Genomic DNA, 72,089 nt, shown 5'->3' with positions numbered 1-72,089 from the left:
TCCAAAGGGCCTGGCATTCATGAAAATTCTATTGCGCAAGCGCCAGGATATTGATTTTCGGCGACTCAACAAGTGTCGAGCACAGGCGCCGACGTAGCACTCTCGTGGCGGTTATTGCACCGTACAGTACACTTGACCCCAGATTTCTTGTAATCAGGGTTCATAGCGTCAAAATTTAATTGTCAAAGAATAGTGTGAACATATTGTCGAATACATTGTAAACCATTATAATCAAAGAAAGAGTGTGGCCATTGTAATTATTGTCAAGAGTTAAAGAGAGTCGGTTTCTGACCAAATTCGTAAGTAATAAACTTGTATATTCTGTCCAATTCTCTTTCTCTTGGAATTTCTTTCTCCCAACCTTGGGTCTTCCAAAACACCTTCCTGAGTCAAGAGTCGGTTAAATGATTCGATTAATTTCATTCTTAATCTTGAGTGAATTTATAAATGATTGAGTTTGTCAATTTAGACAAAATTGACTGGCGTCCAACAGTATTGTCCAAGTGAAAAATTGTTTGAGCCTCGACAGCCTAGACCCAGGCCGCGTCGGGTGATGGAAGGATTGAATATTTCTTGTCAAAATTATTAATTTTCTATGGGAGAAATCCTTCTTTCTCATTTGGCGCCCAACGTGGGGCCCGTTTTGGAAATTAATTGGCGTTGTCTTGTCAAGCCACCGCAATTGATCCATTGTCTTGTCAATGTCATCGTAAAATTAAATTATTCGCACGATTGTGCAGCAAATTCACAGTGAAAATGAATTAAATTGTATTCTCAAGTGAACGAAAATTTAGAAAGTATCAATTAAACTCTGATGAGAATTTTCTAGTCAATTAATCGTCAAGGTTATACGAATAAACCGTCCCGAGCTGAGACTCGGGGCATTGCCGCGGCGTAAATCGTTGTGATCAAAACAAACAGTTCGAGGAACCGCTCGATACTCACACTTTGATCCTCTTATTATTTCGATTTTCAGTTCGTATTATTTCGTACCTTTTCTCTTATTTATTCTTTTCTCCGTCTGAATTACTTATCATTTTCTCTTTATTTATTATCCTTATTTCCCTTGTACCTTATCATTCTGTTTTATTTCAAATGTTTTCTCTACTTATTGTAATGAAAATGTAATCGTGCGTCTGTCAATTCCTGCGACAAATAACGGGAAATGGGATAAACAATAAAAAGGTAAAGGGAAAAATTTTCCCCTTTTCACTGTCAATATTAGACTGACAAAATAATAAACCTCGAGTGGAAAAAAAAGGAAAAAAGAGAGAGAAAGAGAAAAGAGAAAAAAAAAGAAGAAAATTTTTTTTTTGATATTTTTTTTTTTGGCCAAATATTAGTTTCCCAATAAATTGGGAAGAATAATTGCATAAAAATATTGTCATAGTCAAATTTGGCAGGACGTATTGAGGAGACCTTCAGTGTCAAAATGCAACGTACGCCACCGGGGTCCCGTCAGGACGTTCGTGAGGGGGATAATGCAAATCTTAGGGACCGCCAGCCGTTAAATAACAGTCAATTAGAGGGTTTAGCAAATGTTGCAAATCCTCAAGACCCAAACGTGAGGCCAGCTAGTTCCGCCTCTACGCAGAGTATCGGGAGAGGTAGAGGGGCCAGTCGTCAAAATCTCGCGCCGAATTCCCCTATAAATGACCTGATAATAAACACTTTTCCCCCATCAGCCATACGTCTCGAGGCAATCGAAAGGCAACTGACCCAATTCAGTGAGAACTTTAATTTAGTTTTAGAACGATTGTCATTGGATAAGCTCGGTTCGTTAAGACCGATTGACCATCCAGGTAAGGGGGCGGCTAGTCAAAGTCAACAGTTAATTGGCACCGAACCCAACGTGCAGGGCCAGCTTGACGACGCGTCAAGTTCAGACGGTGGCTCTAGTTATAGCGGAGACGATGAGTCATTCGAGATCATTCAACGCCATCGCCGGATGGCTCAACAAAATACCACGCGTAACTCTCGAGAACAGAGAAATGCGGCTCATGGCTTTACCCCTTTCAGTCAAAATCAACAAACAGTAAACACGGAAAACAATTTACCGTCAAATACTCAGCCCTTAAACGAACCTGACAGGAATTCAATTGAAAGGGAATATCGTCATGTTCGTTTTCAGGCAAGAGACAATAGACAACGTGAAAATAATTCTATTCGCCCAAGTATTATTAGGAATAACCCGGAAGTACGGCAAACTAATGGAGAACCCGCACGTTTTTATTCAGTAATTGTCAAACGCCCATTGCCTAATGGACGTTTTGTAGAGGAGGAAAGGCTCGTCCCCGAACAGGAATATCAACAATTGACAAATCCTCCCAGGGCCCCATCAGGTTTTACCCCAATCCATTCAAGTAACGACGAGAGAGCCCGAAGTATTAGTCGTGCTTCCACATTTTCGTTTGATCCTGCCAATCTAGCATCCTCCAGTCATTATCAAACGAATAACAGTCAGAGGGGGTCCACCTCAAGAGGTAGTTTATCATGGCGAAGTAGTGATTCAAGCGACAATGGTGAACCTACTCGCCACGCGACCTCCCGTACTAGATCACATTCGCGAAGACAGTCAACAAGTCGATCTTCCCATACAACACGACAAAGAGACCATTCCACAGACAGCGAGCCTCCCTCTGCTATAAAAATAGGCCAAGTTGTCAATTCGTGGAAAATATCATTCCCTCAGTCAGAGAAAGACCCGGAACAATTTCTGTGGATCCTTAAAGACCTACTGTCGTCTAGTGGAATTAATAAGAACCTTTTTGTTCCTTGTTTGTCAAAGATTTTCGAAGGTCCCTATCGGTCATGGTATTTAGTCAATAAAAGTCAGTGGCACACCTGGAAAGATTTTGTTAGGGCTTTCCGTAATGATTGGGCTGTCAAAAGAGACGATTCAGGTCTATTGATTGAGGTTAGTAATTTAAAAGTTGACAGAAACGAGACACTGGCCGAGTTTACTTGTCGCTGCCGTGTCCTGTTTGAACGAATGGAGAATCCCTCTGAATTCCGAGACCAGATCAAGTTGATCCTGATGAAATTCAATCCTAGATTAATGTGGGAAATTTTGAATTTGAGACAAGCGACTTACACTCAATTCCTTAATTACGTCAATGAGAGAAATTATACCAATAAAAAAGCATACCATGACAATCCAAAGTCTAAATCGTTTGCTGAATTCAGGTGTGTCCAGGGTCAATCCGATTCTACTCAGGAATCAGAAGAAGAATGTAGTGAGACTGTTGAGAATGGCAGTGATGAGCAAGATGCTCAACCTGGAGTCCGGTTGAAAAATTTCAACAGTAACAATATTTCCAATAATCACAAAAAAGGGTGGAAATCAAACAATTCTAAATCATTAGTTAAACAAAGATTGGAGAAGAATCTAGAGCAGTTTGACAATGCAAGTCAAAATAAATTCATAAGCTCCTCCTCCGATCGTAACAAGTCAAATCCAAATAGACAAGCTTTTGATCCAAGTAAATTATTCTGTATAAATTGTGGTCAAACAGGACACTCAGCTAAGTACTGTACAGGAGACCGTCAAGTAGTTTGCTACGCTTGTAGGAAGACAGGCCATGAGACTAAGAATTGTCAAACGAATTCGGGAAACGCCGAGCGCCCGCAATAATTCCTCCTCAGGTTGTTGCATCAGAGGGCAGCAGTGAGGGAACCACGGTAGTTAAACCTAGGCTAGACAGAGAATCTACAGGTAACATAGAGCAGGCGAAAAACCTAGATAAAAGCGGTGAAATTAGTGCAACGAGTCAGTCAATCGAAGATAATCGTAACACCGGCATAGATCTCAATGTTGTCTACCCAGCAGGAGACGATTCTGAATTGTCAGATAGCGAAGTCGAGACTCTTCTGTCTGATGGTAATATTGACAAAATCAACGACACTTGCGATGAGTCGTTACCCGGTCAGTCGAATTTGACAATGTTAATTGTCGAAAGTATTAAGAATGAAACCACTTCTAGCGGCGATCATAGTGCTTCCATTAGTCCAACACCATTCAAGAGCTGGAGACCAGCTCAGTTGCCCCAACACATGGTGCATAGATTGACAAAAAGACGAATATATCGCGGTAGCAATTTCAGTAAAGAACCGAAGAGAGCAGTCAGAATTCCCGTAGAAATCTCAATATTTGGGGAAAAGATAAAAGGTATAATTGACAGTGGGAGTGACAGATCGTTTCTGAGTGAAACAGCCTATGAGCGTGTCAAGAAATATCAAATCCATGAGATAGAACCTGACTTGTCTTCTTCGTCAGGTGTACGTTTGGGAGATAAATCCCTCGTACGAACACAGGGAGGCACGACCTTTTTTATAGATGTAGGTGACGTATTCGGCCCCCAGTGGTTCAGTGTCATGCCTGAACTGTCAGGTGATCTGATCCTGGGAATGGATTTCTGGATGTCGTTCAAAGTACTTGTCGATCCATTCTCTCGAACATGGACACTCGCTGACAGTATCCATACCTATCCCTTGTCAAATTCATTCATTTTTCCTTCCGAATTGAAAGCCCTTTCAGTAGATCAAACTCAACGCTTAAAAGCTTTCCTAGACAACGAATTTAGTAAACTAGACAAACAATGCACTGGCAAAACAAACTTAGTCGAACATGTGATAGAATTAGACGATCCCGTACCCCATCGACAGAAGCCCTATCGGAGAAGTGAGGTTATTCGTACTTTTCTCGACACAGAAGTTGAGAGATTACTAGGCAAAGGTTACGTTACATGGAGCAATAGCGAGTGGGCTTGCTCACCTGTAGTCGCCCCAAAAGCTAATGGAGGGCTAAGGTTTTGCATCGATTATAAGCCACTCAATCGTAAAACCAAGAAACCCGCTTATCCTCTGCATAATATGCGGTCAATTCTTTCGCAACTCCATCACGCGAAAATTATTTCAACCCTTGACATGAGTGAAGCATTTCACCAAATCCCCATGGAGAAGAATAGTCAAAAATATACTGCTTTCGTTGTCGAAGGAAAAGGCCAACTCGAGTGGCTTAGAATGCCTTACGGTTTGACAGGGGCTCCATCAACGTTCCAAAGGTTGATGGACACTCTTAAGAGACGATTAAAAGAATTAATACATGAACGAGAATTGCCAAATAAGTGGGTTGAAAAGGTTTTCACATACCTTGACGATTGGATAATTGTCAGTGAAGACCTAGAAGAACACCTCTCGATTTTGTCATTAGTTTTCGAGGTTTTCCGAGAGGCGAACTTAGTCATCAATAGAGACAAAAGCAGTTTCGCCTGCAAGGAAGTGAAGTTTCTAGGCTACATAATTGACGAATTCGGTATGAGGCCAAATCCGGAAAAAATCCAGCCCATTTTAGACTTCCCCGTTCCCAACGACAGAACACAACTGCGCCAGTTTAACGGCCTTGTAAATTGGTATCATAGACACCTCAAATGTATTTCTAAAACTCAAGGCCCACTGAATAAGTTGACAAGTCCTAAAATCCCTTGGCGATGGACCAAGACAGAACAGAAATCGTTCGAAGAAGTCAAAAGGGCCTTAGCCAATGCCCCACGTCTGTACGTGCCGATACCAGGGCAACCCTTTGTCTTATATACTGACGCGAGTGATTTCGGGTTGGGAGCTATTCTTGTTCAGGTCGACCCCGTGACAGGCAACGAAAACCTCATCGAGGTTATGAGTAGACCGTTAAGGGGGGCGGAACTCCACTATACTACAACTGAAAAAGAGTGTTTAGCCGTTGTCTGGTCAGTAGAGAAACTCCGTTGCTATCTCGAAGGCACCCCATTTAAAGTCATCACAGACCACCAATCCCTTTTATGGTTACATGGACTCAAGAATCCAACTGGTCGCCTAGCCAGATGGGCCATGTACCTGTATCAATATGATATTTCTATCGAACACCGTTGCGGTACAACTAACGAAGCCCCGGATGCGTTGTCAAGAATGTTTGATCTTGATGTAGACCCCTTTGGTTGGGAAAAAGTAGTAGAAGAAACAATTCAAAGTCGACCTCAATTAAATTCGATTCGTGGGCAAAATTGGTATGATACGAAATATCAATTAGTCAAATCACAGCCAGATAGGTTTCCTGAATGGAAAATTGACAACGATGAGTTATTTTATCATCGCCCCGATTATGAAAAAGCCCTAATCGATGACGAAAACTCTTGGAAAAAGGTTGTCAAGTCCGAGGAAATCATGTCCGTCTTGAGCGAAAATCATGATCTACCTCAAGCTGGACATTTAGGGAGAGATAAAACTCTAGATCGAATTAGACAAAATTATTATTGGCCAGGCATGACGTTGGATGTCCAGGAATATGTAGAAAATTGCGAAGTTTGTCTCAGAGTCAAATATAATCAAAAGCCAATCAAGGGACCATTGATGTCTAGGCCCTTAGAAAGCCCGTGGTCACAGTTGTCGATCGACACAGTCATATCCCAGATACGTACGAAAAAGGGAAACACCAACGTCATGGTTGTCCTAGATTTATTCACAAAATATATTGAGTTATTCCCCTTGCGTCAACGAACAGGTAAAAATATTGTCAAGGCTTTAGATACTGTCTTCGATCGATGGGGCACCCCTAGATCAATTGTCACTGATAATGGCCTAGAATATATTAATCAAGACGTCAAAGCTCTGCTAACGGCAAGAGGAGTAGAACATTTGACAACCCCATTGAATCACCCTCAGGCTAACCCAGTGGAACGAGTCAATCGGACTATCAAACCCATGATCACGGCCTTCATAAAAGACAATCATAATGAATGGGACGTATATCTGTCAAAACTACAATTTGCCTACAACACGGTACCTCACTCCGCGAGTCGTGTTTCTCCGTACTACCTTAATCATGGTCGCGAGGCTGTATTCAAAAACATACGGAAACCAACTGAAACCAACACGCCAGGTTCTTCTTGTCAAGCAATTGAACAATGGGTTAAGCGACTCAGCAAAATCGATGAATTTCGTCACAAAATTGAGAGCAACATAAAAAAATATTCAGAAAAGAGTCTTGCCAAATCTGACAGTAAGAGTGAATTGTCAATAAAGCTAAAAGAAGGTAACGAGGTTTATTATCCCAATAAGAAATTGAGTAATAAGTCTGAAGGCTACTCTTCAAAATTTGCCCATCGATATGTAGGGCCCGCGTATATTAAACGAATTTTGAATCCAATGGTCGTGGAATTGACAGATAAATCGAATAAAATTATTGGTAAATATTATGTCACTGACTTAAAAATTCCGCGACGCAGTTTACGTAACCAATAACCGTTTCCTAGGTCAGGTCCAGACACTACCTTGTCAACAATCAGCAACTTCTGCAGTACCATCCCAAGATGAGTGACCTCAGCCCCCATGGTTCTCAACCTCCTTCACCTCAGACGTTGAAGGAGCACTTGGATAAGCTGATGGAAAAGAAGGCAGCGATTGAAGCCAATCTTCAGGCTTTGAATGCAGACATCGAAGCTGTACACAGCCAGGCGTTGTCAGCTGAATCTATTGACAGTGATGATGAGGACGGAGCTGCAGCCAGTGTCCCTGAGAGTAATCATGAGGAAGTAAAAGTCAACCCTGATGATTTTGACTTTGGGCTACTTCCTCGAAAGACAGTCCCCAGAAAAGAGTCAACTGAGCCAGAGAAAATTGACGAAATTAGGATTCTCCTGGAAGCAGTCAAAGGATTTTCTCCTCCTCCAATAGAGCTCTCTTTTCCAACGAAGATCATCGGCCAAGCTGATATTGACAAGGAGAACAAGCTCAGGAAAAGAGACCCGTCAGTTAGTCACGAGGTACAAATGTCAAAAGGTATCCCACTAAGGACCACTGATGACCCGAAGGCCTTAACTGCCCCTTCAGTGTCTGTCACACCCTTACCGTTGACAAAATTTCCATCATTCAGTGAATTCCTCAAAGGCTTGGGCCTCAAGAACGAACAGCCATCAGGGAAACAAGAGCTTTACTTCGCTGACTGCAGACTCCTCACGGAGGATCAACTTAAGAAGCTAATTACCAAGCGAGCCAGGCGACTGATAGAAGTGATGGAGTCGAAGAAAGTGAACGCTGCCACCCAAACATTCGTGACAGCCGTCGGTAAGCAACACGTCAGCGGGTGTGTGAACTGCAAGTCTGCTTGCCACCATTTCAGTGAGTGCACTCTACCTTACAGACCCGGCTTCTGGCATATCTGCGGAGCTGTCGGTTTTGACAAGAAGGATTGTATTTATTGTCATGGAGTCGAGCACGAAATGGCTTTGGAAAAGTGCCCAGGATGCTCAAGATCTACCGATTTATATTGTCCAGAATGCCCTGACTGTAACATCAGGTACCCAGGGTTTGGCCATTACCTCCAACTGAACTATGCACTCCTCCCAACACACCTCATGCCCAAAGACCGCCGATATCTTTTCAATGAGAATGAAAAATTATTGAGGAGAAAAGTGAGAGCAGTTTTCGCTGATCCTGAATCGACTCCCAATCGTTTGAGGGCCTTCCTCCTACGAGACCACGCGTTGCTGACAGCCCCACCAGTCAACCCTGAAGCTAAAAGTGCTCGTCAATTGTCTGAGGAGAAGCGTCAGAGAGCTCTTGACGCCCTGCTGAGCCCACGCGCGAAGGAAGCGCTAGCCAACGTCATGGAGGACAGACCAGAGATCGCTGCAGGAGAAAAAGTTCCAGTCGTAGTTCCCATGGAATACGAAAAACCTGCAACCTCCGACTAAGATAACTGCCATTCACACATTCTACTCATCGACATTATTACCTTATGTTTTTATTGTCAATCATTTTGTTTCGTTCGACGTTTTCTATTGTCATTCATGTTTTGTCAGTGTTCGATATCGACAATTACGTCAAGTTTTGTTCACGGTTCTTCTCACTCACCGTTTGCCATGGGAGGTCACTGTAATCCCATTTATATTCAACCATTAATTAAAATGAACAGTTTCAGTATATCGAGATGTTGAATAATTATTTCGGTGAGAGAAAGAAATTCCAAGAATATAATTTGAATTTGTTGCATGTGAAAATTCCATTATTTAGTATCATCATAGATTGGACAGAACTACAAGTTATGTGAAAGTAAGTAAGTCAATTATTTATTTGTGAAGTTAGTAATTCCTCTTAGATCAATTCTCTTACGAATTTCTTGTTGACGTCAAAGTCCGAAGGGGAAGGGTGTAACAGGAAATCTTGATTTGACGTCAATGTCAGAAACCATAGGTAGATGGTCACAAAATAAATTAAATTAATCATTGTTGTCAGGTACTAAGGCCAGGAAAATATTTAAATTAAAAAGGCCAATTCCAAAGGGCCTGGCATTCATGAAAATTCTATTGCGCAAGCGCCAGGATATTGATTTTCGGCGACTCAACAAGTGTCGAGCACAGGCGCCGACGTAGCACTCTCGTGGCGGTTATTGCACCGTACAGTACACTTGACCCCAGATTTCTTGTAATCAGGGTTCATAGCGTCAAAATTTAATTGTCAAAGAATAGTGTGAACATATTGTCGAATACATTGTAAACCATTATAATCAAAGAAAGAGTGTGGCCATTGTAATTATTGTCAAGAGTTAAAGAGAGTCGGTTTCTGACCTCTTGGAATTTCTTTCTCCCAACCTTGGGTCTTCCAAAACGCCTTCCTGAGTCAAGAGTCGGTTAAATGATTCGATTAATTTCATTCTTAATCTTGAGTGAATTTATAAATGATTGAGTTTGTCAATTTAGACAAAATTGACTGGCGTCCAACAGTATTGTCCAAGTGAAAAATTGTTTGAGCCTCGACAGCTTAGACCCAGGCCGCGTCGGGTGATGGAAGGATTGAATATTTCTGGTCAAAATTATTAATTTTCTATGGGAGAAATCCTTCTTTCTCAGTTAGCAACATAAACTATACCCATATACGGAAAATGCGATTATCCACTTGTTTCTTTTTGCAAAATACACATCCCAACGGCTTCTATTGAGATCAATCAAAATATTTATACCCATTCACAGAAAATTGTCGAAATATTGCAGTTTTTTCCATGTGAATGTTTCTTCATATGTTATTAGACTTTTATTTCTACCAATTCCATTGGTAATAAGCTTCTGAATGGATCCGTAGCAATTCCAATTTCAAAAATGAGAATTGGCAATTCCTACTCAACTTCCCGACCTTATCTGGTGAATATTATCTTCAACAAACTAACGAATATTTCATTTTTATTCTCCATTTTTGTCATTTTTTCATTTTCTAATATCACTCACTCACTTTTTTGAATGTTTTTCTCGCGTCAAGATTAAATTAACTATTTCGCGTCAAACCTTGTCTCTTTGTGTTATTTTCTGTCTAGGTTTTTGAAAGAGAGTTGGGTTGAAGGCCCCAGATAATTGAACTATCATTTCATTTATTAATTAAGTGAAATTTCACTACAGTTGCCTTTAACAGGCGCGTTGTTGTCGGGGCGACACCAAGACAGGGAATAGTTTTGCGTATTTGTCCTTTTCCTCCCTCTCAACCACGATTGTCTCTTTCTTTCTTGATATTCTTCTATCTTTAATCCTATTCCGCGGGCGCATCACGCCTTTTCGTATTTATATTTATTATCTTTTTCCCCACAAAATCTTTAATAAATATTCATTTATTATGAAACCGATTAATATTTAACAATATGATATTAAAATAGAAATGAGGATGATTTAATGTTGCATGACTTTTTTAGTCATCCAGACGCGAAAATCATCAATAAAGTGACAATGTGTCATTCTTTTTAGAAAAAACGATTTTTAGGGCTCTATGCCATGATGTACTGAATCGATCGACCAAAAATTTGTACAGAAGTGAGACCCGATGATACTGATTAGTAGCCCAAATTTTATGGGGTTTATTCCAATTTTTACGCGGATTACGGGACGTCAAATTCACTATGAGCTAAACAAAATTGAAAAATGGGAATATCTCGGAAACATTGTATGGACAAGTATTCATATTCTGATTGATCTCAATAGGTGGCAAGACGAGTATTTTGAAAAAAAAATTGACATCGGACCAGTATTTTCGGAGATATTGAGTAAAACTATTTTTCACAAAAAGTTAGAGTAGAATATAGTTAGAGTAGAATATCTTCTAAACCACTTGTTCAATTTCGCCTACTCACGAACTCATCCTGTAATATCGTAAGAGCTACAATCTCATTAAATTTCAATAACCTATCTCAATTTTTTCGAGAGTTATCGTGTACAGTCGAGTGCTAAAGTTCATAAACAGAATACATAGAATGCATGTTTAGGCTGTTCACGAACTTTAGTGCTCGACTGTATAGATCAATTTTATCATAAAAATGGAAAATGCCAATTGTCATCAAACTGTCCCTTGTTTCGTAAGGATATTATGACTTAATTTGGTAGATATTATCACAAGGAACAGTTTGACGTAAAAAAAATCAATTATATCACGTAGTTTTTGAGATATTGAGGAAAAACGATTTCTGAGAAATTGATGTATCTCAAAAACTACTTGACCGATTGGACTGAAACTGCGCCTAGAGCTGCTCTCAAATGATAGCAATTATGTGACAAAATTTCAGATTTATAGCTGCAACTTTCCTTGTCTTTTTGTTGAGATTTATAAAAAATTTCCGCAAAATCTGCACAAACATACATACACACATTTTCTAACAACGTCATATCTTAACGTTTCATGAAATTCTACATCATTTCCAAGGAAAATTAGAAGATCGTAAAAGCGACCGATTACAAGGCTTCCATTCGGAAGTAAAAATGAACATATCAAGTTGAAATTTGGTATGATTATAGCTCTTAAAATAGTGAAGGTTGGTATTTTGGATAGGCGGGATCCCGGCCAATGGCGAATGTTCTCTTTTTATACTTTCCTTATTCTCAAATAACCTCATATTCCTCAGAAAAAAAATACAAAAAAGGAATACTAGAGGGATATTTACGTTATTCTGGGCTTATAGATGGAGAGGGCGTCGTATCCTCCCCTATAAGAGGAATAATTAATGGGATGTTGAAAGAGTTCAGCAATATTAATTTATTGTCAAATCGCGACGTTTCGCTGCAAATCGCAGCTTCTTCAGGCTCTGAAAACCAAACATTAATTCCATGACCGAATGTCACTCTAAATTTTACAATAAATATTTTACAATAAATCCTCCCCTATCTGAAATCTGAAATTGATTTGAAATTTGGGGGTGCATGCATATGGGTACCACCCCCTCTGCCTTGAAAAAAATCCCAAAAACTGGGGAAAAATCTTTTTTTTTCGGTACAAGAAATTGAGATATCGCGGAATTGTTTTGGTTAGAGATTGCCTCCCCCTTTCCTATGTTTTAAAATTTATTTGCAGTTTGGGGGTGTATGCGTACGGACGCCACCGCCTCACCCACGTCCTAAAATTTATTGAAAATGTGAGGGTGCATAAATGAAGTAATTTAGAATTGAGGTAATTTAGAAAATTAACCACGTCCTGATGTTGAAAAATTTAGAATATTATTGAATTTTTAGTGAAATTCGAAATTTTATAATTTTATGCCCCCTAAATCGAATTGAATGTAACTCTTATAAATATTAGTACTGATATGTCTCTGAATTTTCATTTGTTTTTGAACAGTGCGTGTGGCCAAATCCCGGTATGTTAACAATTCCATAAAATCAAGGAAATTGCTCTCACAAATTTTCTAAAGATGAAACCGTCATGGTTTTATGATTTTTTAATACCAATTTTCTCCTTTGGATTTGTCCTTTACATATATATTTTTTTCATCGAGATATGCGGTAGCGTATTGGCGAGGAAACGTTTTGACTCCGACTGTACAAAACATCTGGCCGAGCGAACCGTGTATCTATTGTGACGTATTTCGCACCTCTGCGGAACGGTACGAAAATACGCAGCCCTCGGCGACCAAATCTTATAATCAAAAGTTGAGCGCCAGTACGTTTTCTCTAAAAACGCACAAAAATCGACATCCGAAATCCACAAAATAAACCAACGAAGGAACAGCTGCCGACAGCTCAGTATATCCGCGGAGGCGGCTGAGCTCCAAAATGCTGCTCCGAAAAATTATTTTAAAATGACTGGGTTCCAATTTACTAAAAAGAAATCAGAAATGCAGGGTAACAGATAAATCTAATAAGATAACTAAAAATCGAAAATCTGTTTACAAATGAAATACAGTGGATAAGACCCCGTCTTATTCTCGATATTCTAGGCACTTAATCCTTGGAAAGAAAACACAAAGACAAATTACAAAATAATAAATACTAGGAAAAGGGCGCGCGCTACGCGTGCGCATTTAATTCGTGGCCGATAATTAAGCTAAGTTATTATCATAGATGATTAATATTTATTTATGGTTCATACTTTTCTTTAAGGATCGTTTTCACTATTAAAAAAACAATGGCATGTTTTTTGTCAACAATTTTTAAAACGATTCACTTTTGGACATAATTGGAATTTTAATGGGATGTGGAGAGGGACTTGGAAATTTTTATTATATTATGTATATAATATGCTTACATTTCATACATATAATATGATTATTTAAAAAAATATTGATAAAAAATGAAAGTATACATATAGAATATTTTTCGATATATATTTTTTATTATAATATTATTATAATATGAAATACATATATATATATATATATATATATACATATATTTATGAAAACATTAGAAAATTTTTATATAAAAAAAATATAAAGATATCAATAATATATATAATAGATAATTAATATAGATAATTTGAAAGAAATTAAATAAAAAGGTATTCAAGTTTAAGCGTTACATTCTTTTTTTAAAAGAGGAAACGATCAGAAGATTCGATACAACACAATTCCCTGGCCGCGATATGTCAAAAGATAAAACGTTAATCAATTAAAAGACAATCAAAATCAGTTAATTAATCCGTAGTCCATGGAAAAGGTCAAACGGTAAAATAACAAGTGGTGTTGTCCCTGGGCTGTTGGTCGCTCGCTGCGCTCGCTCCCATTGCGGGTGGGCAGATAGCGGATGTATTGATGTGGGTCTGACCCGTCGGACGGTTCGCACCAACAACTTCCCAATATTATTATTGAATCGGGGATATTTTCCGGAGAATCTGGGTTTCAAATGTGACGTTCAAATGCGTACAGCATCCTACATTGTATTACGTCTAATGTCCTATTCAGATGATTTTCCCTCAATAATTGTAGTATACTATTATAACCGCATAATAACCTCATGGATATTCTAGAACAATTACTGGAGTGGTACATTCAGTCATATTCTGATATCGATAATCTAAATCACATCATTTATACATGAAAAATCCTTATCTTTGCAATTTTAAAATTTTTCTCCAGGAAATTTTGGAAGAACCACTAGAGCGAATCACTCCAAAATCTAATCAAGTCTAAGTTACATAAAGACCTTTCGATTGCGTCATCCATCATCTTGATCGCGCGATTCATTCGGGAGAAATCGTTAACGAAAATTCTGTAACATCCAGACCTACACACACACACACACACACACACACACACACACACACACACACACACACACACACACACACACACACACACACACACACACACACACACACACACACACACACACACACACACACACACACACACACACACACACACACACACACACACACACACACACACACACACACACACACACACACACACACACACACACACACACACACACACACACACACACACACACACACACACACACACACACACACACACACACACACACACACACACACACACACACACACACACACACACACACACACACACACACACACACACACACACACACACACACACACACACACACACACACACACACACACACACACACACACACACACACACACACACACACACACACACACACACACACACACACACACACACACACACACACACACACACACGCACACACACACACATACACACATACACACCACGGATCCTTTCGGCGAGGAACGCCTTTACCCTCCGAGAGTTTTCGCAGGTTGGAAGGTCCTGCAACGTGGCGCGTCCCTAGGTGGTGGATGGGGGAATGCTCGATATTCTGAACTGCCGTTCAGAATATAGGGTACCGACTAAATAAAATACGTCGGTACGAACCAACACCTTCCGAGAAACCCAACTCTAAAAGCGGTGTGTAGGGTGGGCTCCCTAAAACACCCCCGGGTCAGGCTCCCGATAACAGCTAGTAGAAAAATGATGAGTGATGAAAAAATTGAAAGTTCCCATGCGGGTAGCCTTAACAAGGAGAACCCCGCCATCAGTTCTGATGCCGGCTCCATGGAATATGGGAGGAGCCAATCATCACTTTATGTAAAGGTGGACCACTTGGCCTCAGATGCTACAAGTGGGGAAGAGGCTCAGCCTCAAGGGGTGACAAAGTTCACCGTACCGCATGAGTACACCTTGATCCCACATCCCATGAGTATGGTGCAGAGGCAGTCTCAGCAGAAGATTGATCTCACCGCCTCAAATGAAGGAGCGCGACGTCAACAAGAATGGGATCGCTACGAGAAGCTTATCGCAGATCTTTTGTCTCAGTTGATGGACAAAAATAAGTGAACAATAAATGAGAGTATTCGCCAGATGGCTAGGAGCGTCCAGACTTCTGCAAAGCGACTTAGATCAATGCATGAAAGTTTGCCAGAACAAGTGCCACCGAAGGAAGTAAAATCCGACAAACCAGCATTGAAAAGTGCTGAAATTGGAGAGCGGTTGGAAGACCAGGAGCGTCGGAACACTACAGTTCAGAAGAAGAGGAATCGAGAATCGCCGGGGACGCATTCCGATTCGCTGAAGAGGGCCAAACAGGACAAGACTTCAACTACACCAAAGCGGATCTCGGAGCCATGTCGTGAGACCATGAAGAACAAAGGCATGCCTTCCACCAGAGAGGTAGCAGCTAAGGGCACAGCCATGCGTGTGACTGACCAGGACCAGGGCTATCAGAAGTGGAAGCATCGAAAGAAGAAAGAAAAGCGGGCTCCGGAGTTGCTACGGGGAAACCCGGGCAAAAGGAATGCTCAGAAGAAGCCTTCGACCAGGCCGGAAGCGCTGATCATTCGTCCGAAGAGCAAAGAGATGTACTCAGACATCCTGAGGCGAGTGAAGAAGGATAGCGCCTGTGATAAGGCTAGCGACTGCGTTGACAAGATCAGACGCACGGTTAATGGAGACATGCTGATTGTCCTGGGTAGGAAGAAGACGGAGAACGCCTCCCAGTTGCGAACAGCCATTGCCAACCTCCTCGGAAATGAGGCTAAGTAAAGAGCCACGGGAAGACCTAGAAATCAAGGATCTTGATGAGGATATATCCAGAGAGGACGTCCTCGAAGCTCTACGGAGAGTAGCAGCTGAGGAGCACCAAATAGTTCCTGAAGCCATCCAATCCATGCGTAGAGCATATGGGGGAACCCAAACTGCTCTACTAACGCTCACGGCAGCCATGTCGCAGAAAATCTTGGGAGAGGATGATTACGGGAAGATCAAGATCAGCTGAGTGAACTGCCGCATCCGTAAAGTCCAGAGGCCGGTCAAGTGCTTTAAGTGCTGGCAGTACGGACATCTCGCCACTAAGTGCAGTGGAATTGATCGGTCAAAACTCTGCACGAAGTGCGGAGAAGATGGCCACAAAGCAAAGGAGTGTCAGAAGGATCCACGGTGTGCCCTCTGCACTGAAACTGGCAAAACGAAGAATTGTGCTCATGTCGCTGGTAGCAGTAGATGCCCAGTGTACAAGGAGGCACTCCAGAAGCTCACCAGCAAAAGGCGATCATAGGAGGGGGAAGTGCAAGGTGTTACAGCTCAACCTCAATCACTGTGAGGACGCACATGATCTGCTCACGCAAGCGGTGCGGGAGCTGAAACTTGACCTTGTGATGATCTCGGAGCCATATCGACATCTTGGCACTCAAGCCTGGATTAATGACGCCAGTGGGAAGGCGGTAATCTGGGCTTGTGGGGATCGTTCTTTCCAGAACATCACAGGAGATAACGCACAAGAGGGCTTCAAAAAGGCCAAGGTTGATGGAATTCATTTCTACAGCTGTTACGCCCCGCCAAATCTTTCTTTTGATGAGTTGACGGACTTCCTAGATAGACTGACCGAGGATGCGAAGCAGCACTTTCCTGTGGCCACAGCCGGGGACTTCAACGCCTGGGCAGTTGATTGGGGAAGTAAGAGGACAAACGCCAGAGGACAAGCTTTGCTAGAAGCTATATCATCGTTAGACGTGGTTCTGCTGAATACTGGCGATGAACCGACTTTCGTGAAAGGAGAGAAGAGCTCAATTGTGGATCTTACCTTCGTGAGTAGCAACCTTGCAAAAAGGAACTACTCATGGAGAGTAGCTGATATCTACACTGCCAGCGATCATCGTGCGATAATCTGGGAGACGTACTCATCAGAGAGCCGCCTTAAGGCCTAAAAAGATCAACCGCATTGGCTGGAGAGTGAGCACCTTCAATTCGAGCACTTTTTCGGCAGCATTGGAAAATCACCCGTTCAGCGGCAATAAGGCCACTGAAAAAGCACACAATATCATGAAGAAAGTGACAGAAGCATGCGATGCCACCATGACCAAAAATCGGTCCACAAACCAGCATCCAGCGGTATATTGGTGGAATGACACTATTGCCATCCTACGGAAGGAGTGTAAAGAGTCAGAAGATTGGAACAGCGTGGCCGGAAGAAGCCAAACTATGAAGAATTGCGAAGGAGGCATAAGAAGGCACGTCGTAAACTCAGCAAAGCAATCAAGTGCAGTAAGAAGCAATCTTGGAGTGAGCTGCTTGCTGAGGTAGGAGATGACCCATGGGGCAGACCGTACAAGGTGGTGATGACGCACCTAAAAAGTCAACCAATGCCGTCACCAATGTGCCCTGATCTGTTGGAGAAAATTATCGCAGTGCTGTTCCCACAACAACCAGAACTACACCATACTGGCAAGCAAGATGGGACGATGGCTCCACGAATCACCAAGGAAGAGCTGATGGAAGCCTGCAACAGAGAGGGTAACACTAAAGCTCCTTGCCTAGATGGAATCCCAAATATCTCTTTGAAGTCAGCTATTCACACGATGCCGGAGCTGTTCCTGGAAGTGTACAACGAATGCCTCAGAGAGGGCACCTTCCCAGCCACGTGGAAGCAGCAGAGGTTAGTATTGCTCCCAAAAGGGAACAAACCGCCAGACGACCCTTCATCATATCGTCCCCTTTGCATGCTCGATACTGCTGGCAAGATCCTCGAGCGTATCGTTCACCAAAGGATAGAAGCCGCGGTTAAACCTCTACTAGCCGGGAATCAATATGGTTTTCGGAAAGGTCGATCAACCCTGGATGCCATCAACCTTGTCATCGGCACCACCAGGAAAGCGATTGCAGGGGAAAGATGGCTCAATGGCACGAAGGAGTACTGCTTAGTAGTAACACTGGACATCAAGAATGCCTTCAACTCAACCAGGTGGGACTGCATTATGAAGGTTCTTGTAGAGCTGAACGTACCTGGATACTTGCAGAGAATGGTTGACAGCTATTTCACCGGAAGTATGACACGGAGTGTGGCCCCAAGCAGTATGAAGTTACAGGGGGAGTACCTCAAGGCTCAGTGCTGGGTCCTCTACTATGGAACATTATGTACGATGGGCTGCTGAAGCTGAAACTGCCACGAGGGACTAAGCTCGTTGCATTTGCAGATGATGTGGCCGTAGTCATCGTTGGAAAATACTTGGAGCAGATAAACCACGTGTTCAATACAACTTTTGAGACTATTCGGAACTGGATGGACTCAGTAGGCCTAAACCTTGCGGAGCACAAAACAGAAGCCGTATTGATCATTAGCAGGAAAAAAATCGAGACCATCACTCTCCAAGTCGGGTCTTGTGAAATTACCTCACAGCCGTTTATTCGATACCTGGGGGTGATGATAGATGAACTACTCAACTTCAAGCAACAAGCGGAACAAGTGAGTGCCAAGGCGTCGAGCGTTAGATCCACCTTATCACGTCTCATGCCCAACATCGGGGGACCCAAGCAAAGAAGAAGAGCACTGTTGTCTTCAGTGATAACTTCGGTGCTCACGTATGCTATTCCCATTTGGGGGGATGTACTCCAGCTGGAGGAAACGCGACGTAAGATCGCACCAGTCGATCGACTCAGTGCCCCTAGAGTCGCAAGTGCATACTTGACGGTTTCTGAAGACGCAGCGTGTGTCATCGCGGGACTGTTGTTGATAGAAATTCTGGCTGAGGAGTGGAAAGCTCAGTATACGCGTAGAAGATCCGAAGCGTTGAGTCCCGAGGAGTTGACGTCTGAAGAGAGGTGAAACAGCCTGAGGCGATGGCAGCTGAAGTGGGACCACTCCACCAAGGGGAGATGGACTTACCGTCTGATTCCAAAGGTGGATGTCTGGCTGAATCGCAGCCACGGAGACGTGAGCTACTACCTGACGCAGATGCTTTCGGGGTACGGATGCTTTAGAGCGTATCTTCATAAATTCAAACATGAAGATTCCTCGAAATGTCCAACTTGCCCAGAAGTGGATGAAGATGCGAAGCATGTGTTCTTCGCATGCCCGCATTTCAGCGAGACCAGGCGTATCTGGATGTCTGCACTGAGGATGGAAGTACTGCCTGAAAACCTGATAGATCTTTTACTATCATCGCAGGCAGCTTGCGACACAACGAGTCACTTTGCGGCTGAAGTCATAAAAGAGCTCAGGCTGCAACACAGATGGAGAACCTACTGGAACCTCCTACTTACACCCAACATCTTAGTAGGCTAAGAGGACGTACATTAGGTTGAAAAGAGGAAGAGCAAACAGCTGAGACCTCCCTCGTGAAGTAATACCTAACGGTGGTGCCGCGAGGGGAAGAAAAGGTCAAAGATTACTCGTGTCATGTTTGGTTTTTTAGTCCGTAGGGGTTGCACATTCGCCAGCAAATACATGGAAACCGTGGTGCGCGTGGTCGCTACCATCTCGACCTGACTGATTCCGACACTACACTTTTCATACCATCAGTCTGGAGTGTGTTAATGCGTAAAAAGCATTTTTCCAATCATGAACCAGAAAAAAAAACACACCACGGATCCTTTCGGCGAGGAACGTCTTTACCCTCCGAGAGTTTTCGCAGGCTGGAAGGTCCTGCAACGTGGCGCATCCCCAGGTGGTGGATGGGGGAATGCTCGATATTCTGAATTACCGTTCAGAATATAGTGTATCGACTAAATAAAATACGTCGGCGCGAAACAACGCCTTCCGAGAAACCCAACTCTAAAAGAGGTGTGCAGGGTTGGCTCCCTATAACACCCCCGGGTCAGGCTCCCGATAACAGCTAGTGCAAAAATGATGAGTGATGACAAAATTGAAAGTTCTCATGCGGGTAGCCTTAGCAAAGAGAATCCCGCCATCAGTTCTAATGCCGACTCCATGGATTATGGGAGGAGCCAATCATCACATTCATTAAAGATGGACTCCTTGGCCTCGGATGCCACAAGGAGAGATGAGTCGCAGACTAAACAGGAGACAGAATGCTGCAATACATGGGCACGACTTGAAAAACTCATCGCAGAACTTCATGAGTATGTCCAGCCCAGGGTAAATGTCCACAAGGAGATCAAATGCAAGGTGGGCAACTATCGGCGGCGCATTCAAACGTCTCAAAAGTTTGGAGGAGGCACGCACCAAAGCACGACCCTCCTTTATCAATCCCGTGCAAAGTTCACCAGCACCACCCACGTTGCGTTTACAGACGGACTTCGAAACGACGGCAAAGGACTCCGATTTGGAGGATCCGAATACCATGCAGTCGGCCCGAGATGTCCGCAAGGCAGTGCGGAGAAAGCGCTCGAAAGGCTCACCTGCGGCAGAAGCTCAAACTTTGAAGAAGCTGAAGCAACAGAATCTGACCAGCAAGGCAGCCCCGCAGACGGCGGTAACTTCCGATCCACCTGCTAAGCCTGAATGGACGCAGGTGAAGACGAAGAAGGAGAAAAAGAGGCAGGCCGGACAGCTCCATCCACAGCTGCCTCCCAGAAAGATGAAGGAAAAAAAGAAACAGGAGAGGGCTACTCGGAAATCAGTGATGCGACCTGAAGCGCTGATTATACGCCCCAAGGACAAGGAAAAGTACTCCGATATACTTCGTCGGGTGCAGAAGGATGCTCCTTCCGAGGACGCTGTCGGTTGTGTCTATAAGATCCGCCGTACAGCAACCGGGGATATGCTGACCATCCTTAGCAGAAAGACGACTGACGGAGCACCTAAGCTGCATACGGCCATCGTCAATCTCCTTGGAGATGAGGCTGAGGTGCTGAGTAAAGGGCCACAAGAAGATCTCGAGATCAAAGATCTTAACGAAACTACATCGAAGGAGGAGGTCATCGAAGCCCTAAAAGTAGCAGCTGGGGAGGAAAACGCGATCCAAGCGGATACGATCAAGGCCCTTCGTAAAGCTTATGGAGGTACCCAGACTGCCTCAGTGAGACTCACAGCTACGACAGCGAAGAAGATCCTGGGGGACCACGGGAAGATTAAAATAGGCTGGGTCAATTGCGGAGTGAGAAAAGTGGAGAGGCCATTAAAGTGCTTCAAGTGCTGGCACTATGGCCATCTCGCCACCAAATGCAAGAATGGGGTCGATCGGTCCAAGATCTGCATCAAATTTGCTGAGCCGGGCCACACCGTTGCTGCCTGCCAAAAGGAACCCAATTGTGCTCTGTGCACTGAGAAAGGGAACATGAAGAACTGCACTCATATTGCTGGCAGTACCAGGTGCCCAGTTTATCAGGAGGCGCTAGAGAAATTAAACAACAAACGACGATGAAGGTGCTACAGCTCAACCTCAACCATTGCGAGGCCGCACACGACCTGCTCATGCAAACGGTGCGAGACCTAAGGGTGACCTGGTTATGATCTCGGAGCCATACCGACATCTTGGCACCCAATCCTGGATTACTGACGCCAGCAAGAAGGCTGTAATCTGGGCTTGTAGAAATCAGCCATTTCAAAGTATCACCGGCGAGGGTATACATAATGGGTTCGTGAAGGCTAGGGTTGGCGGAATTTACTTCTACACCTTTATGCCCCACCGAGCCTCCCTTTAGACGATTTCACTGACTTCCTGGACGAATTGACCGAGGATGAGAAGCGGCACATACAGACAACCTGTCTTAGAAGTGTTCAAAAGGGTTTTAGACACCGAGAAACGTAGACAAATCGCAAAAAACTAATGATTCATTTTCAGGGTGATTACAATAACTACCCGATAGATCGGGAAGTTAACTAGCAAAAATACCAATGAGTCCTAAGTAACCGCGGTGCAGGAATCTACTATTACACCGAGATATCAATGTATCCACCCAAAGCGGCGAGAATAAGAATCTGACACTACAAGCTATTGAGAGGAGGATTGCCTGGAGAAACGAAAACAACACAGCCGGCAACTGACGAAAGGTCACCACTTGGCACAAGACAACAGCTCGAGCGCCGAAAAACGCTACAATCCCTCTCACAATGACTGCGATAATTCAACGGTCTCTGAACGATTATGCCGAAAATTAAATGCGATGAAGTTAGGCTTCCAGAGCCCGAGAAAAATAATAGAATATCTCGAGAGGTAATAACACTAACCTCGAGAATTACAATTCGCCTTAATACCCGAAAATCAATATTAAATACACGGCGATAGGGAAACGAGAGTTGACCAAATCAATGATTAAAAACACTAGAATCACTGAAATTTACTGGACAATTTAATTAACCAAAAGAAATCGGACTCGTCACCCACGACTCTGCCGAACAAGGGGTGAGCAACGGCCTGATAAGATAACAACTGAAATGGCGTCAAATACCACGGACCAAGTGTCCATCAAAATTCCCAATGCCAAACTCACTCCTTGTGAGACACTTTTTAACACTTCAAAATGAATCCACCGCTCACTAATCGACTAAATCCTGATGACGGTAGATCAGATCTCAAGCCTTCCCCAAAATGTCCGAAACAGCCCTCAGTAGAGCCTCGTCTCTCGACAACAATTTCCAAAATAAAATCGGCCATTACAAGACAAACCGAATATTCGCACAGCAATGTGTCTGGTATCCGAACGAGAAGTGATCGTCGTCGGTATCACAAACTCACGCGACAATGCTCCGAAATCAGACGACCAAATGATTGGCCCGCTATGACAGCCTCTCCGATCTGATTGAACGTTGAAATCGTACCGAATCAGAGCCAACAAAAACTTCCACAATTATTTTACGCCTGCACGATAATATTTGGCAACGTGAATTTCTAAAAAAAAAAACAAATGTCGATTAAATAGAAAAAATCTAAATAATTTTCATCCTCGGTCGCTATTTCCCTCAACGTCTAAAGTCAGTCTGGAATTTCCCAGTCCGATGATGAGATTGTCGCCTAAGTTCCAAATCTTCCAACTCCACATTCTGGCGCCACCACTCGGTCTTCCAGGTGAACTTAATCCTATGGGAGGCCATTCAAAAAAATATTCTGGCGTAATGTTTCGTACTCCACAGTAGCCGAGACCCAAAGGGAAGTTATCAAAGTATCCCACGAAGATTCGGACTCCATCCCGCGATGATTCCGTCTCAAGCCCACCATGATCCGGTGAGCGGTCAGACAACGATTCGATACAAACAAAAATTAATTCATAAAAATAGTTCGAAGTAATAAATCAAATGACTCTCGCCTCGCCAATGGTTTGACTTCTCGTCTGGAAATCCCAGAAACCGCCCAACGGGCGAAAATCAAAAATACCACGTTACACTATACAAGACAGAACTCCTCCTTCACTACCTCTAAATGATCGACATTCGGTATAGTAAAAACGGAACGACAAATCTGAAAATTGTCCGTAGTTACATTATATAAACGCCTATGAGCTTTACGTGTATGTGTGTGTGTGTCTGTGTGGCTGTGTGTCTTGTTTTTTTTGTTCATAGTCTATCGGAGAATGTATTTACGCATCCCCACTTGAAGGAGGGAATAAGCGATTTCCTCCTTCGACTGGGGTATGTCGGGCTCGGACCCTTGTCCCATACCGACTAAACTCCTGTCAGACTTATATTTTCTAACTTTTCATCTCCTCGCGTCACCACCGTTAAGTATTACTTCGCGAGGGAGGTCTCAGCTTTCGCCCTTTCACGTATTTCGTCCAATCTACATCTTCCTGTCCCGTTAAGATCTTGGGTGTGAAGAGGAGGTTTTCAGTAGATTTCTCACCTATACTGCAGCCTTGCACTCGCGTTCCTCTCTCCTGAGCTTCTTCATTATTTCTGCCGCGAAATTGCTCGTTGCGTCCCAGGCTGCCTGCGATCACAGCATTACTTCCACCAGGTTTCCAGGTTCGACGTTCCTTCCCAAGTCAGACTCCCACGTATCACGGATCTCGCTGAGACGGGGGCATTTAAAAAATACATGCTTCGCGCTTTCGTTCACTCCTATGCAGACGGGGCACATCGGGGAATGTTTGTATGTATGGAGATACGCGTGGAAGCACCTGTGTCCTGAACGCATTTGTGATAAGTAATAGTTGACTTCACGATGATTTCGGCTTACCCAAACCGTCACTTGTGGTATCAAACGATGAGTCCATCTTCCTTTGGTAGAGGTGTCCCACTCTATCTGCTATCGTTGTAGGCTCTTTCGCCGAACGTCTGCGCTGAGTTCTGATGTGCTTAGCGTTTCCGATTTCTTCCGGCGATACAGAGATCTTCATTTCTCGGCCAGAACTTCTATCGGTAGCATTCCGGCGATGATGCACACTGCGTCCTCGGACATCGTGCGGTATGCGCTCGCAACTCGCAGAGCACTCAGTCGATAGACTGCTGCAACCTTTCGCCGTGATTCCTACAACTGCAGTGCATCAGCCTAGATGGAAATGCCGTAGGTGAGCACTGACGTGACCACCGATGACAGCAGCGCTCGTCTTCTTTCTTTAGGACCTCCGATATTCGGCATGAGGCGCGATAAGGTGGATCTTACTCCAAACGCCTTAGCAGCCGAGGCTCGGTTTGCTGCTTGAAATTGAGTCGGGCATCGATCATCACCCTCAGGTATCGGGTGAACGGCTCAGAAATAATTTTGCAGGACCCGACCTGCAGCGTTATTGTCTCGATTTTCTTCCTGCTGGTGATCAGCACGGCCTCTGTCTTGTGCTCCGCCAGTTTCAAACCAACTGCGTCTATCCAATGGCGGATCGTCTCGAACGTCGTATCGGAAATGTAGTTGATCTTCTCCAGATATTTTCCTATGATGATTACAGCCACGTCATCTACAAAAGCCACGAGTTTAGTTTCCGGCGGCAATCCGAGCTTCAGGAGCCCGACGTATATGATGTTATACAGCAGGGGACCCAATATCAAGCCTTGAATTACTCCTCCGGTAACTTTGTACGCTTCAGGTCCAACCTCCGTGTGCATACTTGAGAACCCTTCCCGCAAAATAGCTGCTGACCAATCTCCGTAAATCTCTCGGTACGCTGAACTTCACAAGAATCTCCATGATACGGTCCCACCTGGCCGAGTTGAAAGCATTCTTAATGTCTAGAGTTGCTACCAAGCATACTTCTTCGTGCCATTAAGCCATTTTTTCTCCAAGATTGGATGCCGGACAGTGGCAACGACGAGGTTGATAGCATCCAGCGTGGATCGACCTTTCCGCAACCCATATTGATTGTCCGCCAACAGAGTTTCGATTGCGGTTTCTATCCTTTGATGGACTATACGTTCGAGGATCTTGCCAGCGTTATCAAGCATGCAGAGAGGACGGTATGATGACGGGTTGTCTGGTGGTTTTTTCCCATTTGGGTGTAGTACTAGTCTTCGCTGCATTCACATGGCAAGGAAGGTACCCTCCCTGAGGTACTCATTGTATACGCCCAAGAACAGCTCTGGTATCGTGTGAATGGTTGACTTCAGTGCGATATTGGGGATCCCATCTAGACAAGAGGCCTTGGTGTTTCTCACTCTACTGCAAGCTTCCATCAACTCTTCTTTGGTGATTGGTGGGACCATCATCTCTTCTCATTGTTCACCGATACAATGGAGTGTTGATTGTTGCGGAAACAACGCCGCGACGATTTTCTTCATAAGCACAGGGCACGTTGGCGACGGCATTGGTTGAATTTTGAGGCGTGTCATCACCACCTTGTATGGTCTACCTCATGGATCGCCTTCCACCTCAGCAAGAAGCTCACTCCCGTTTTGCTTCTTACTGCACTTGATAGCTTTGCTGAGTTTCCGGCGTGCCTCTTTATACCGCATTTCCAACTCCTCAAAGTTAGATTTCTTACGGCAACACTGGGACAATCTTCTGGCTACGTTATACTCTTTCCGTAAGGTGGCTATCGTGTCATTCCACTAATACACCGGTGGATGCAGCTTTGTGGTACGCTTTCTGTTCATGGTGGCATCGCAGGCTTCTGTCAGTCTCTTTATGATGTTATCTGCCTTTTCAGTAGCATTGCTGCCACTGATCGTCCAGTGCAATCGAATAAGAGCTAGGATGGAAAGTTCTCACTGTCCAGCCAATGCAGTTGATTTTCTTAGGAGTTATGGTGACTCTGTGGCGAGTACGTGCCTCCCAGACTATCGCACGGTGATAGCTTGCTGTGTAGATATCAATTACTCTCCATGAGCAGGTCCCCGTTGCAAAGGTGCTGCTCACTAAAGTAATGGAGCTCCAGAATTACAGAATGGAGCTTAGAATTTTTTTTTTTGGAAAAAAAAATTCCAAGAGTATTAGAATTCAGAGAGAAAAAATTTCCGTTTCACCCAGCCGGGAATCGAACCCGGGTCTCCCAGATACGCGCTGGGCACTCGTAGCAACTAAGCTACCGGGAACCACNATTAGAATTTAGAGAGAAAAAATTTCCGCTTCACCCAGCCGGGAATCGAACCCGGGTCTCCCAGATACGCGCTGGGCACTCGTAGCAACTAAGCTACCGGGAACCACAGAAATTCACTCTCAAATTCACCTCAAACACCGCCTAACCTCCTTTAGGCACTAAAGAATTCTAAGAGAATTAGAATCTCTCCCTCATGAATGTCGGTTCATCTTCGCTGTTCAGTAGGACCAACAATGAGTTAGCTTCAAGTTCGGCTTGCCCTATGATATTCGTCTGCTTACTTCCCCACTCGACTGCCCAAGCGTTGAAGTCCTCGGCTATTGCCAAGGGAAAGTGCTGCTTCGCATCATCAGTCAGCGTGTATAGGAAGTCCGTAAATTCACCAAATGAAAGGCTTGGTGGGGCGTAGCAGCTGTTGAAATAAATTCCATCAACCTTAGCCTTTGCGAAGCCATCCTGTACGCCATTATTTGTGGTACTCTGGAATGGACGATCCCCATAAGCCCAGATGACAGTTTTCTTGCTGGCGTCAGTAATCCAGAATTGAGTGCAAAGATGTTGATATGGCTCCGAGATCATGACGAGGTCAAGTTTCAGCTCCCGCACCGCTTGCATGAACAAATCGTGTGCGAGCTCACAGTGACTGAGGTTGAGCTGTAGCACCTTGCCGCTTTTCGGTTTATTATCGCCGTTTATTAGAGAACTTCTGAAGTGCCTTCTTGTATGCTGAGCATTTACTGCTACCAGCGACGTGAGCACAATTCTTCGCGCTGCTTTTCTCGACGCACAATGCGCATCGGGCATCCTTCTCATACGCAGCGGACTTATGGTTACCTTCTCCGCACTTAATACAGAGACTGGACCATTCCACTTTACTCTTGCACTGAGTGGGGAGATGTCCTTAATGCCAGCATTTGTAATATTTGAATGGCCTCTCCACTACTTTATTTTTTGGTTTCATAAGTATACCCTCTCGGGTTTTTACATTTTGTTCCCTTCCCTATCTGCGTTACTATGGGTCGACTTACTTTATCCCCAACTGCGCCCCATTCGGGATTGGACTGCCAGGGAAAACACACTAAGGAAAATAATTACTTCTGTCAAGTAAATTTACTTACCACAAGTAAATGTATATGAATCTTTGCATTTGAAATGTGTGTATTTTCTTGTAGTTAGCAAATTTACTTGGCAAAAGTAATTTTTTTCTCAGTGCATGGAAAACCTGAGTCGTGCAGCCGGCTGATAATGCAGGGATTCCACTGTGTCCATTGGTCACACTGACTCAATAAGCACAGTGTTTCCCTACATTCGTACCTAGCGACTGTAGTCCTACGCGGTTAGGTGTGCCTAAGCGGACACCCATCCAAGTACCGGGTAGACTGAACGCTGCTTAGCTTGGATGACCGCTGGAGCCACACACTCCCCGCGTGACCACTACAGCCATCTCTCCACTACTTTAATTCTGCAGTTTACCCAGCCAATCCTGATCTTACCGCGGTCACTCAGAACGATTTCCCCCATCGACGACGGCAGTCTCACTAAGGCTGTCTGAGCCCCCCCCCCCCACAGGCTTTGCGAAAAGACTTGACGACGTTCAGCTCGATTTCGCATGCCTTTCCCGCCACTTCTTGCAGGGCTGCGTGAATTTCTTTCTTCGTCGTCGTTTCATAAAGATCTCAGCGTCATCCCCAAGGAGTTCAGCGATGGTTTTTCGAAGTCTATGACCTTCAACTTGATTCTCTTTGGTGAGAATGATCAATAGATCTCCAGTAGCCATTCTTGGTCGGACAATCAGCGCATTGGGCGTGGTCACTGATTTTCGCCACCACTTCTTCTGCTGGAGCTGCTTCTGTTGTTACCTTGCACCCTACTTCAGGGGCTGCATTGTACGCTGCTTCTCCTTTTTGTTCTTCTTGACCTCGTGCCAGTCCATACCCTTGTGCAATTCAGCTGCCATCTTGACGGGTGGAGTTGGTCTTGCCTCCCTCCTTCTCTTCGACTCCTGAGTCCCCACTGGCGACGTTCGCTGTCGGCGTTTGACCTTGCGAATCTCGCGATCGTCTCCGATGGTGGATCCGTCTTCATTGTCGACTTCTGCTTGTTGGGCATGATACCCATTGCTCCCTCCTGCATCTTCATTTGGTTTATTTGCTAGTTTCATCATAGTGTTCCCACGAGTACCTAGGGAAATGACTGTCCACTCCGACAGAGCCCTGGTTACCGCAATAAGGCCACTTAATACACCCGGGGTGGATCCTGGTGCCCCAGGGACCACCGTTTGCGGATTGTACCTGTAATTATTACGGCACAATTCATTATACCATTTAATTACGGCACAATTTATTACAGCACATTTCATCACAACAATAATTCATCATCATATTTCCACTATCACAATTTGAATTCACACAAGTGATCGTGTGTTCAAAGTAAATCATCGTGTTTACTTTCAAATGAGAAGAAAATACAAACAGCCTTTATCCGTCTCCCAGAGTTGGGTGCCCAGATGTCTGTATGGCTCCGAGATGATCACTAGATCGATCTTCAGCTTCCGCATCGTCTGCATAAGCAAGTCGTGTGCGGCCTCGCAATGGTTGAGGTTGAGCTGTGGTACCCGCATTACCGTTTGTTGTTCATCTTCTTGAGTGCTTCCCTGCAGACAGGGTATCTGCTGCTACCAGCAATATGGGCATAATTCTTCGTTCGGTCTTTCTCGACACACAAGGTACAGCGAGCTTCCTTCTCACAGGCAGCAGGTTTGTGGTCAGTTTCTCCACACTTTGTACAGAGTTTTGCTCGGTTCACTTCACTCTTGCACCTGGTGGCGAGATGTCCACAGTGCCAGCACTTGAAACACTTGACCAGTCTCCCCCTCCGGATCCGGCAGTTGACCCATTCTATGCGAATCTTAGCTCGTTTGCCTAAGACATTATTCGCGACTGCTGCAGCCACCGTCACCAAACTGCATCAGTTTGAGTACCTCCATAGGCCTTGCGCAAGGATCTGATGGCGTCCAGGGAGATTTGGCAATTCAACTCCGCTGCGAGTTTCAGGGCCTCGAGTATCTCCTCCTTCGTGGTCAGCTCATCCAGGTTCTTGATCTCGAGATCTTCTTGTGGTCCTCCACTTAGGACATCGGCATTATCTCCTAGGAGTTCGCCTATAGCTTAGTGTAAGCCCCCCGCTTTGTACTCCGTCTTTTCCAAGGATGATCAGCATATTTTTAGTGGTCGTTTTGCGGATCTTGTCAACGCAATCATGAGCCTGCTCGGAAGGTATCTGCTGTTTCATTGTTTGAGCATCTCCTAGTAGTGCTGCTTATCCTTCGGGCGAACAATCAGCGCGTTTGGCCTCGCCGCTGAACTCCCTTGTTTCTTCTTCTCCTTCTTCTTGGGTGGCTTCTTTGGCAGCTTCGGTTTCTGCCTCTCCCTTTTACTCTTAACCATCTCCCATTCCGAAGACTTTGCAGGTGGATTCTCTCTCTTGCTCTAGGTGTGAGCGCTCTCCCGCTCTTGCTTTTTCTTCTTGGAATCCCTGGTGTCCATCGGTGGTGACTCTCGCGACTTTCGTTTCGTCCTGGAAGTCTTCAACTGATCAGAAAGAGTCGAGCTCTCATCTCAAATTTCAGAGTCTATCGTCGTCGCAGTACCTTCAGAAAGTGTTGGTGTTCGCTTTAAGAGTAGGGACGCCGGCGTCACCGGCAATGGCCTAGTCTGTTCTGATTGCCCGTCCAGCTGCCTGAGTCGTTTGCAGAGGTGCTGATAGAATTCACCATCTCTTGAGCATGAGCGTTGATGCTCCTCTTCTCTTTCATGTAGGTGATCAGGTCGGCAATGAGCTGTTCATGCCTATTTCACATCTTCTTCAACGTTATCTCGTCACTTAGCCCAGGTTTTTGAACCACATTGTTCAGCTCCCTGTCTTCACTTTGTGTGTTTAATATATTATCCATCATGTTCCCACGAGTACCTAGGGAATGATAATGGTCCACTCCAAACAGAGCCTCGGTTGTTGGAGTAAGGCTACTGCAGGTGCTCCAGGGACCACCGTTTACGACGCCAATTACCACTGGCACCTTCCAGAACTCGGCACGGTGGACACCTTGACATTGGGGGATGTGTTTGGAAGGTGATGGTTAGCAGCGACGTATTTTATTTGGTCGGTACCCTCTGTTCCGTACTTCTGAGCAGCGATCCCCCTAACCACCACCCGGAGACGCGCTACGTTGCAGGACCTTCCAAACTGCGAAAACACTCAGAGAATAAAGGCGTTCCTTTTCGACAGGATACGTGGTCTCTGTGCGTGCGTGTGTGCGTGAGCGCGTGTGCATGTATGTGTGTATGTGTGTTTTTTATAGAAGTTTATTAAAATCTTCAAAAGATTCTGGTAAAGTGATAGTAAAAGCCAAATCCGGGATTCTTACCCAGTAAAAATTCTTTTCCCTCTTTTCATCTATCCCCAGCTCCTCAAGGAATCGCCGGCAGGCATTACTTCTTGGGAGGGGGGATATTCTAGCTATGGCTCTTCCTCTTTTAAACGCTGTGCCGTACGTTCTCCTTCCTCACTTAGATGTTGGGATGAGTAGGATGTTCCGGTAGCTTCCTCTCCTATGCAGCATTTTTCCGATGGCGCTCTTCCTCGCGAAGCTCCTTTATGACTTTAGTTGCGAAGTCGCTCGTTGCGTCCCAGGCTTCCTGTGATGACAGCATTGCCTCCATCAAGTTCTCAGGCTAAAACGTTCCTCCAAGGGCAGACTCCCACTCAGAGCGGCTCTCACTAAGACGCGAACATACAAAAAATACATGGTCCGCATCTTCTTCAGCACCTGTGCATGACGGACAACTCGGGAAATTCTCATTCTTGTATTTGTCAAAATACGCCCGGAAGCAGCCGTGTCCTAAAAGCATCTGAGTCAGGTAGAAGTTGACTTCGCTATGTTCACGGTTTAGCCAAACACCTACCTGGGGGTCAAGCGATGGGTCCATCTCCCTTTCAGCGACACGTCCCAATATGACTGCCATCGCTGCAAACTCTTACATCTCGCTTCGGCCCTGAGCGCAGTTGGGCTCAGTTGAAGCATCCTTTTCTCACACACTGCATGTGAGCACATGTGACGCAGTGCGCATGCGCGCAGCGCACATGTGATGCAGTGACACTGCATCGTCAGACAGTATGGTATGCACTTGCTACTCTCAGAGCACCCAGACGATATACTGGGGCCCCCTTTCGCCTTGCTTCCTGCGACCGCAGCGCGTCGGCCCAGATGATCATGTCGTATGTGAGCACCGACGTGACCACCGATGACAGCAGAGCTCGTCTTGTCTGCTTAGGCCCTCCTATGTTGTACATGATGCGTGACAGGACGGCTCTGACTCCAGATGCCGTAGCGCTCACATGCTCTGCCTGCTGCTTGAAATTCAGTCAGGCATTGATCATCACTCCCAAATACCGAATGAACGGCTGTGATATGAGCTCGTAGTCACCGACTACTACCGTGATTGTCTCCAATTTCTTCCCACGTGTAATGAGCACGGCTTCCGTTTTATGCTCCGGAAGTTGCAAACCACCTAAGCCCATCCACTGACGTATCCTTCTAAATATCGTGTCGAAGATAGAGTAGATTTCCTCCAGATGCTTCGCACACAATCACCACCGCCACGTCATCCGCAAATGCCACGAGTTCACCTCCGTTGGCAATGCTACTTTCAGCAATCCATCATACATGATGTTCCACAAGAGAAGACCCTGCACCGAGCCCTGAGGTACCCCTCCGGTGACTTGGTACTCTTTAGGACCGCTCTCTGTGTCGTACTTGAGAACTCTGTCGGTGAAGTAGCTAGCCACCATCCTCCGCAGATATCCTGGAACAATCATCCTCTCGAGAGCCTCCATGATGCAGTCCGACTTGACTGAGTTGAAGGCATTCTTAATATCCAGCGTTGTCACTAGACAGTACTTCTTCATACCTTCTCTCCATCTTTTCACAGAGATCGCCTCCTTGGCGGTGCTGATGACGAGGTCAATGGCATTGAGGGTAGAGCTACCCCTCGGGAAGCCTTATTGGTTATCGGCTAGCAGCGGTTTTACTACTGCTTCTAGCCTTCTGTGGATGATACGCTCGAGGATTTTCCCAGCTGTATCTAGCATACAGAGTGGGCGATATGATGATGGTTCGTCCGGTGGCTTCTTTCCCTTGGGATGGAGCACTAGCCTCTGCTGCTTCCACTTAGCAGGGAAGGTGCCTTCCTCTAGGCCTGCGCTGTATACGTCCAGGAACAATCCTGGTACTGCATTAATCGCTGCCTTTAGCGCAATGTTGGGGATTCCATCAAGGCCAGGAGCCTTGGTGTTCCCCACTCTGCTACAAGCTTCCTTCAGTTGTTCCTCTATAATTGGTGGGATCGATGTTTCCATGCATTGCTCTGTGGGCTGGCAGTATTGCGATTGTTGAGGGAACAATCTTCTCCAGGAGCTCGGGGCATGTCGGCGATGGCATGGGCCGACTTTTCAGCCGTGTCATGACCGCCTTGTATGGCCTGCGCCATGGATCACCCTCGACTTCGTCAAGGAGTCCAGTCTAGAATTTCTTCTTACTTCCCTTGATCACTTTGTTGAGCTCTTGACGTGTATTCTTATATTTCATCTCCAGTTCTCCGGAGTTTAGTTTTTTCGGACTCCACTGCGACGATCTTCTAGCTTTGACGCACTTGTCTCGAAGAGCGGCGATCTTATCGTTCCAGTGCAGCGGTGGCAGACGGCATCTACAGCATTTACGAGGCATGGAGGCATCCCAGGCCTCGGTAATTCTTCTCAAGTATTAAGTATTAAGTATAACTCAGTATTAAGATACTCGGCTTTCTCCGTAGCACTACTGCCTCTTATCGGGTGATCATCTAGTGCCACTAAGAATGATCTAGGATTGAAGGTGCTCACTTTCCAGCCGATTTGTATATGTGTGTGTGCGTGTGTGTGTTTTTTTATGTCTGTTGGGAGAATGCATTTACGCGTCTCCACTTGAGGGAGAGAATACGAGATTTTCTCCGACAACTGGGGTATGTCGGGCTGCGATCACAAGGACCAATACCGACTCAACTCCAATCAGACAAATTCAGTAACCTTTTAATCCCTCGCGGCACCACCGTTAGGTATTACTTTGCGAGGGAGGTCTCAGCGATTAGCTCTTTCACATTGTTTTCATACACTGTACGTCCCCCTGTCGCGCTAAGCTGTTGGGTGTGGGGAGGAGGTTCCAGTAGATTCCTCGCTTAATCTGCACATGTGCGCTTACGTTCCTCACTTCTGAGCTCCTTCATGACCACTGCCGCAAAGTTGCTCGTTGCATCGCAGGCTACCTGCGATGACAGCATTACTTCCTTCAAATTCTCGGGTAAAACTTTCCTTCCAAGCTCAGACTCCCAATTATTTTGGATCTCGCTGGGGCGAGGGCATAGACAAAACACATGCTCCGCATCCTCGTCCACTCCTATGCAGATGGGGCACTCCGAGGAATCTTCACATTTATGTTTATGAAGATAAGCCCGGAAGCACCTGTCTCGAAAGCATTTGGCACAGATAGTAGTTAACCTCTCCATGATTTTGACGTATCCAGGCAGCCACATGTGGGATCAGTCGATAAGTCCAACTCCCTTTGGTAGAGTTCTCCCACTTCAGCTGCCATCGCCTCAAGCTGTTTCATCTCTCTTGTGTCACCAGTTCTTCAGGGTTCCGCGTTTCTGATCTCTTCCGCTGGTACAGCGATCTTCACTCCTCAGCTAGTATCTCTATCGGTAATATTCCTGCGATGACACACACTGCGTCTTCGGCCACCATCCGGTATCCACTTGCCACTCTGAGGGCACTCAGCCGATAGACTGGTGCGATCCTACGTCGCGCTTCTATCTGGAGTACTTCAGCCCAAATGGGGATGCCATATGTGAGCACCGACGTAATCACTGAAGATAATAATGCTCGTCTTTTTTGCTTTCGCCCTCCTATGTTGGGCATGAGGCGGGATAAGGTGACTCTATCTCCCGATACCTTGGCACCCACGTGCTCCACTTACTGCTTGAAGTTTAGTCGGGCGTCGATCATCACCCCCAGGTATCGGATGAATGGCTGGGAAGTGATTTCGGAAGACCCGACCTGCAGCGTGATTGTCTCACTTTTCTTCCTATTAGTGATCAGGACGGCTTCTGTCTTATGTTCCGCCAGTTTCAAGCCAATAGTTTCCGTCCACGCGGCAGATCACATCGAAGGTCGTGTCGAAAGTTAAGTTAATCTCCTCCAGATATTTTCTCACAATGGCTACGGCTACATCATCTGCAAATACCACGAGTTTGGTATCTCCTAACATTATCAGCTTCAGTAGCCCGTCATACATAATGTTCCACAATAAGGGACCCAATACTAAGTTTAGCGATACACCTCCGGTGACTTTGTACTCCTCGGGACCACACTCCGTGTCGTACTTGAGAACTTCCAGTGAAGTAACAGTCGATCATTCTCCGCAAGTATCCCGGTACGTTGAACTTCGCAAGTGCCTCCGTGATAGGGTCCCACCTGGCCGAGTTGAAGGCATTCTTGATGAGAGGCAGTCTAGCGTCGCTACCAAATAGTAGTTCTTGGTGCCATTGAACCATCTTTTCCCTGAGATCGCGTCTCTGGCGGTGTCAACGACAAAGTTTATAGCGTCCAGTGTGGATCGGCCTTTCCGAAACCCATACTGGTTGTCGTCTAACAAAAGTTCAACTGCTGTTTGTATTCTTCGGTGGACAATGCGCTCGAGGATCTTGCCAGCTTTATCGAGTATGCAGAGTGGACGGTATAATGAGGGGTCGTTTGGTGGATTTTTCCCTTTCGTTAGTAGTACTAGTCTCTGCTGCTTCCACATGGCAGGGAAGGTGCCCTCGCTCAGACACTCATTTTATACGTTCAAGAACAACTCCGGCATCGCATGAATAGCTGACTTCAGCGCGATATTGGGGACTCCATCCAGACCAGGGGCCTAGGTGTTACCCACTCTCTTGCAGGCTTCCATCAACTCTTCTTTGGTGATTGGTGGAACCATCATCTCTTCTCCTTGCTCGCCAGTACGATGAAACTCCGGTTGTTGCGAGAACAACACCGCGAAGATTTTTTCATTAGTACCGGGCACGTTGGTGACGGCATCAGTTGACTTTTGAGGCGCGTCATCACCACCTTATATGGTCTACTTAAAGGTACCCCACCTCAGGAAGAAGCTCACTCCAGGCTTGCTTTTTACTGTACATGATGGCTTTGCTAAGTTTCCGGCGTGCCTTCTTATACCGCATCTCCAGCTCTACAAAGTTCGACTCTTTACGGCTACCCTGGGACAATCTGCTGGCTGAGTTACTCTCTTTCCGTAAGATGGCGATCATGTCATTCCACCAATACACCGGTGGATGCTGTTTTGTAGTACGTTTGCTGGTCATGGTGGCATCACAGGCTTTTGTCACTCTTTTCATGATGTTATGCGCCTTTTCAGTATCACTGTAGCCACTGATCGGGCGGTCATCTAACGCTGCTAAATAGGACCTAGGATCAATAGTGCTCACTCTCCAGCCAATGCAATTAGTCTTCGTAGGTGTTAAAACTGTTCTCTGGCCAGTATACCTCTGTTAAAGTATCACACGGTGGTCGCTTGCAGTTTCAAGAGTACTGCTCACGAAGGTAAGGTCCACGATTGAATTTGCCTCTCCCCTGTTGAAGGTTGGTTCGTTGCCGCTGTTCAGCAACACCACGTCCAACGCTACCATAGGTTTCAGTACAGCTTGTCCTCTAGGGTTCGTCTCTTTACTTCCCCAGTCGACTGCCCAGGCATTGGAGTCCCCGGCTATTGCCGCTGGAAAGTGCCGCTTCACATCCTCAGCCAGTCTATCTAGAAAATCGGTGAACTCATCAATCGGGAGGCTCGGTGGGGCGTAGCAGCTGTAGGAATAGATTCCATCAGCCTTAGTCCTCAAAGGTCGGCTCTCACAAGCCCAGATGACAGTCTTCTTGGTGATGTCAGTAACCCAGGGTTGGGTGCCAATATGTCTATACGGCTCTGAGATAATGACAAGGTCAAGCTTAAGCTCGCGCACCGTTTGCATAAGCAGGTCGTATGCGGCCTCACAATAGTTGAGGTTGAGTTGCAAGACCTTCTTCGTCGTTTGCTAGTGAGCTTCTGGAGCGCCTCCTTGTATGTTAGGCATCTACTGCTACCAGCAACGTGAGCACAATTCTTCGGGCTGCCTTTTTCGACGCACAATGCGCATCGGGCATCCTTCTCACACGCAGCAGCCTTATGGTGACCTTCTTCGCACTTAATATAGAGACTGGATCGGTCCACTGCACTCTTGCACTGGATGGCGAGATGTCCATAATGCCAGCACTTGAAACATTTGATTGATCTTTGCAGTAATCTAATTCTGCAGTTCACCCAGCCAATCTTGATCTTACCACGGTCACCCAGAACGATCGTCACTGTCGACGACGGCAGTGTCACCAAAGCAGTCTAAGTCCCCGCATAGGCTTTGCGAAGACTTGATGGCATCCAGCCGGATTTCGCACGCTTTTCCCGCCGCTTCTTGTAGGGCTGCGTGAGCTTCCTCCGTCGTCGTTTCATCAAGATCACAGATTTCGAGGTCTCCTTGTGGCCTCTTACTGACAACTTCAGCGTTATCCCCAAGGAGTTCAGCTATGGTTTTTTGAAGTCCATGGCCTCCACCTTTATTCTCCTTGGTGAGAATGATCAATAGATTTCCAGTAGCCGCTCTGCGGATCTTATCGACCGAGGTACGGACCTGAACATTGGGGATGTCCTTCTCCACTAGTCTGAATATATCAGCATATTTCTGTTTCTCTTTTGGCCGGACAATCAGCGCATTGGGCTTGATCACTGATTTTCGCGACCCCTTCTTCTACTGGGGCTTCTTCTGTTGTGGGATTGTGAGCTGCTTCAAGGGTTGCGTTATACGTTGCTTCTCTTTTTTATTCTTCTTGACCTCTTGTCAGTCCGCGCCCTTGAGCGATTCAGCTGGCATCTTGGCGGGTGGAGTTGGTCCTGTCTCCTTCCTCCTCTTCAACTCCTGAGTCTCTACTGGCGACGTTCGCTGCTAACCTCTGTGTTCTTCGCTGACGTCCCAGTGATTTTGCGGTCACGCGGTGTTGGTGGCGTACACACGACTTCAGAGGTCAGGATAGCAAGACATTGATGTGGCTCTCTTGCCTCCTCTAAGGTTCTCAACCTTATGAAGGCACTACCAATGCTGGCCACCTTCGACTTGATCTCCTTGTGGACATTCGGTCCGACTCGGTGTAGTGTCCGACTCGGTCTGGTCTGGATGGTGGCGACCATGAGCTGTCAAAGTTGGTGGGACCTGGCTTATTTTAGCTCGGCAAATGTGCAACCAATATGGACTAAAAACGTACCCCTATCACCTGCCTCTTATTTCCCCGTGGAACCGCCACTTGGCATTACAGCACGGGGGGAGGATTTAGCCGTAGCTCTTCCTTCGGCCAGCCGAAGTTAGTGCTTCCTTCCTCTCATTGCTTCCTCTTCCTCTTATCTCTATTTCTTTCCCATTTGGCCTTGCGTAGGACCTTTAGGATTCCGCTGCGAAGGCGCTGGTTGCCTTCCAGGCTGCCTCTGATGAAGGCATTGCTTCCACCAGGTTATCAGGCTGAATCCTCCCTCCGAGTGCAGCCTCAAGAGTGCTGCGGGGCAGGTCGAAGCGCGAACACATGAAGAATACATGCTCCGCATCTTCGGAGACTCCTGTGCAGGCCGTGCACTCCGACTATTACTCATATTTAAACTTGTGAAGATATTGCTGGAAGTACCCGTGTCCTGAGGGCATCTGCGTCAAAACGTAATTGACCTCTCCATATGATCGGTTAATCCATGCATCCAGTTGCGGGATCAGGTGGTGAGTCCATGTCCCCTTGGTCAAGGCATTCCACAGCAACTGCCATTGATGGAGTCTGCTGGTCCTCTCGTCCATCCTTAGCTCAGCTGCGCTCAACGTTGTTGCCCGCTTTCGCTGGTAGAGGCGTTTTCATGCCTCGGCAAGTACTTCTATGAGCAGCATCTCGGCGGTGACACACACGGCATCTCCTGACACCGTGCGCAATGCATTAGCCACTCTGAGGGCGCTCATACGGTAAGTCGATGCCACTTTCCGTCGTGCGTGCTGGATCAAAAGTGCGTCAGCCCAGATGGCGATGCCATATGTGAGGGCCGACGTGACAACCGATGACAGCAACGCTCCTCTCTTCTGCTTTGGCCCTCCGATGTTCAGCATATGTCGAGAAAGGACGGTTCCAACTCCATACGCCTTAGTGCCGACGTACTCCGCTTGCTGCTTGAAGCTGAGCCGAGCATCAATCATCACTCCCAGGTACCGTAGCGATGGTTGGGACGTGATCTCACGATTCCCGACATGCAGCGTGATGATTTCAATCTTCTGTCAGCTCGTGATCAGCACTGCCTCTGTCTTGTGGTCTGCCAGTCCCACTGAGTCCATCCACTGACGAATCCTGTCATAGGTAGTATTAAAAATATAATTCATCTCCTTTAGGGGTTTACAACGATTAGAAGAGCTACATTGTCCGCAAACGCGACGAGTGTAGCCTCCTTGGGTAACGTTAACGTCAGAAGACCGTCGTACATTACGTTCCACAAGATAGGGCCAAGCGCTGAGCCTTGGAGAACACCACCAGTGACTCTGTGCTCTTTGGGACCCGAGTCTGTATCGTATTTCAGGACTCTGTCAGTGAAGTAGCTTCGCACCATCTTCCTCAGGTATCCTGGTACATTCAGCTCTGAGAGAGCCTCCATAATGCTGTCCCATCTGGCAGAGTTGAAGGTATTTTTGATGTCCAGCGTTACTACCAGACAGTACTGCTGCGCGCCCCATTTCCATCCCACGCCAGAGATTACGTCCCGTGCAATAGAGACGACTTGGTTGATGACGTCAAGCGTGGAACGACCTCTACGGAAACCGTATTGGTTGTCAGCCAATTTTGGTTCGACCACTTCCTCGATCCTCTGGTGAAGTATGCGCTCCAGAATTTTTCCAGCTGTGTCCAGCATGGAGAGTGGACGATATGACGAGGGTTCGTCCGATGGCTTCCCTTTCGAAAGGAGCACCAGTCTTAACTGCTTCCACTTGGTTGTGTGTGTGTGTGTTTTTTTAGGCCTTTGGAGTGAATGTACCTAACCGCACGATAGTGGACTGTAAGAGCGGTGATTACTGTCACACCCTGTGTCGGGCCCGCACCCACTAAATACCCCTGACCCCGGGATTTCCTCCCGACCCTGCTTTCCCTCGCGGAACCACCGTTAAGTATTACTTCGCGAGGGAAAGTAATCGTCTCAGCTGTTTGCTCTTCCACCATGACTTCATTCAATGTACGGGACGTGCCCCCCTGAGATGTTGAGTGTGGGTAGGAGGTTCCAATGAATTCCTTAGCTATTCTGCAGCTTTCTGCTTGTGTTCCTCTCTCCTGAGCTCCTTCAAGACTTCGACTGCAAAGTTACTCGTCGAGTCCCAGCCCGCCTGTGATGATAGCAAAACATCCATCAAGTTCTCAGGCAATACCTGTCTCCCAAGTGTAGACTTCCAGGCACTCCGGATCTCGCTAAAGCGAGGGCATGTGAAGAACACGTGCTCTGCATCCTCGTCCACTCCTATGCAGATCGGGCACTTGGGGGAATCTTCATATTTGAATTTATGGAGATACGCCCGAAAGCACCCATGTCCCGATAGCATCTGTGTCAGATAGTAATTGACCTCCCCATGGTTTCGGTTTAGCCAGATAACCACCTTCGGGATCAGGTGGTGTATGTGTGTGTTTTTTTTCTTCTTAGAGGTTTGGGAGAAATCTTCGGAAGATTCTGGTAAAGTGATGTTAAAAACCAGATCTGGGATTTTTATCCAGTAAAACCCCATTTTCTCCTCTTTTCATCTCACCCCATACTCCCCGCGGGACCGTCGTCAGGCATTACTTCACGGTTGGGACATTCTAACTGCAGCTCTTCCTCTGTTCAAATGCTGGGCCGTACGTCCTTCTTCCACACTCAGATGTTAGCGGTGAGAAGGAGGTTTCGGTAGCTTTTCCTCCCATATAGCGTTCTCTCGACGGCGCTCTTCCTCACGGAGCTTTTTCATGACTTTCGCCGCAAAGTCGCTCGTTGCGTCCCAGGCTGCCTTCGATGACAGCATTGCTTCTAATAGGCTCTCAGGCAGGACCGGTTCATCAAGTGCAGGCTCCCACTCCCAGCAGCTCTCTCTGAAACGTGAACATACGAAAAACACATGCTCTGCGTCTTCTTCAGTACCTGTACATGAGGCGCAATTCGCGGGATCCTCATATTTGAATGTATGAAGATACGCCCGAAAACACCCATGTCCTGAAAGCATCTGAGTCAAGTAATTGTTTACCTCGCCATGTTCACGGCTTACCCAAGCACCTACCTGCGGGATCAGGCGATACGTCCATGGCCCTTTCAGTGAGGTACCCCATTGTGACTGCCATCTCTCCATACTCTTATGTCTCGCTTCTGCCTCGAGCACGGTTGGGCTCAGTGAGGTCGATCCTTTTTGCCGATACAGGGATCCTCGTTCCTCGGCTAATACTTCTATCAGCATCATTCCGGCTATGATACACACAGCGCACATCGTCAGACACAGTGCGAAAAACGCTGGTAACTCTGAGGGCACTCACTCGGTAAACAGCTGCCACTTTGCGTTGAATCTCTTGTACTTGGAGTGCATCCGCCCAAATAGCGATGCCGTAGGTGAGTACTGACATAATCATCGACGACAATAAAGCTCGTCTCCTCTGCTTGGGACTTTCAATGTTGGGCATGAGGCGTGATGAGGCGCCCCGAACCCCGGATGCCTTGATAGTCACGTATTCCACTTGCTGTTTGAAGTTGAGCCGGGCATCGATCATCACCCCCCAAATACCGAACGTACGGCTGAGATATGAGCTTATAATCCCCGACTCGCACCGTAATTGTCTCTAAGACCTTCCTACTTGTAATCAACACGGCCTCGGTTTTATGCTCAGCCAGACTCAGGCCAACTGACTCCATCCAACCACGGACCGCTTCAAAAGTCATTTCGAAGGCAAATTTGATGTCCTCCAGCTGTTTTCCCATGATCACTACGGCCACGTCATCGGCAAAAGCTACGAGACGCACATTGGGTGGCAGTGTCAGCTTCAGCAGGCCATCGTACATGATATTCCACAGGAGAGGACCCAGTACCGAGTCCTGAGGCACCCCTCCAGTGACTCTGTATTCCTTAGGGCCATACTCCGTGTCATACTTGAGAACCCTCCCGGTGAAGCAATCGTCCACCATCCTCCGAAGGTATTCAGGCACGCCAAAACTCGAGGGCCTCCAAGATGCAGTCCCATCTGGCTGAGTTGAAGGCGTTCCTAATATCCAGCGTCGCTACTAAGCAGTACTTCTTCATGCCTCTGTACCATCTTTTCCCTGAAATCGCTTCCCTAGCTGTGTCAACAACTAGATTAATGGCTTCAAGGGTGGATCGGCCTCTCCGAAAGCCGTACTCGTTGGTGGCCAGCAATGGTTCAACTGCGGCTTCGATTCTCCTGTGGACGATATGCGCTCGAGGATCTTACCAGCTGTATCGAGCATGCAAAGGGGACGATAGGATGAAGGTTCATCCGGTGGTTTTTTCCCATTCAGGAGCAACACCAGCCTCTGCTGCTCCCACTTTGCAGGGAAGGTGCCCTCGCTGAGACACTCGTTGTACACGTCCAAGAATAGGCCTGGTAGCGTATGGATAGCGGCTTTCAGCGCGTTGGGAATCCCATCAAGACCGGGGGCCTTGGTATTCCCGACCCTATCACATGCCTCCATCAGCTCATCCTCAGTGATTGGTGGGACCACCAACGGTTTTCCCCGTTGGTCGGCATGCTGGAGTCCAGGTTGTTGTGGGAAGAGCACCGTGGCGATCGTCTCCAAGAGCACAGGGCACGTCGGCGATGCCATGGGCTGGCTTTTGAGCCGCGACATCACCACCTTGTACGGCCTGCCCCACGGATCGCATTCCACCTCAGCAGTCAACTCCTTCCAGGAATGTGCTTTGCTACGCTTGATGACCTTGTTGAGCTTACGGTGTGACTTTCTGTAACGCATTTCCAGTTCCTCAAAGTTCGGCTTTTTCCGGCCGCGCTGAGATAATCTTCTTGCCGCGTTGCATTCCTTACACAAATTCGCGATAGTATCATTCCACCGATATACCGATGGCCGCCGGTTGATGGCTCGCTTCCTGGGCATGGTGGCAACGCAAGTTTCCGTGAGTCTCCTCATAATGTTCGTTGCCTTTTCAGTAGCATTGCTGCCACTGATTGGGCGATCGTCCAGTGCCACTAAATAGAGGCTAGGATCGAAGGAGCTCAATTTCCAGCCTATTGCATTAGTCTTCTCCGGTGCGGGTCCGCGTCTCGGGCAGGTGAAAACCTCCCAGAGTATCGCACGGTGGTCGCTTACTGTGTATATTTCGGTTACTTCCCATGAGCAGTTTCCTTTTGCGAGGTTGCTGCTCACGAAGGTAAGATCTACGATTGAGCTTCCCTCTCCTCTCATGATGGTCGGTCCCTCGCCGCTATTAAGTAAGACCAAGTCCAGCGATGATATAGCCTCCAGTACGGCTTGTCCTTTGGCATTAGTCTCCTCAGTTCTCCAGTCGACTGCCCAGGCATTGAAGTCCGCGGCTATTGCCACGGGAAATTGCTGCTCCCCATCCTCAGTCAGTCTATCTAGGAAATCGGTGAACTCGTCAATCGGAAGGCTCGGCGAGGCATAGCAGCTGTAGACATAGATGCCATCAACCTCAGCCTTGACAAAACCATATTCGTTGCTGCTGGTGGTGCTCTGAAATGGTCGATTTCCACAAGCCTAGATGACAGCCTTCTTGATGGTGTCAGTAACCCAGGGTTGGATGCTAAGATGTCTATATGGCTCTGAGATGCAGACAAGATCGACCTTCCGCTCCCGCACCATCTGCATTAGCAGATCGTGTGCGGCCTCACAATGGTTAAGGTTGAGCTGCAGTACTCTCATCGCCGTCCGTTGGTGAGCTTCTGGAGTGCCTTCTGATATGCTAAGCATCTGCTACTACCAGCAATATGGGCACAATTCTCGTTGCCTCCTTTTTCGGTGCACAGGGCACATCGACGCTCTTTCTTACACTCCGCAACCTTGTGGTCGAGCTCAGCGCACCTGACACATAATTTTGACCTATCGACTGGACTCCTGCATTTAGTGGTGAGATGGCCTTAGTGCCAGCACTTAAAGCACTTGACCGGTCTCTCCACTCTTACTATACGGCAGTTCACCCAATCTATTTTAATCTTCCCGTGCTCTCCTACAATCTTCCTCGCTGCGGTTCCTGCCAGCTTCACTGAGGCAGTCTGGGTTCCTCTGAATGCGTTGCGTATGCACTTGATTGCCCTTGGATCGATCGTATACTCATCTCCAGCTGCCGCCTGCTGTTTTTTTTCTTTTTAATGTCTGTTGGGAGAATGCATTTACGCATCCCCACTTGCGGGAGAGAATCCTAGGGATTTTCTCCGACAACTGGGGTATGTCGGGCTCTGGTCACAAGAACCAATACCGACTAAACTCCAATCAGACAAATTCACTAATCTTTATTTCCCTCGCGGCACCGCCGTAAAGTATTACTTCGCGAGGGAGGTCTCAGCTGTTCGCTCTTCCACGTTTTCCATCTAGCGTGCTTCCCCTCATTCCGCTAAGATGTTGGTTGTCAACGAGAGGTTCCATTAGATTTCTTACCTATGCTATAGCTTTGCGCTTGCGTTCTTCTCTTCTGAGTTTCTTGATGACTGCCGCCGCAGCGTTACTCGTTGCGTCCCAGGCTGCCTGCGATGACAGCATAGCTTCCACCATGGTTTCAGGCAAGACCTCCCTTCCAAGGTCAGATTCCCAAACACGCCGCATCTCGCCGAAGCGACGGCATCTGAAAAGCACACGCTCCGCGTCTTCGTTCACTTCGGTACAAACTGGGCACTTCGGGGAATCTTCATGTTTGAATTTATGAAGATACACCTGGAAGCACCCATGTCCCGAAAGCATTTGCGTCAGGTAAGAATTAACCTCACCATATGTGCGGTTTAAACAAGCTCTCACCTGTGGTATCAGCCAATGAGTCCATCTTTCCTTCGAGTTTTCCCACTTCTCCTGCCATTGCTGTAGACTCTTTCGTCTCTTCTGCGCTGAGTTCTATTGCGCTTAGTGTCTCAGATTTCCTCCGTTGATACAATCACCTTCGCTCTTCGACCAACATTTCTATCGAGAGCATCCTGGGTATAACGTACATCACGTCTTCGGACACCGTACGATAAGCGCTCGCGACTCGCAGGGCATTCAGTCGATAGACTGAGTACGGCACCCAGATGAAAATGTCGTAGGTGACCACTGATGTGATCACCGACGACAGCAATGCTCGTTTTCTCTGTTTTGGGCCTCCTATGTTGGGCATGAGACGCGATGAGTTGGATTTAATTTCAGAAGCCTAAATTCCTACTTGCTCAGCTTGCTGCTTGAAATTAAATGGGGCATCGATCATCACTCCCAGGTATCGGATGTACGGCTAGGAGGTGATTTCACAGGACCTGACTTGCAGCGTAATTGCCTCAATTTTCTTCTTGCTAGTGATCAGCGCGGCTTCGGTCTTATGTTCAGCAAGGCTCAGTCCTATAGTGTTCATCCAGCGACAGATCGTCTGAAAGGTCATGTCGAAACTGAGGCTGATCTCCTCCTGGTAATTGCCCACGATGACTATGGCTACATTATCCGCAAATGCCATGAGTTTAGTTTCCCGTGGCAGTTCCAGCTTCAGTAGACCGTCATACATGATGTTTCACAACAAGGGACCCAATACCGAGCCTTGAGGTATACCTCCGGTGACTCTGTACTCCTCAGGACCATCCTCCGTGTCGTACTTCAGGATTCTTCCAGTGAAATAGCTGCCAATCATTTTCCGCGAGTATTCCGGTACATTAAACTTCCTGAGAGCTTCCATTATACAGTCCCACCTGGCCAAGTTAAAAGCATTCTTTATTCATTTTTTTTTTACGGCCTCGGAGTCCCTTTTTCGGGTCCCATTCGGCACCCTATCCAACCCTATGCATGCGGCTGTGGATTCTACACTGTACCGCATTCGCACTTCTATAGAACATAGAAGTAGCATGGGGAAACCACAGAAAACCCATGCCGGTACAGGCGGTTCCTCTATTAGCAACCTCCCGCTCGCCGGAGCCTTCCGTTGAAAAATTCGGTTCCACAGGGAATAGAACTCACAACCTTTCGCACACTAGACTTGCGTCTAATCCACTCGGCCACCGACCTCGGTAAAGCATTCTTTATGTCTAGTGTCGCTACTAGGCAATACTTCTTCGTGCCATTAAGCCATCTCTTTCCTGAGATCTCGTTCTTGGCAGTGTCGATGACCAGGCTGATCGCATCCAGAGTGAACCGGCCTTTCCCGAAGCCATATTGGTTGTCTGCCAACAGGGGTTCGACGGCCGCTTCTATTCGTTGATGGACAATACGCTCGAGGATTTTGCCAGCGGTATCGAGCATGCAAAGCGGACGGTACGATGACGGGTCGTCCGGCGGTTTTTTCCCCTTTGGGAGTAATACTAATCTCTGCTGCTTCCACATGGCAGGGAAGGTGACCTCCCTTAGGCACTCATTGTATACATCCAAAAACATCTCTGGCCTCGTGTGGATAGCTGCCTTTGGGGCGATGTTGGAGATTCCATCGAAACCAGGGGCTATGGTGTTACCCACCCTATTGCAGGCGTCCATTAACTCCTCTTTGGTGAATAGTGGCAACATTATCTCTTCTCCCTCTGCGACAGGACGATGAAGTTCCGGTTGTTGCGGAAACAAGACCGTGACGATTTCCTTCATCAACACCGGACACGTAAGCGACGGCATTGGTTGACTCTTGAGTTTCGTCATCACCACTTTATAAGCCCATGGATCACCTTCCACCTCATCAAGAAGCTCACTCCAAGATTGCTTTTTACTGCACTTGATAGCTTTGATAAGCTTCGGGCGTGCCTTCTTATACCTCATCCGCAGCTCCTCGAGGTTCGGTTTTTACAGTCACGTTGAGAAGATCTTCTAGCAACATTACACTTCTTGCGTAGGGTGGCCATGGTGTTTATCCACCAGTAGACCGGTGGATGCGGATTTATGGTCTGCGTCCTGGTTATGGTGGCATCACATGCTTCTGTTAGTCGTTTAATGACATTCCGCGCCTTCTCAGTAGCATTGCTGCCACTGATTGGGTGGGCATCTAGTGCGGCTGAAAAGGAGCTAGACGCGAAGGTGTTCGCTCTCCAGCCAATGCAATTTGTCTTCTTAGGCATCGAGGTGACTTTCTGGCGAAGACATGTCCCCCAGACTATCACACAGTGGTCGCTCGCGGTGTAGATATCAGTTACGCTCCATGAGCAGCTGCCCTTAGCAAGGCTGCTGCTCTCGAAGGTGAGGTCCACAATTGAGCTTAACTCTCCCCTCACGAAAGTCAGCTCATCGCCGCTGTTCAGCAGGACGACGTCCATCGATGACATGGCTTCCAGTACAGCTTGCCCCTTGATGTTCGTCTCTTTACTTCCCCAGTCGACTGCCCAGGCATTGAAGTCCCCGGCTATTGCCACAGGAAAGTGCTGCTTCGCATCCTCAGTCAGTCGATCTAAAAAGTCCTTGAATTCTTCAGTGGAAAGGCTGGGCGGGGCGTGGCAGCTGTAGAAATAAGTTCCATCAACCTTCGCCTTCACGAAGCCATTTTGTGTACTATTACTTGTAGTTTGAAATAGCCGTTTGCCACAAGCCTAGATTACCGCCATTGTACTAGTATCAGTGACCTAGGGTTGAGCGTCCAGGTGACGATACGGCTCTGAGATGATAACAAGATCGGGCTTCAACTCACGCGCCGTCTGCATAAGCAGGTCATGCGCGGCCTCACAGTGGTTGAGGTTGAGTTGGAGTAATTTTATCTTCGTTTATTGAGGACCCTCTGAAGTGCTTCCTTATACACTGGGCATCTACTGCTACCAGCAATGTGGGCACAACTCTCTGTGTTGCCTTTCTCGGTGCACAAGGCGCATTGCGGCTGCTCCGGGCAGTCCGAAGCCTTGTGGCCGGTTGTTGAGCATTTGACGCAGAGTTTGGACCGGTCGACTATACTCGTGCACTTCGTGGCGAGGTGTCCGTAGTACCAGCACTTAAAGCACTTAACTGGTCTCTCTACTCTTCTCACTCGGCAATTAACCCAGCCTATCTGAATTTTGCCATGGTCCCCCAAGATCTTCGCTACGAGTACAGGCAGTGTCACCAACGCCGTCTGTGTCCCTCCGTAGGCTTTTCGCAAGAATCTTATGGCATCCTGCGTCATCTGCACCTCGTTGCCCGCTGTTTTGCATAGGGCTTCCAGAATTTCCTCCTTTGTTATCATATCATCGAGGTCTTTGATCTCGATATTCTCTTGAGGGCCCTTGCTAAGAGCCTCAGCGTCTTCCTCGAGGAGACCAGCTATGGTTGAGTGCAACACTTGGGCTTTGCTAGCGCTGTCTTTGGTCAAGACGATGAGCATGTCCCCTGTGGCTCTTCTGCGTATCTTATCAACGCACCCTAGCACATGATCTGGAGGAACATCCTTGTTCACCTTCGTTAAAATCTCGGCATACCTCACCTTATCTTTTGGGCGAATGATTAATGCATTGGACCTGGATGCTGATTTGCCCATTCTCCTACTACTCCGGGGAGTATTTGATAACGTCTTTGGAGTTTTCTTGGCTTTCTTCCTATTCTTCATGGTCTCCCAACCACAGTTGGCGGCCGGATGGTCAGATGTCTTGGCCGGTAGGGGTGTCCCTGGCCCTTTTGGATTTTTGGGCTTCTTATCATCATGCCCAGGCGAGTCATGCTTCCGCCGTCTTGCTTGACAGATGTCCCGAGAGTCTACCACGGATTGTCTTCCATTTCCAGCTCAGAGTCCTTTGCTGTAGTCTCGGATAATGTCTGTTGACGTACAGACAACAAGCCCTGTCTGCTCGTTTCTGCTTGAGGGGCAGTCTGTTTCGCTCCCTCTCGAGATTCCTCCAATCCTCTCAATCTTCTGAAGGCACTATTGATGCTAGTCACCTTCAATTTGATCTCCTTGTGGACGTTCACTTTAGGTTGAACGAACTCATAAAGGTCGTTGATAAGCCTTGCAAGCCTATCCCACGCCTGACTTCTCTTACCCGCTGCCCCCGCTTCTGCTCCTTGTAGTTTGTTTATTTGAATCTTCATGTTTATCCCACGAGTACCTAGGGACATGACAGACCACCTCAGCAGAGCCCCGGTTGCTGAAGCTAGGCCACTTAATACACCTGGGGTGGGACCTGGTGCCCTAGGGACCACCGTTTGCGATGCCAACTACCTCTGGTGCCTTCCAGAATTCAGCACGGTGAATACCTTGACATTGGGGGGGGGGGTTCAACTACTCTTAGTAGAGTGGAGTGGTACATCCACTCTTCAAGTCCCTCCTCCGCGGCAAGGTGGCAGTTGGAGGGGCCTGCTGTGTGTGTGTGGTTAAAATTTTATCCAGCCATTTCTACTGAACAATTAATGCGATTCGATCAATTTTTTTTCAATTGATGCATCGTCATGTAACTTACACCAGACTAGTTTGTAAAGACGATCGCCTCAGCGGTCTTTGAGTAATTAACAAAAAACATGTGAAAAAACGTCAAAAATCATGTTTTTTTCACGTGTTTCACTATTTTTTTCTAGTGTGATGATGAGATTTGATTTTTTTTTTCAATCGATGTATGTTAATGTAACTTGGAACTGATTAGTTCATAAAGATGATTGTCTCAGCGGTTCATTAGTTAGTCGCATAAAACCCGTTTAAAAAAAGTTTTATTTGACAAATTGACAATTTCAAGGAGAATAATGAGATTTGATTTTTTTTGTACTCTCGATGCATTCATATGTCATTTGATTTTGATTGTCGGTTTTCTCGTTATCCAGATGAAAATGTATTTTTTTTTGTAATAAATAGAAAAATGGGAACTGTTTGAGAAGTTATTGGTTCGATCCGTAATGAGTCACACCCACTCCAGTCGACACGCAATGGGAGCGAGAGAAACGAGTGACCAACAGCTTAATCGACTTCCAACGCACCCGCAATGGTAGCAAGCGACGTGAGCATCCAACAACCTAGTCGAATGTTTTTTCTCCTCTTTTTCTAATGAATGTGTGATATATCAGGAATACGGAAAGTACTGAAAAAAACCGCCAAAAATACTTTTTTGGTATCCTTTTTCATATTTCTCCTATCCTCTTTCCACTAGCTCATTAGCTTTTTTCTTTCGAATCAAATTGTGAATAAGGATAAATTCAGAATAACATAAATATTTCTCTGGTATTCCTTTTGCACATTCCTTTCCTGAGGAATATAGGTTCATAGAATAAGGAAAGTATAAAAAGAGAACACCAAATAACCCTTTTGATATAGCTTTTTCAAATTTTTCCTATCCTTTTACCACTTCCTCATTTCCTTCCTTTTGTCAAATCAAATTGTGAGAAATGATAAACCCAGAATAACAAATATACCTCTAGTATACATTTTTTATACTTTTTATCCCACAAAAAAAAATTGAGATACCATAAGGATACCAAAAAGGCAAAGATAGAATATCAACCGTTTTCCCCTTCTTTTTTCATCTGAATTCATTTCAAACTTATAACGAAAGAAGAAAAAGAGAATAAACACCTAATACATGAAATTCCACATCTTGCGAAAAAAGATAAAAATAGTACGATTTCTTGGCATGAAGTTTACACCAATTCTCATCTGTCAAGACTTTGGCCATTTGAGACAGTGGCCGTGATCTGGATTGTATTTTTTCTAGATGAATTGATTTCCTTTCAGAAAGAGCTGAACAAATATTCACTTGATAGAAGTTTTTATAAAAGTATCTGTTTTTGTGACACCTGCTTCAAAAGTGCACTTTTCGAAATGGTTAGGTGTGCGTGAACCGGTTGTTTTCCGCACGAGGTGCGTAAAGTTCAAGAGCGTGCGTAAAGTGAATTTTACGCTCGTGAAGTTTACGCGCTCCATGCGTAAAACAACCGCTTTACACATACTGAACTCTTTTGAAAAGTACATTTTTGAGGCAGGAATCACAAACGTAGCAACTCTCTCTCGGGGACGAAAAGTCAAATGGGCTAAGATTGGGCCAGTACTGGCAAGTAGAGCTGCCGAGTCTTGAGTGCCGATCCTCAACCGGCCTTTGCCCAGCCTCGGTTAGCTACTGGTTCGAAAACGTTGATAACGTTTGATAACGGTGGGTCATCGGCACCGAATACTCATCCCACCCAATACTCATTTTTAATAGTTGAAAAAATTAATTAATACATTATTTTTTTATTATTTAATTTACATTTTTCGGCTAATCCTTCCTAAAGAAACCGATAACCGCTGACAATGATGTATGAAATGTCTCATCGGGATTCGATCCTGGAACCTTCGGGTTGCTAGTCCTTGACTTTACCCACTCGGCCACTGTAGAATTGTTAGTTATGAAGAAGTATATCTGACTATTTAATTTTCTTCAATTATGAAACTCGATATAAATATGGTAAACAGCCTATTTATTTATGATCAATAAATAATAAAATGACAGCATTAAGGTCTCGACTTTGAACCTTACATACCTTAAGATCCTTTGACCCTTAGCATCTATTTGTACGTTTTCCTGTATGACCCATTCGACCCCTATGATCATTCGACCTTTCATAAAAGCTTCCAACCCTTACAAGTACGTTTTCTATTACCCCTATTTGACCTTATAACCCTCGTGACCCTTGTATTTGGCTCGTTGCAATATTGCGCTCGGTTTTCTAAACAGTGACCCTAATGAGAGTTTGACCCTTGCAATTGATTAACTTGTTTTTCCTGTTTGACCCTTATCAATTCTCGGCGTCCGAAATTTACCCAATTATTGGCCGAGACTCGGTATTGAACAAATGGACATTTGATGTTCAGTCAACACTTGGACGTAAAGGAGTCGCCGGGACTTGGCATGCCATCCCAAAGCCGATGGTTGGACGGAAGTGGGTCGCCAAGGCTTGGCATGCCGATTCTAGGCTAAGGCTTGGCATACTGATTCTAGGCTGAGGCTTGGCCGATTCAACAGCATTGGCAACACATTTGAATGCACGGCTGACAACATCTCGACGTCGAATGTGAGGCTGTCGGATCAGCACTGCCAATGTTGTAATAAAAATCTCACACTCAAAATGTGAATCATCATGAAGTGAATACCAACCCGTTGTTGTGCGCGTACCAATGGAATTGATAGAAATAAAAAAATGACACTAATGCCGCAAAAAGTAACGATCACATGCCTTCTGTCGGATAGGCGCGAACCCCTGCTTGTTTAAATTCTAATTCCCCTGTTTTTACGTCCTACAACAACAGATAGCTTTTGAAAATATATATGAATAGCTTCGTTTACTTGACCAATACTCATAGAAAGATCCAAACCATGCTAAATTTCAAAATAGACATAATGAAATTCACTTTTTGGATGAAAACTCCCCTGTGGTAATGAAAATTGGTGATAATTGAAAAATTCGTGGGTTCATTTTAAAATAATTTACTATGTTTTCATCTGACCATAAGATTTTTTTACATATTTAAGCAGAAATTGAGAAAATCTCCCCATTAAAAGGAAAAATATGGAAAGTTTCAAAACGTGACATGCTAAAATCGCTACATTATCGTTTCTGACAATTGATCTGGTGGATGGAATAGGTAATATGGGGTATCAATTTGAAAACCTCGATGAGACCTTCAAATTGACATATGATATATCCCCACTGGTCAAGTCTAAAGCTTCGATAAGTGGCAAAAACTGTCATTTTTGTGGTGTCATGAGGTAAAAAATGAAAATAATATGGAGAAACTTCAGAAAAATTCGAGCCTTTCAAGGGACCGGGACCAGATGGGATCTACTCAGCTTTACTACAGGAGGGGATAGAAATCATCGTGGGCCCTTTAACAAAAATTCTCAGGACCAGCATGGCCCTGACAAGTGTTCCGAGGGTGTGGAACGAGATCAGAATTGTGTTCATGCCAAAGCCTGGTAAGATTGGGTATATAAATCCAAAAGACTTCCGTCCTTTGAGTGTCACATCCTTCATTTTGAAGACGCTTGAAAGACTGATGGACATGTATACGAAGATGGGGCCCTTGATTGAGCATTCCCTCTCTCCCTCCCAATATACATACAGGGAGGGAAGATCTACAGACACCGCTTTACACCTTCAGGTGGGACTTATTCAGGGAGAATTTGCTGCCAAGGGATACGCCATAGGGGCCTGTCTAGACATAGAGGGAGCTTTTGATAACACCAGTAATACAGTCATAGAAAGAGCAATGGAAATGCATCAGATCCTTAGGGCGATTATTGCTTGGACACAAAGCATGTTAAAAGGCAGAAAACTGTTAGTGAAACATGGACGTAGCTGCGTGGAGGGGCGCCCGGCCAAGGGATGTCCGCAGGGAGGAGTCTTGCCACCTCTGCTCTGGAAACTGGTGGTGGACGAACTCCTAAGCAGGCTGCGTGAAACGGGGTTCCACGTTACTGGCTTTGCTGATAATGTGGCAATTGTAGTCAGAAGTGGATTTCTGGGGGTGCTCAGAGATTTGCGGCAACGGCTTTCAACATCGTTGAGGGCTGGTGCAGGGAAACTGGGCTCTCAGTCAACCCGGCCAAGACTACACTCCTAGTCTTTACTAGAAATTATAAGCCAGAGGCGATTTAGCCGTCAAGTCTGGATGGCTCAACGGTGAATTACACCAACACAGTAAAATATCTAGGAGTACTCCTAGACAGCAAGCTCAGTTGGAAAGAACATCTCTATGTACAGAGAAACAAAGTTGTTGGAAATCCTGTCAGCTGACAGGTCCCTCACACTAACGCACGCAAGGCTCATCCATTCTCTCCCCACTCACGCACACCTGACGCGCTCACCTCAGATGACCGGGGGTTGTTAATTCGGACACCTGAGGCGCCACGTCCTGGACAGCTCCTTATTACCATATGATCTATATTAAATTAGGTCATGTGACCATCGAATTAGGGCACGTGGCACCTGTAAGCCCGTGTCTCTCTCTCATTCGTTTCCGGGATCTAGTTAGAGACACTTCTTTTATTGTACTGCTCTTCTCTAGTGACTCGGGTTAACTCACAGTGTCAGCTCAATTATTATCAATTCAAGGAATTAGTCGGCTCATTATTATCGGTCCGCTCATTATTACGGTTGCTCAGTGACTCAATCTCTAGTGACTTATTTATTGTGAACATTTTCTTTGACAAATACAGTGAATTTGTGACCACGTGCACGTGTTCCGCTCATTTCTTGGTTCTACTCATCCCACTCCTCGTAATCCGACTCCAACTCATCCATCCGCACAATTAATTCCCCGATCCAGGCATCTCATCAAACAAAAGTGTATGCCTTAATGTGGGCTGGCAGAAGACCTATGGCCAAAACCTGGGAGCTTCATCCCGGAATGTTGCTGTAGCTCTATCAGATGGTATTACTGTCAAAATTGATGTACGCAGCAATTGTTTGGTGGTTTATGGCCGGAAAGGTGGAAACAAGGAACCTGTTGCCGAGCTTACAAGGAGGTTTCTTGAGAGCTGCGACAGGGGCCATGAAAACCACATCCACTGAGGCGCTAGGGATAGCACTCATTATTCAGCCCTTGGACCGCAGAGCAGTCGGCTGTGCAAGCACCCCAGCCTACAGACTTAGATATCAACAGGAATGGAAAATGACGGGCCAAGGACACACACGGCTTGGGCTAATAAATGAGAATCCCTTCGTGGGTAAATCTGATAGAATCCGTAGGAAATATCAGATCAAGAAAGCCTTCAAAACTAGAATCCCATCCAGAAAAGAGTGGCTGAATTCAGAAGTCAGACTAGGACCCGAGAAGGAATACTGGTTGACAGATGGATCTGGTTACAATGGACGCTTGGAGGCCGGGGTCTATTGCGTGAGGGATGGCTACGCAGAGTCATTCTCTGGGTCAATACGCGACAGTGTTTCGAGCGGAGGTGTTGGGCATTACCAGATGTGCACAGCACCTCCTGGCGTAGGAAATGAGAAGAATGAAAATTTTCATCTGCAGCGACAACCAGGCAGCTATCAAAGCACTGGAGAAAATCACGACTGAATTCAACGTGGAGTGGGAGTGCATGCAGGCACTAGTCGCATTAGGGGAGAATAATAAAATCCCCCTAACCTGGGTTCCGGGCCACCGTGGAATACAAGGTAACGAAGAGGTGGACAAATTGGTCAAGGAAGGAACTGAAAAGGACCCACCAGAGAGGGTAGTTGGGATGCTATTCGCAGTGGATAAAAAGCTTATTAAAGATCACCTACAGCGGGAACATGAAAAACGCTGGAGAAATACGGTGACCTGTAGATAGGCAAAACTGTTTATGGGAAGGCAGTCGAGCAGAAGGACAATGGAACTTCTGGGGATGAGCAGGAAGAACCTGAGGTTTGCGGTTGGCCTCTTTACGGGCCACGCAGCACTTAAGTCTCACCTGTACAAAATGAAGCTTGCCGAGCAGGAAGACTGCAGGCTATGCGGAGAGAAAAGGGAAGACGCCGCGCATATTCTGTGCGAGTGCCCCCTGTTAGCTATTCGTAGATATACAAATTCGGGCCAGGCTTTTCTGGAATCTATTAGCCTAGTTAAAGGCACAGGGCTGGCGCTGATAGACTGAAAAAAGGCGGAAGTTACAAAAGATCGTGAGATTTAGGTGAGCCTGGGATTTTTTAATCGACCAGGCGCGTATATATCCATATCTATGTCTATCTATATCAGGAAAATTCAATTGAATCAGATTTATCACACATCATTGTGAGAAATAATAAATTAAAAATCGAACCAAAGTTAATTTTTCAAGTGAAACATGAGAATTCAATTATCATCTAAAATTCTCACAAGTCCATGAAAAATGGCCAGAATTGGACAAGTCAGGGATCATTTTGAATAATGTAATTTCTATCACTACTTCTTCATTATTCGATATCCTAGTAAAAATTCTGCCCGGTAGGGCGACATTCGGTAGGCGCGCGTGCCTGGACATTGGTGTCGTATATTGAGCGCGCTAGTGGGGACGTTCCGCTATTAGCCACACGTATGCTATACGAGAGTCGCCCCTGAAAAGTCCGAACGACGACGCTCGGACATTTGATTTCTACTAGGGTACTTCCATACGTATTTTGCTCCTGAAAAATATGCGTTCTGTGCGAAACAACGGATAGTAGTTTTCCATTTCGGCCTTTCAATAATCACAGACAAGAAATGAATCCTTAAATGAAATAATAAAAATGATATGATAGCAATCTTGTTACTTGGGGACAAAATATTTCTTGATAAATTTCCCTCTATGAGATATTTTCATCCTGAAAAGGCGTCTCGTGTGAAATATCCGCCTCTTAGGTCATATATTTGGTTGTAATCGAAAGCTTCATGTTTGAGACTTCCAAATTCGAATCAGAAAATTTTTTTTTTTTGCAATTTTCAACTAGCGATTTTCAACTACCGAGAAAAAAAACTCCAATTTCAACTCAATTACGACTACCCACAATGATGTTAACATCGAGATTTCTCGCGAAGATTGCCGACATTTGGGAATGCTTCATGGAATTGAAAATGGTTAAATCTATAGTGTGGTCCGTACTAAACTAAAAGTTACTTAGTTATCCTGAAGTTTAAGCAGTTGATTACATTTAAATTAGGCTTCACTCATTGATATTTATTTGTACTATTCTGGGAATTATCTTTGGTGATGTCGATTTCAATATCTTCTGGATCGATTTCTGGATTTATTGAGGGTCCACCACCTCTTGATGTACTCTGGGATGATATTTTCTTCCCATAGAGAGCTTTCATCTCTCTAATTTCTCTCTCCAGACAATCCACAGTGATGTTTGGTGGATTTTTCTTGGAGAATTTTCCAGGTTGAATCACGTCAATGGGATCACGTTTTCTCTTTTGAGTTAATAAATTAGGTCTAACGACCCCTCTGCCTCTACCACGGCTTGAATCCTGAGGATTACTTCTCTGAGGTTTTTGGCTGTCTGCCATATTTTATTGAAGCTTCATAAACTTTGTTGTTTTAAAATGTTATAGACAATATTATAATAATAATTTAGCCATTTATTGATTCTTCATACTTGCATTCATTGATATGTTTGTGAAAGTTTTTAAAATATTGTTTAGTATTTTTCTTCGCTTATTGTTTATTTTTATTATTCAACCTGTTAATTAATCCCGCTAGTTACTCATTTTTGTTTGTTTTTTTTCCATTCTAATTCCTCTCCCCGTATGATGTACCGAACTGCCCATCAGTTATCTATCCAGAACTATCTCATTTTGCGGATGATATAAACTTTCCATTGATTTTATGAATTTTTTTAATGGACTTCACTTTTTTTCATCTTAGAAATGTTCTCCAACGGTTTAGAATGAAAAATCACGTTCAAGTTCAAATGATGGATTAATCATAAAATATGCAATAACCTACACTGAGAAAAAAAATTGCTTTTGCGAAGTGTATTTATTTGCCACAAGTAAATGTACAGTAGAGCCTCCCTAACTTCACCACGTCGGGGCTACAAATTTCACGAAATGAGCGGTTGCGGACATCCATACTCTGTCACCAGAGGCCCAAGTAGAGTGAGAGTGAGATGTTATGTGATACACATTGTACGAAAAACGTGCAGAAGCAGAGACTGTTTACTGTGCTTTCATCAAGCGCAGAGGAATAACCGCATATCACTCACATACGTTTGGGGTGCTCAGCGTGAGGGAACACTCTCACCACTGTCGCTGTTCACTGGGAAGTTTCAGAGTAGAGAAGTTAGGGAGACTATACTGTGTATAAATATCTGCATAAGAAATGTGTCAATTTTCAGGCAGTTAGTGAATATACTCGGCAAAAGTAATTTTTTCCTCAGTGTAGTGCAAAATTAGGCTTCAAGGAGAGCTAGGGCTGCCGACGAGACTCAAACGAGACTCCACTTTGAAGGGATCATTTCAGTCTTGGTGGACACGGAAACTTTTGGTCTCGTCACAGTTTCAAAAGAGACAGTATCGGCTCTTCTCATAATGACTCACAGTCAATTTATCTCATCTCTGTCTCAAGTTCCTCATGCTTCTTCAATGTCAAGTCTCGGTTTCGGTTTCAGTCGTCTCGTCTCGGTATTTCACACATAAAAAACGCGGAAAACTTGAAACCGAGATGAGATAAATTGACTGTGAGTTATCACAAGAAGAGCCGATACTGCTCCTTTTGAGACTGTGACAATACTGAAAGTGTTCGTGATCACCAAGATCAAGATGATCCCTCCAAAGTGAAGTCTTGTGGGCAGCCCTATCTTTGGAGGGATTGTTTTGGTCTCAGTGAACACGGCAATGTTTGGTCTCGTCTCGGTCTCGAAACACAGTATCGACTCCTCTCGTGATGACTTCGACCCTATTTATCTCATCTCGGTTTCTAGTTTTTCGGGTTTTTTATGTATAGAAGAGCGAGACGAGACGCACCGAGATTTTACATTAAAAACGCGAAAAACTTGAGACAGAGATGAGATAAATTGACTCGGAATCATCACGAGAGGAGACAATACTGCGTATTTCGAGACGCAGACGAGACTAAAGATTTCCATGTTCATTGAGAATGAGACCATTAACTCTACTTTTTTGTGACAATTTTCCGAAACAATCAAATTAAAAATGTCCAGGCATCTAATTATCAAAATTCTTTTGCAAAAAAATGTTTTTCCCCCATATCAGTGAAGTTTCAGATTTTGTTCATTTATTTTAACGGAGCTAGATTTTTTGCCTTTTTGCATAAGAATACATGTTAATTTGTTTCTCAATTTTCTCCTGCACGAGGCATTTAAGCAATCCGAAACGTTTATTTAATTCTTTCTTGCATCAAATTTACGAAATCCATATTTTTTCATATTTTTGGCATTTATTTTCGCGTAATAGGTGACCCGTCTTACCCTCGATCACTCACGCTCCGTCGCCAGCCTTCATCCATCGCACGGTTGGCGCAGCATCTTTGGGTTAAGGGGTAACGGAACCCGTCGCACGCAGAGGTTAGGAATCCCCCATATCGGTATTGCAGGTTCCCGTGGTTTTTTGGATTTCGTACGTGAAAAGCACAAAATCCCATAAAATAAAATAAATAGATATAAATAAATAATAATGGTATGGAAACATTCTATATCATCTTCTGACTCGTAAAAGTACTTCCCTCTTACAATTGGTGCCCTGTAAAGGACATGTTACATCCTGGATACCACCCAATTATCATAAACAAGTTTTTACTAAAATTACGCAACAAAAGTACGTTTTTGTACTCAAAATCTCTATCTTGGACCTCACTCGATCGCTCTCTTCTCATGAAAATAGCCATCGGCTAAGAAAAATCTACAAAAAATCGGTTTTTCTACCATGACTTGGCAGATTCCTATAAATAAAATGGCGTCGGCCTTGCCCTGGTCCTTCCCTGGTGGAAAAACATAAGGCAGAGGCGTAACATGCCTGATCAGAATTTCGGATCGGACTTGATCAGTTTCTGATCGAGATCTGAACAGAATTTCCACTCGGGTATGAGTCAATTTGAGAGTGAAATTCGTAAGTGTCCTGGTAGCTCAGATGGTAAGAGCACCCGACGAGTCTGCTCTGAGCAGTCAGAGCGTTCAGACGTGCGCAGCACCACTCGCGCCTCGTCTGAATATCTGCTTGCTGAATAGCTTTATTCATATAATTTTGTTTTACGAACTTTCTTTGAGTACAATAATTCAAAAAAAGAAAAAATAATATTGTCTATAACAGTTCAAAACAACAAAGTTTATGAAACTTCAATGAAATATGGCAGATAGCCAAAAACCTCAGAGAAGTAATCCTCAGGATTCAAGCCGTGGTAGAGGCAGAGGGGTCGTTAGACCTAATTTATTAACTCAAAAGAGAAGAGGTGATCCCATTGACGTGATTCAACCTGGAAAATTCTCCAAGAAAAATCCACCAAACATCACTGCGGATCGTCTGGAGAGAGAAATTAGAGAGATGAAAGCTCTCTATGGGAAGAAAATATCATCCCAGAGTACATCATGAGGTGGTGGACCCTCAATAAATCCAGAAATCGATCCAGAAGATATTGAAATCGACATCACCGAAGATAATTCCCAGAATAATACAAATCTTTCTGGGAATAAAGAGGCGAATTCTGAGAAGGATGACGGCTGGACGAAGGTGATGAAAGGTAAACAGTCTTCCCCACCCCGAGATACACACAGACGAAACCCAGGGAAGACGACAACGCGAAACGCGTTTACCGGACTGCCGCTGGACGAGACTGAGACAGATTCACAGGTCATTGACACGGGCGATGACATCAGTAGTCAACAACAGCCTAATACTCGAAGGACCACAGGTCAGAGACCCCCACCTATACACTCTTATAATGAGAGTATAAAAGAACTTGCAAATAAGATTTTAGCCATATCCAATGAGTATAAATCTAGATTTCGACTAAAACAACCCAAAGAGTCAAAATGTGTTACAATACACACGTCAGATCTCGAAATGTATAATATAATTAAGAAATTATTAACTGATCAAAAAATCGTATATTATACTTACACACCTAAGATTACTAAATCCAAGACAGTGGTTCTCAAAGAACCTTATGGCGAATTTGATGAAACCGATATTTTATCTGAATTGAAGAGTTTTAATTTAAAAAATGTTGAAGTTTTAAAGATTACCAAAACACAATTCAACAAAAACGTCAACAATTCAGTATTCTTGATACAAATCACCACTCAATCTTCACTAGTTGAATTAATGAAAGTGAAAATAATACTCTTTCAAAAAATACGTTGGGAACCACTGCTCAAAAATAGCCTTTTCCAGTCTGAAAAATGCCAAAGATTTGGTCATTCAAGTGGCAACTGCTCTATGGCATTCAGGTGTGTGAAATGTAGCTTAGGTCATGAGCCTGGCAATTGTAAGATAGATAAAAATTCAGATAGAACCCTTCTAAAGTGTGCAAACTGTGATTTAACGGGACATCCTGCTAATTACAAAGGTTGCCCTTTCTATAAATACTCCCTCCAAGTACTCAGAAATGATATACAAATGAGCAATCAGATTGGAGAAGACAAAATCAACAAAGTCTAAAAAAAATTACCCAAGGAATTTTTTATTCTGATTCTGTTAAAAATAAAAATCACCGGAATGTTCAAATTCACACTCAGCCAAGAATCATTCGTCAAAGTCAATCTCAAGTATATTCAAATATACTTCGTCCCCAAGTCAAAGATCCCAAGTCAAATACCCCAAGTCAAAGATCCACTATTAGCCAACAGATTGCTGATCCTGTTCAGCCTGATGTGCCCCCCTCCATGGGCGGAAGCCATGAAGGAGGGGATAGTATCAGCAATCATGGTGAATTTAACGAAGATAGCAGATCAAGTCAACTCAAATACCAAAAATATTGCAAAAATACTTGAACATTTAAATCTTAAAGATGATGAATCCCACAACAAATAATTTCCAAACGGATAATAGTAATGATAATAATCAATTCACTTTTCAAGAGCTAAAAATCGCATACATCAACGTAAACTCCATTGTTAGACAACAAAGAAGGTATTTTCTTGAAAAATTTATAGAAAATAATGATTTAGATATCACATTCATTGGTGAAACTAAACTAAACAAAAATCACAAAATAAATTTCGACAATTTCGATCTCATTCGAAACGATCGAAATAATTCTCAATTCTCAGGAGGGACGGGAATTATTATTCGGAAAGATATTGAATACAAAATAATTAACTACCCCAATTCAATGAATAATTCGGTTTTGGAATACTCTATCATTAGGATTTCTATAATGAACAATAAATCTTCTTCATTAGTTCATATGCCACAAATGCTGTTAACCAAATACAATTTTTTTTGGACGAATTGAGTTTCTTATTCAGAGAATTAAAACTAGATAACTACAACAATTTTTATGTCCTTATGGGTGATCTCAATGCGAGACACCAAGATTATGGAGACATTAATAATAATGACCGCGGTAGACATCTCAGATATTGGGAATTAGCTAACGATCAAAGATATAAGCTAAATCTTATCCCCCCAGTGGACTTCACCTATATAGAATCACAATCATTCCTGGATTTAACCCTGATTGACTCGAGACTGAACATCAACAAATTGATAAATGAAAAAGTTCAAACAAAAATCTACGACAGCGACCACAAAGCGCTGTTTATTTCGTTGGATCTCACGGACGATCTGCTTATTGATCACCCTGAACTCCAAGATAAATCCTATTTTATCTATAAAAAACACTAATTGGGAAGCATATTCCAAATATCTCGAGGATAACTACGAAAGTACAATCCCAAATGATAGAAACTTGACAAACGATGAAATTGATAATCATATAAAAGACCTCACTGAATATTTAGTCAACTCAATCGAGTCTCAAGTCCCAAGGGGCAAACTATCAGGAAACATTTCAAAATATACTAACAAAAAAATCAAAAAATTGGATAAAACAAAATCTCATCTCTTGACATTATATCACAACTGTCTAAAAAGAGATGCAAATAAACGCGATCCCATAACACAACGCCTCAAATCAACAATTAACAAATGCAGGAATAAATTAAATAATGAATTCAAACTAGCAGTCGAAAAATACTGGCAGAATATATACAAAAAAATTAATTATAAAGATACGGAGAAATTTATGCCAACTATAAATAATATATTTCGTCATAAAAAAAAACAAATAATTAAAGAAATTAAAATAAATTCAAATGACAATTCATTGCTCAATGAGGCCAACTGTGATTTGGCTAAAATTCCGATAAATAACAACAAATTCGTCATAAATGACGAAATAGACATATTGAATGTTATTGGGGCGCATTATCAACGCATAAACTCCCCGAGTTATTTGAATGAAGGAACGAGATTAAAAGAGTTAATTGATATGAAAATAGACAACTTCAGAACTGACATGATTTCTGATATAACAAATTCAAAAACAGCGACAACATTCAGTTGTAATAATCTAGCAACAAATGTAGCTAATATCGACAATTTTGAAAACTATTTTACTTCCCCAACAACAGTAAGATTAACTCTCAAATATCTCCCGAATAAAATATCGAGTGGAATAGATATAATTCCCCCAATCATCATTAAACATCTCCCAAAAAACATGGTAATTGATTTAACCATCATAATAAACAATGCACTGAATAATTACTATTTCCCAGATTCTTGGAAAATAGCTATCGTTATCCCGATACACAAAAAAGGAAAAAGGTTAGATGAACCAATCAGTTATGGTCCGATCAGTATGACACCATCATTGAGCAAAGTCTTTGAAGCAATAATCAATAACCCCATCTTGTTCTTCGAAAGAAAGAAAAAAATAAATCCAAATAACCAATATGGTTTCAGACACCAACATTCAACCCTACACGCTGTTAATAAACTAATTGCAGACGTGAATGAACAGCTTTATCATTATAACATGGTAGGTGCAGTGTTATTAGATCTTGGGAAAGGCTTTGATTCCATTTGGTTGAACGGCCTCATTTATATTCTCATCAAAAACGAATTTCCAATTCATCTCATTAGAACTATTTGGAATATGACTCATGATAAAAAATTCAGAGTGATCAACTACAACAACGCTCTGAGCTCGATATTTGTTATTAAAGAAGGCCTTCAACAAGGTACAATAAATTCTCCATGCCTGTTCTCAATATTTACAGGACATATGATCAACTCGTTTGAACTGAACAATAATAATAACCCACACTCCATAGCATATGCCGATGACAAGATTATTTATGTCTCTGGAAATGATGGAGAAGTTATAAGTGAAAAATTGAATCCTTTAATCGATAAAGTAATATCGATGTATTCAGCTTGGAATCTCAGGGTTAATCCAGACAAAAGCGAGACTATTCTATTCAGAAATCCTTTCGTAAATATGTCCAAAAAGAAAAAAGATACCGTTAAAAACTTCGAGATAAAAATAACAAACAGCGAGACCAATGATGAAACAATTATTCCACACAAAAATAGAGTGAAATATCTTGTAATAAACATCGATGATTTAACTCGATGTTCTGATCATATAGATATACAAATTGAAAAAGTAAGGAAGAGATACAAATCACTAGGTTTTCTCTTCCATAACAAATTTATTAACACAAGAGCGAGAGTAATTTGCTATCTATTATTAATCAGACCTCTTCTAACCTATGGCTCCGAAATTCTATGGAATATGGGTGCACATCAGGCCGAATGTCTGAGAGTGTTTGAGAGAAAATGTCTCAGAACTTCTTTATTCCTATACCGTTCTGAACACTCAAACTATCAACGTCGAGTAAATAATAAATATCTATATGATCGAGCTAAAATCCCCAGAATAGATAACTTCATGTTAAAACTAGCTAGAAACTGCTACCAGAAACTGAAGGGAATAAAGAACGAAACAATCAAAGCTTTCACAAACATAGATAATGAGGAAACCACCAGTAGAGCTAAAAGTGGCAATATTAAACCACAATATTTCACGTGGTATGATAAGGTTGGTCTATTCCAAGATGAGATGAATAGACCAATTTTGTATCACATTTCGAGACAAAAAAAATAACAAAATTCCAATACGTGATTTCATGGATGAGGAACCCAAATACTCCAGAGAAATCCCGCCAGTTGATATTAATGACTTTTACAGAGTAAACAAAAAATATTGGTGGCTAAATGAAGATGCTAGATCCATTAAAGAGCTTAAAAATAGAGAAACAATATTCAAAGAGCAAAATAGGACCCGCAATAGAGGCCAAAATAGATTTCGGAGAAATAATTTCCGTCCGCCTTAATTTTATCTAAAAATTGAGATTTATTTAAGCAATAATGAGAGCTGAAAAATGCCCTTTCAGTATTAAAAAATATACTAATAAAATTAAGATGAGCTCAAAGAATGAGAATTCGTCAATATTTAGACTAAAACTAAAAAAAGTACAAAACTTATCTTCAGGCTAGGATTCATCAATTATCGATTAATTGATAAATTCTATCCAAATCTTCTTTTCCCGTAATTATGAGAGCCCCTTTTTTTTCAACAATACACTTTTTCTTTTTTTTTGGGCGCACACAATAAATATTAGAAGCTATGCCCATTGGGAACAATTATCACAAACTGAGAATAATATAATGGAAACATAATACTAAAAATACAATGTTTGAACTCGAGAGTCACTGAGTGACCATAGTTTATCTAATCCCAATTACAGATCATTAATTTTTTATATACCTGTTTTTTTAATGTAAATAACTGTAAATATTGTAAATAGTCTGTTGTGAATTGAATAAAAAACATGGTTAAACAAAAAAAAAGTAAGACCACCCGACGCGACATTGGGAGATCCCGGGTTCGATTCCCGGCTAGGAAGTTACTAATTTTTTCTCTCAATAAATTAAATTTAATTAATTCCTAATGATGGAAGGCGGAGAAACCCTAGTGGAAAAACATAAGGCAGAGGCGTAATATGCCTGATCAGAATTTCGGATCGGACTTGATCAGTTTCTGATCGAGACCTGAACAGAATTTCCACTCGCGTTGCCGTTAAATAATATGCTATTTTTTTTTTGCATAAATAACAAAAGCATGAGAAGAGAGTGATGCGTTCCGCTACTCTCAATACGGAGAAAAAGTTTTATTGATTCTCATTACATAGAATCCAAGAAAACTTGTTTTTGGTAAACGTCTTTTTGTGGTCGGTTCCGTTACCCCTTAATCGAGCGCATTGTTGGCACGTTGGGGCTTTAGTCCAGTCAAACTAGCTCTCAAAATGTCGTTTATATCGAAATTAACCAAAGGGCACCACATTACACCAATCGATAGCTAAAAGTGTAATTATTAATGTTTTAAAAAGTATATGTTCAAATTTGCCGGGGTGATTCACAATTTGTTATAAACAATTGGGAATTGGCGACAGGCCGTCTTGAATCCTAGATATCTTTAGTTAACCTCACCAGATGGGAAAAAAAAAAATTTATTTATAGCTGAGAAAATTTCCTATCGGGGGGAGTTAGGAACTTATAGCCCAAAATGTACCGTTAATTTATTATAAATTATAATAGCAATTTCGGAGCAGTCGGCGCAATGCATCAGCTGTTCTCCTCCCTGCGCCAGTGCCATGAGCCATGCGCAACTTATTCAAACCTCTTGCTGCGCTCAACGCAATAGCCCTCAGCTGGGTTTTTGATGAATATCTCCGAATCTGTGGGTGGTAGCCAAATTTTTATTATAAACTTTTTTGTAGATCTTTATTTGATCTATATAAATGGTCTGTTTGGAGAATGTTCTGGATTGTTAGGGTGGATTGGGAAAAGGGTAGTGGAAATGCCGAAAATAACGTTGAGTCACTGATTATATAAAATGCTAATTTATTTGGTGGATTCGAACCACTTTAGCCTCATTGAATTACACAAAACTGTCACTAATTACTGTCAAAATACATAGCTGATCTAACTGAATAACCGAATTTAACACTGGTGACTTTACTGAATATATAAAACAAAACGGTGAATATTCTGAGAAATAAACTGAGTAGATGTACTGATAAATAACTGCTTCGAACGAGTGATGTACTGACGCCGTTCGAAGGTAAGGCTAGTAGCTACTAAGAGCTCCTAAGGTGCGATACTGCTCTGTACAATGATCTGAGACTAACTGACTACTGATATTCGGTGATTGACTTGGCCCGACCGTTGATCCGAGGTTTTCCGGAGATTTTCGTAATTGGCCGATCTGGTCGACCGTTGATATACTGAATTTAGGTTGCGTTTCAAACATGGTCTTAACAAAAATTTTCCTATTCTCCAACGTTTTCGAGATATTCAATGAAAAATGAAAAATAGTCAAAATAAAATTGAAAAATTTGCTGCTGAATTGTCGGCGGACAATTTCACTTATTATTGTTCAAGATCCCTTTTTTTATATCTGAAATTTTACTAATTATATAATTCCTCTGATGCAAATTGACAAGTCCAGGGGAACACTTTCCTATTTTTTTTCTTTGTACCTTTAAAATTTTAATTTTGATGAGAGTTTTCATATGGTTTTCTTATAATTAAAACTCCGAATGCGCGCGAAATTTGCCATAAATTTGCGAAATTTATGAATATTCAAATTATAATAGTTGTTTGATAGATCAAAGCGTGGCATTGTTGTTGAAGAAATGTTGAGAACTTTAAATATTATTATTTTAGCACATTATGATTTTCTCTTTTCATATATTTTGAATTTTTTATATTCTGTGAAACTAAATAGTTCTTCTCAAAAATATATTCATTGAATGTTCTATGCATTTCTGCTTTCATGGTATTTTGAACTCCTTAAGCCATGGGAAAATACNGCTTTCATTGTATTTTGAACTTCTTAAGCCATAGGAAAATAAGGAAATGCCGAATTTATAGGATTTTTTTCGGAATTCCTAGACAGTTGAAGGATTATCTTGAAACTTCTGGAAGTGTCTTGAATTTATTTAATAATTCCAGAAACGCTTGAATTCTTTCGAAATTTCTAGAAGTTCTAGAAATTTCTTGAATTCCCCCACAAAATTCCACAAATGCATAAATTCTTCCCAAATTTCCCTGAAGTTTTAAATTCTCTTCACATTCACAGAACTGCTTCAACCTCTCAAAAATTCTAGAAACTTGAGAAATTCCGTCAGAAATTCTAAATTTAGTATAATTTCTTAAAAATTTCAAGAAACACGAAGAATTTTCTAGAAATTTCTTGAATTCCTCCAAAAATTCGAGAAACCTGCATAATTCTTTGGAATTCTCCAGAAGTCTCTTCGATTCCTCCGAAACTTTCAAGAAAAATTTTTAAGAAAATTTTCAAGAAAAATTGTAGTGCTAGCACTAGAAAAGAGTATTCCTGCGAATTTTTCGTGTATTTAGGTGAAATTTTCACAGGAACACCAATAAAATGTCCATTGCCAGCACTAGAATTTTTCCCTGGCCGTCACTTTAATCCTCTTTTCCAGTACTAGTACTAGAATTTCTCTTGGAAATTTCTCTCCGTATAGAAATTCTTGAATTGTTTCGAAATTTCTAGAAGTTTTGAGAATTCTCTATTTTCTAGTGTTTGCTTCAATTTCCTCGGAATTCATGAAAATATGGAAATTTTCAAAATTTCTTTGGAATTTTCATAAACGGAAGCACTTCTTTCAAAAATTATAGGTTTATCGAATTCCTTCCAGAATTCTAGATGCTTGAAATTTTTTTTCGATATTTCTAGAATTATTTCTAAAATTTCTCTTCTCAATTTCTAGAAACTCGCAAGATTTCTTCTGAAATTAGAAATTTCTTCAATTTCTTGGATATTTTGAGAAACTTCGAGACTTTTCTCGAAGTTTCTTCGATTTCTCCACAACTTTTAGAAATCTTCAAATTGTTCAGAAATTTCTGGTAATTGTGAGAATTACTTTTTTCTATTGTGTTCTTCAATTCTGTCGGAATTCCTAGAAATTTGAACGATTATTTTGCAATTTCTAGAAATGTCTCTAATTTATCCAGTAAATTATTCTCACCGATAAAAAATAATTATTCACACACAAAAATATTTTGTTGTAATTGAAGGGCTCATGAAACCAGAAAAAATCCAAGGTTGCAATATAGTCTCGGAATTCCAGAGGTCTAAATAAATTCAAGGATGACAAAATTCAACTTTATTGAATATTTTGAATATTGTTAATTTTTCATTGAATATCTCGGAAACTTTAGAGAACAGCAAAATTTTTGTTAAGACCATGTTTGGTGAGGAACTAGATTTAGGGTGGATTGGGAGGTTAGAGGATCGTCGGTGTGAAATAATTGTTGAGAGTCTTGAACTAATATCCACGTGCATTTATTCTCGAGTTCGAACCACGCTTTGTCAAATTTACAAAAACAGCTTGTCACTTGTTGATCGTACTGAGTTAATTTAATTGTCTATCGGTTTTGCACTGTGAGTCACTGGTTGAATGGTCAATAAATAACGTGATTTTCTTTTACTGAATTTCTATCGCCGAGTTAATAGACGCTAATGTACTGTGGTCTAAACTCTACAGAATTGAATTCCATTCAAAACGTGCTATACGACAGACCGTGATGTACTGACTCGCGTTGATTTACGGTGACTCTACTAAACCTGAGCGTTGACCCGGAAAAGGCCGATGATTTTCGTAATTGGCCGAGCTGATCGGCCTTGGTCTTGGAGAGGTTGAGTTACGTTTCAAACAGACCATTTTTATAGAGCAAATAAAGATCTACAAAAAAGTTTGTAATGAAAATTTAGGTACCATCCACAGATTCGGAGATATTCATCAAAAACCCAGCTGAGGGCTATTGCGTTGAGCGCAGCAGGAGGTTTGAATAAGTTGCGCATAACGCCAATCACGTGATTCATGGCACTGGCGCAGGGAGGGGAACAGCTGACGCGTTGGCCGACTGCTCCGAAATTGCTATGATAATTTATAACAAATTGACGATACATTTTGGGCTATAAGTTCCCAACTCCCCCCGATTGGAAATTTTCTCAGCTACAAAGAAAATTTTTTTTTCCCATCTGGTGGGGTTAACTAAAGATATCTAGGACTGAAGAGGGCCTGTCGCCAATTCCCAATTGTTTATAACAAATTGTGAATCACCCCGGCAAATTTGAGCATATACTTTTTAAAACATTAATAATTACACTTTTAGCTATCGATTGGTGTAATTTGGTGCCCTTTGGTTAATTTCCATATACAAAATCTAATTTGACTGGACAACTTACCACTATGCGCACATTTCAAGTAGGCTTTTCTGTCCGTTCGACGTTTCTTTTCTTTTTAGCTAAACAAATTTCCCGAGAAAAACTGGGGAATACTAACGCTTAATAAAAGGATTGAACTAGAAACTCCAATTTTTTTCAGAATTTTTAAACATCGAGAAACACGCAACAATATAAAAAACGAAAACGGGCAGCACTCATTGAGTGAATGATCGAGGGTTACGAATATCCATGTAGTTCGGGCAATTTTTTCTCGGGGAAATTTTCTTCAGAGTTTATAGAATACACCAAGAGTATTTTTTAGGCGCAATATCAACCTGAGTTTTTGAACATTTTTTCCAGAAAACGATTTTTGAAAAAATGAAATTCAACACATTGCCGTCATAAGAGGTGTATACTCTCCACCTTCAATGCAATAGTCTATAGTCTTAAAGCGTTTTCTCGTACATATAACCGTATACGACGTTGTTCGTTATACTCTCTAGTTTTTTTTGCGACATTAAAAACCGTAAGTTTTCAGACTGACAATTACAAATAATCAATAGCTTCTTGATTGGTACACAGTAAAAAATTCAGAACGAATTTCGACTTTGAGCCCACATCAAAAGGAGTAAAAATAAGTGAAAATAAGTCACACCATTTTTCGGTGTGAATGTACGGAGTTAATTGATTCCGGAGTGAAATATGGAGTGGAATGCAAATTGACACTGTCATGGTGTCAAAATGACCATATTAATTAAAATAGTTCGATATGAAAAATAAAAATTGACTCTACACCAAAATTTGACTTCGGGCGAGAGAGTTATGTGGACACCAGAATATTTCACCCGTCACGCTAGAGACGGTAACACCGATTTTTTTTATTGTGTACGACAGCCATATTGGGTGGTTTGAATCCACGCGTTCCTGACGCCTGGCGGCGGTCCGCTCAAGCGACTACTCGCAACGAATTTACGATGTTACGTGGAACACATGTGCAGTGTTGCCGTAGGATCATTCTGAGTTAGACCAAGGAGAGTCAAGTGTGAAACTGAATAAAATATTGTTTACAATATTTGAAAAAATTTGAAAAAAATACATGAAAAAATTTTCGAAAAAATGTATTCAACACTGAAAAATCCGACAAACTATGGGGATGGCAACAATTTCGGCAAAATTGAAATCTTGTTTGAGAAAGTCCTTAAGGAAAATGGAAAATCAGAAGAAATGAATAAAAAATTTCTGTCGAATATGACAATTATACTGATAGAATGATTCATTTATTCCAAACGAGATTCGTTAACTATTAACGAATGGTGGAGTTGAATATGACCAAATGAATATTCGTTAATAGTTAACGAATGGTTCACTTGAATGGCGAAAGTCAAGTCAAACAAGGCTCCTCAAATATACATTAGTTAACTACTAACGAATGAACATTTGGTGAGACCGAATAGACTCTAACCTCCAACCAAAATCCATTCGTTAACAATAAGTGATCCTTTCTATCAGTGTATGGAGAGTCGAAATTTCGTTAAAAATAATTTACGTTCCTGGATGCCGTGGAATATTGTCCTTACATATAAAGGAAAGCATAATGGCTGCCGAATGAAAACTCGAATTGAAGAATGTCGAATCGATTCACCGAAAGTCGAAGTCGAACGGACGTGTTCGATCATGAACGTATGAAACAGAAATAGAGTGTCGTTCGAATAAATGGCCTCATGATGTTATCTTCAGAGTCATTGCGACGGATGAAAGACGCATTCTCATGAGAACTTTCATGAGAATGAGCAATTCGGCCGCGACAGTGGTATTTACGAAAGCGCGCTAGAATTACAAATCGGATTTCTAACCTCGAATAAGAAACGAACACCGTGTATACATTAAATACATCAGTGCATATTTTCTATAATACACGCATTTGTTTATAATTAGTGGAATGGGAAATGATTTTTTGGTGATAAAAGTTAAGAGCTGACAAGATTAAATTATAGATGATTAATGAACTTGAATGTCGAGAATGGATTGAAAAAAAAATAGAAAATCTAAAAATATTCAATTTTAAATTTTTCATTCGATTTTGGTTATTCGATGGATTGTTTAATGAAATCAGTACTTATATCACAAAATCAAATAATATTGATTTTTTTGCCATGGA

General features: G+C 43.6%; 4 protein-coding genes across 4 annotated transcripts; 1 reads left to right on the top strand and 3 right to left on the bottom strand.

Moving 5' to 3' along the window:
• The first annotated feature begins 20,643 nt into the window (after positions 1-20,643).
• LOC107046094 lies at positions 20,644-21,867 on the top strand. The gene has a single exon (XM_015268599.1). It carries the CDS (start codon positions 20,644-20,646, stop codon positions 21,865-21,867), a length of 1,224 nt encoding a protein of 407 aa, XP_015124085.1.
• Positions 21,868-38,967: 17,100 nt separating this feature from the next.
• LOC107046093 lies at positions 38,968-39,300 on the bottom strand. Its single transcript, XM_015268598.1, has one exon. It carries the CDS (start codon positions 39,298-39,300, stop codon positions 38,968-38,970), a length of 333 nt encoding a protein of 110 aa, XP_015124084.1.
• Positions 39,301-44,744: 5,444 nt separating this feature from the next.
• Positions 44,745-45,450, bottom strand: LOC107046092. Its single transcript, XM_015268597.1, has 2 exons — positions 45,236-45,450; positions 44,745-44,928 (listed from the first exon to the last, which is right to left on the bottom strand). Exons 1-2 carry the CDS (start codon positions 45,448-45,450, stop codon positions 44,745-44,747), a joined length of 399 nt encoding a protein of 132 aa, XP_015124083.1.
• A 2,526-nt stretch (positions 45,451-47,976) lies between these two features.
• Positions 47,977-48,798, bottom strand: LOC107046091. The gene has a single exon (XM_015268596.1). It carries the CDS (start codon positions 48,796-48,798, stop codon positions 47,977-47,979), a length of 822 nt encoding a protein of 273 aa, XP_015124082.1.
• Between the last annotated feature and the right edge of the window lie 23,291 nt (positions 48,799-72,089).

Source organism: Diachasma alloeum, unplaced genomic scaffold (assembly GCF_001412515.2).
Source record: "Diachasma alloeum isolate Michigan unplaced genomic scaffold, Dall2.0 Dall_scaffold_01202, whole genome shotgun sequence".
NCBI lineage: Eukaryota > Metazoa > Arthropoda > Insecta > Hymenoptera > Braconidae > Diachasma > Diachasma alloeum.
This window is presented reverse-complemented; position numbering and strand designations above follow the sequence as displayed.

Coding starts and splice junctions, on each gene's coding strand:
- LOC107046094 (XM_015268599.1), top strand. CDS start 20,644: ATGTCCACAAGGAGATCAAATGCAAGGTGGGCAACTATCGGCGGCGCA.
- LOC107046093 (XM_015268598.1), bottom strand. CDS start 39,300: ATGATTGATGCTCGGCTCAGCTTCAAGCAGCAAGCGGAGTACGTCGGC.
- LOC107046092 (XM_015268597.1), bottom strand. CDS start 45,450: ATGCCCAACATAGGAGGCCCAAAACAGAGAAAACGAGCATTGCTGTCG. Junction 44,929..45,235: donor ATGTTGGTCGAAGAGCGAAG/GTGATTGTATCA, acceptor TGTGCTTTTCAG/ATGCCGTCGCTTCGGCGAGA.
- LOC107046091 (XM_015268596.1), bottom strand. CDS start 48,798: ATGAAGAATAGGAAGAAAGCCAAGAAAACTCCAAAGACGTTATCAAAT.